At 40.5% G+C, this 53,540-nt stretch overlaps 1 protein-coding gene across 1 annotated transcript; it reads right to left on the bottom strand.

Annotated features, from left to right (window-relative positions):
* Positions 1-18,028: 18,028 nt before the first annotated feature.
* LOC128509777 (deoxynucleoside triphosphate triphosphohydrolase SAMHD1-like) lies at positions 18,029-47,827 on the bottom strand. Its single transcript, XM_053481614.1, has 14 exons — positions 47,764-47,827; positions 47,444-47,485; positions 45,835-45,995; positions 45,316-45,443; positions 36,712-36,773; positions 36,379-36,537; positions 36,139-36,239; positions 35,916-36,027; positions 35,685-35,776; positions 30,720-30,838; positions 27,798-27,946; positions 26,782-26,862; positions 25,049-25,153; positions 18,029-18,073 (listed from the first exon to the last, which is right to left on the bottom strand). The coding sequence occupies exons 1-14, from the start codon at positions 47,779-47,781 to the stop codon at positions 18,029-18,031; spliced, it is 1,374 nt and encodes a 457-aa protein (XP_053337589.1). The 5' UTR covers positions 47,782-47,827.
* Between the last annotated feature and the right edge of the window lie 5,713 nt (positions 47,828-53,540).

The following is a 53,540-nucleotide window of genomic DNA, read 5'->3' as shown; positions in this document are numbered from 1 at the left end:
CGTAAGTGGTGCGCGAGGAAGCGGAAATGCAGCAAGTGAGCGGGAGTCTGTGCTAGGCTAAAAATAAACCCTAGCCGGCCAGCTCTTCCGTCCATCATCTTATCAAATGTCTGCTCCCTGAACAATAAACTGTACTCCAACAGACTACACGGCGTGAGTTTAGGGACTGCTGCGTCTTTTTACGGAGACATGGCTCAGACGCCGCCATTTAACTAGATGGGCTAGCCTCATTTTGCCACGTCAGAAATGCAGCTCTGTGTGGTAAGACTTGCGGTGGCGGCTTGTGTGTTTACATCAACATGGAATGGTGTAAAAACTCCGTGCTAGTTTCTAAATGTTGCTCACCATTGCTGGAGATTGTGACTGTTAGATGTAGACCCTTTTATTTACCACAGGAATTCACCACTGTTTTCATTATCGGAGTGTACATCCCTCCTAGCGCTAATGCTTAGGAGGCGCTCTGTGAACTGTATGCTAGAATCAGTAATCTGCAGAACACACACCCCGATGGACTGTTTATTGTCGCTGGAGATTTCAGCCATGCAAATCTCAAGTCAATGCTTCCTAAGTTCCATCAGTATGTGGACTTTGCAATGAGAAGGAATAACACACTAGATCTTGTTTACACATACATCCCCAGGGCATATCGGGCAGAGCCCTGCCCTCACCTTGGTTACTCAGACCACATCTCTGTTATGCTAATTCCAGCACGTGTCAGGCGATCAAAACCGGTTCTGAAGCAGGTGAAAATCCGGCCAGCTGGAGCCATCTCTGCTCTTCGGGACTGTTTCGAGAACACTGACTGGAACATGTTTAGGGAGGCTGCAACGTACAGTGACTTCACAGACTTGGAGGAGTACTCGTCATCAGTGACCAGCTACTGTACATCAACAAGTGCACAGATGACGTCATTTCGCCGTCGTTTCCACATGCTTCAAGTCTACCACCATCATCCCCATGACAAAGAAGTCTTCTGTGTCCTGTCTTAATGCCTACTGCCCTGTTGCACTCACACCCATTATCATGAAGTGCTTCGATCGGCTCGTCATGAGACACTTTAAGACCCTGCTGCCCCATCCCCCCCCCCACTGCAGTTTGTGCAGCCATCTCCACCACACTCCACCTGGCACTGACACACCTGGACAAGAAGGACACTTACATCATAGATTTCAGTTCAGCATTTAATACAATAATCCCACAGCACCTGATCGGGAAGCTGAGCCTATTGGGCCTGAACACCTGCCTCTGTAACTGGTTCCTAGACTTTCTGGCCGAAAGATCCCAGGCAGTGCGGATCGGGAACTATACAGTACCTCCAGCAATGGGGCCCCCCAGGGTTGTGTGCTCAGTCTCCCGCTGTTCGAGCTGCTGACTCATGATTGTGTAGCGACACACAGCTCCAATCATATCATCAACTTTGCTGATGCCACGACCGTGGTGGGTCTCATCATTAAGAACGACGAGTCAGCGTACAGAGAGAAAGTGCAGAAACTAACGGACTGGTGTAAAGACAACAACTTTTCTCTGAACATCGATAAGACAAAAGAGATGGTTGTTGAGTTCAGGAGGTGTCCACCTGGAGGAGAACCTTACCTGATTCCTCAACACCAGCCTCTGCATAAGAAAGCCCAACAACGTCTTTTCTTCCTGAGAAGGCTGAGGAAGGCCCAGCTTCCACCACCAATCCTTACCACTTTCTATAGCGGAACTATCGAGAGCATCCTGAGCAGCTGCATCACTGTCTGATTTGTGAATTGTGCCATATAAGACCACAAGACCCTACAGCGGCTAGTGAGGACAGATGAGAAGATCATCAGGGTCTCTCTCCCCTCTATTGAAGACATCTACACCACACGCCGCTTCTGCCGAGCTACCAGCATTGTGAAATTGGACACACCACTCACACTCCCTCATTACCCTCCTCCCACCTGAAATAAGGTACCAAAGCATTTGAGCACTCACATCCAGACTATGTAACAGTTTTTACCATTTCACAATTGTTCATACCTACCTACCTGAACTGCTCTTTGCAAATGCTCTTTCCTTGTCTTTGCTGAAGAAAAGCATCCCCACAACATAATGCTGCCACCACCCTGCAAAGTGATTGTTTTCCGCCACACAGAGCATTTTTCATTTGGCCCAAAAGTTATATTTTGGTCTCAACTGACCATATGCCCTTCTTCCATATGTTTGCTGAGTCCCCCACATGGCTTGTTGCAAAATGCAAATGGGACTTCCTAGAAAGCGGGATTGCAGATTTTTATTTAAAATAAAATGTTGTACCACCATTTATTTTCCTAATATTTAAAGAGGTCCAATTCTGACATTTTAAGGTTGCTAATATTGCTTAATGAGTCTCATAAAACAGGTTTACATGTATGCAAGGTCAAAAAACACTTTAGTTTTCTCTAAAAATAGATTTAATTTTACCCCATTTCTAAATGATTCGTAAAACAACTCGTGTAAAGCAGTTTGAAGATTCAGTCTGTCTAAACCCCTCCTTCCCGTGAGCCCTCACTGTTGTAATTGGTCAGACGCCACAGTGATTTATGACTGATCAACCGCTACAGCGTGTGTCGCAAAACGAAATGACCATGACCATAACTGAACGACGGCTCAGGAGACCCGTCAATAAATAGAAAAGATATCGTCGGTTTTACCGTGTAAAGACCAGCTAATTTTATATTAACTGTGGCTACAAAATACGAGAGGTCTTTTATCTTTGTGTCGGTGTTGCGTTAAAAGGCCAGCAAAAGGTGAGCAAAAAGGACAAACACAAACAATTAGATAAAGCAAACGTTTATTATACAAAACTAAATAAAGTAAACGAAAAAGGTGCACAACAACCAAACAAAAATATAAACAATATTTACAAACTACATATAATAAACTGTATGTGTATGTGAACGCGAGTGAGTGGAAAATGTCCGAAGTCGTGTTTATTGTATGTGTGTACATACCAAAAAAAAGGACAAACACAAACAAGTAGATAAAGCAAAAGTGTATTATACAAAACTTAAATAAAGAAAATGGAAAAGGTGCACCACAACCAAACAAAGATATAAACAATGAACGGTATGTGTGCGAGTGAGTGGAAAATGTCCGAAGTTCGTGTTTATTGTTTGCGTGTTATCCGAGTATACCGAGTATGGTTCGGTCTCACCGGGGTTAATGAAGTCCGAGAGGCCGATGACGGAGGGTGAGAAATCCATAGAATATGTACTATTCTTGTATGTCCAGTCAAAGATAATCCGGTTAAAAAAATCTTTGAAAGAAAATGATCCACAACAATCTCTCCTCCCCTTGTCCAAACATATAACTGAAGCGCTGTTCCACCGTTACTACTACAGTACTCCCCCCCCTGCTCTTTCCCGGCTGTTCCTTTGAAGGCAGGTCAGGGAAAGAGCACTTAAAGCTTGCAAAGTGGCATGGCACATGCGCACTTCGCTTGTGCGGATGCATTTTTTCCCTCGGGGCTTGCCGTAGCCTCTACGGCAAACCCCGAGGGAAAAAAATGTCTCTGCACACGCGAAGAGCGCATGCGCCTTGCCACTTCGCGAGTTTTAAGTTCAGTTTTGGTGAATGGTTGAGAATAAACAGTTATCATTTGTAAATTATCCTAAACACCTTTAGTGTACTGTTAACGCATTTGCAATACTGTAGTATAGAAGGTTTTGTGTACTGTATGATATAACATGGTATATTTGTATTACCTACAAAGTGTACTTTTTTAGTATTTGTAATTGTCCAGAAGTATACAGTAGGTGGACAAGCGGTATGTGACTTTTACCGTCGCGGCGCACGGCAACTGCATTTGTGTTTGTGCGTTTGCTGGCTTTTACCGCTGAGTGTTGCTATATAACTACAGACTGACGCCTCAGGCCTTAGTCCGTTCGCTCCAGGATTAATGAGTCGCAGCTCGGCTAGAGTCGCATGTAGTTGCAAATAAAATTAAGTGAAACATTGTAATTAAACGAATTCATAATCACAGTAGTAACATTACAGTACAAATTTATAATTAAAATTAATTTAAATATTTTTAGGATCGAATTTAAGCAACGTAAACATTAACACACTGAGCCTTTAGATTTTATGTGTAATTAGAAAAGCTACACGTGTAGGGTCTTGTGTCATCTTATATTTTGTGTTTTTTAAATTTGTAGTAGATTTATTAACTGAAATAAATGAAACTAAACAGACGTGAAAAATATGTACTTATAGAAAGCGAAATATCTGCTTTTATATAAAATAATGAAAAACAAATTATTAGATTATGTAATTCGTATAAAAAGTGAATTGTAGGCGCGTCCACTTGTGCAGAGACGACGAGATAACATTATCACCATCAGCACAGCCGAAACAAAAGAAATCGCTAATTTATTAATTAATTATTAAAATGGTCAGAGTGAGTTTCATTGCTGTTTTTCCCGAAGCATTCATAATCATTACTCTACTTCTGCCGGTGCGCTCTGGAAAACTTTACACGTGCTGATGCATATACACATACAAATACATACAGTGGTTTGAAAAACTATTTGCCCCCTTCCTGATTTCTTATTCTTTTGCATGTTTTTTACACTTAAATGTTTCTGCTTATCAAAAACCGTTAACTATTAGTCAAAGATAACACAAGTAAACACAAAATGCAGTTTTTAAATGATGGTTTTTATTATTTAGGGAGAAAAAAAATCCAAACCTACATGGCCCTGTGTGAAAAAGTAATTGCCCCCTGAACCTAATAACTGGTTGGGCCACCCTTAGCAGCAATAACTGCAATCAAGCGTTTGCGATAACTTGCAACGAGTCTTTTACAGCGCTCTGGAGGAATTTTGGCCCACTCATCTTTGCAGAATTGTTGTAATTCAGCTTTATTTGAGGGTTTTCTAGCATGAACCGCCCTTTTAAGGTCATGCCACAACATCTCAGTAGGATTCAGGTCAGGACTTTGATTAGGCCATTCCAAAGTCTTCATTTAGTTTTTCTTCAGCCATTCAGAGGTGGATTTGCTGGTGTGTTTTGGGTCATTGTCCTGCTGCTGCACCCAAAATCGCTTCAGCTTGAGTTGACGAACAGACATTCTCCTTCAGGATTTTTTGGTAGACAGTAGAATTCATGGTTCCATCTATCACAGCAAGCCTTCCAGGTCCTGAAGCAGCAAAACAACCCCAGACCATCACACTACCACCACCATATTTTACTGTTGGTATGATGTTCTTTTTCTGAAATGCTGTGTTACTTTTATGCCAGATGTAACAGGACACGCACCTTCCAAAAAGTTAAACTTTTGTCTCGTCGGTCCACAAGGTATTTTCCCAAAAGTCTTGCCAATCATTGAGATGTTTTTTAGCAAAATTGAGACGAGCCTTAATGTTCTTTTTGCTTAAAAGTGGTTTGCGCCTTGGAAATCTGCCATGCAGGCCATTTTTGCCCAGTCTCTTTCTTATGGTGGAGTCGTGAACACTGACCTTAATTGAGGCAAGTGAGGCCTGCAGTTCTTTAGATGTTGTCCTGGGGTCTTTTGTGGCCTCTGAAACAGGTGTGGCAGTAATCAGGCCTGGGGTGACTACAGAAATTTAACTCAGGTGTGATAAACCACAGTTATTTTTTAACAAGGGGGGCAATCACTTTTTCACACAGGGCCATGTAGATTTGGATTTTTTTTTTTCCCTTAATAACGTAAACCTTTATTTAAAAACTGCATTTTGTGGTCTATTATGTTATCTTTGACTAATAGTTAACGTTTTTTGATGAGCAGAAACATTTAAGTGTGACAAACATGCAAAAGAATAAGAAATCAGGAAGAGGGCAAATAGTTTTTCACACCACTGTATACACACACATATACAGGTACATCTGTATGAATAAATTGTTTAAATGTATGTATCTCATTGCTGTGCTGTTTGGGAGAGGGACGTGCTAATGACGATTTGGTCTGCTGTGTATGTGTGCGTGTTTGTGTCAACTTATCAATGAATTATTAAAATGGCCAGTCAGTTTCCTTGCTGTTTTCCCCGACGCATTCATAATCATTAGTCTACTTCTGCCGGTGCGGTGTTTCTTATCCCCACCCCCGTTAAAACGGCGTATTCAGAGAAAGGCTCGCCCGCGAGAGGTTGTGCGCGCGGCCCACTACACAGCTAAAACATATTTGTATATTATGACTGAAATAAGGCGGCTCACATCGGCGTGCGTTTCGCACAGCGCCGCAAAGGCAGCGCTTATTTAACGCGTATAAATGTGTGTTTGTTATATTTCTGGGAAAGAGAAATCTCTTATAAATCTTTCGGCGCTCGCGTTCATTTGACTTTAGATCAAAACTCGGCAAAGTATAAGAGCGCACACGCGCGCTGCGGGTTCACGCGAACATTTTACATTCACTAAAAGATTTATTCACAACCACATTTCAGCAATTCACACACATGCATTGTGCTATGTTGTTTGTACACACTTTCACTTTCCCCCTTTTAATCTCCCCTTTGATCAAAATGCTCCCGATATGAGCCGATTTGTTTCAGTGATAATATTCACCTACTGTATAATAAAGAGAGGCGACATATACTTGCTGATTAAACTGCATTTTTTTTAAGTGAAAGCGCGCGATGTGAGTAGCTTTAATTATTTATAATTAAATGATTATTAAATGGTGGGCATAAACAGCAAAAAGAACATATTATTCTTTTGATTATTATCATGTTCTTTTGCTGTTTGAGGTCAGCTTCGTGTAGATTCATGCCACGAGTTATTTTATCATACAAACATTATTACGTTGTGCTTAGATCACTAAGCATCTGTGGATTCCAAAATTGACATTTTTACCGTTTTTTAATCACTGGAATAGAAGAGATAGAAAGTTTCCTTATCATAACACGCCTTGTATTGTTTTATATAGTTTCTCCAAATGTGTAAACGTGAGAACAGCTGATTCACACCTGGGGAGGGTGATTTATTTGCATTTGAATGTGTCTGACATTGCAAAGCATACACTGTAACACTGCAAGAACAACAACCTAAAGTAAATAGAAATAAGAGGCCCTGATTATCCTGCATAAATATTATTTAGTAAAACAAAATTCTTTAAATTTATTTTTTTAATAATAACAATAAACCGATACAAACAGAAGCTATATAACAGTTCATTCCTTGTACAAATAAAATCGTTAGCTATTTGTCACGAACGGGGTGTAGTGGCAGGTGTTGAACGCCGTGGACGGAAGGAGCAGGCATAGAGGCAGAGGGGTTGTGTAATAAAAAAAAAAGAGTCTTTTAATGATGTTTAAACACAAAGTATAAATAAAGACACAAACAAAGGAGCAAACAGACTCAAACAATACTTAACTCTGTGCTAACAGGGGCTCTCTGGCGAGACACAGGCAGAGGGAGACACACGACACGCCCTGTGGCGAGACACAGGCAGAGGGAGACACACGACACGCCCTGTGGCGAGACACAGGCAGAGGGAGACACACGACACGCCCTGTGGCGAGACACAGGCAGGAGGATAAACACATAACAGGACACACAGACTATGCGTGGAGCTGAGACTAGACACGTAGAGAGAAGAGAGACACGTAGAGAGGAGAGAGACACGTAGAGAGGAGAGAGACGGGACGAGGGCTAAAGACATGGCAATCAGCTTGGCATGGCTTTTAGCTAAACATGGTTAAGCCGTGTTTAACCATGGCAGTTAGCTACACATACACTTAGCTAAGCATGTCTTTAGCCCCAACATGCACTAAGCTACACTTACCTAATAGCTTAACACACACTAGGGAATAGGGGCACAGAAACACAGACAAGGGATACCCAGTGGCTAGGCTGAGGGCACCATCAAAGGCTAGGCTGAGGGCACCATCAAAGGCTAGGCTGAGGGCACCATCAAAGGCTAGGCTAAGGGCACCATCAAAGGCTAGGCTGAGGGCACCATCAAAGGCTAGGCTGAGGGCACCATCAAAGGCTAGGCACACTGGGCAACTAGGGAGGTAGGAAACACAGGACAGCTAGAGACACAGAGGGGCTATGGCTAGAAGCATGCTAGTTACTGTAACTCAACATAGATTTTAGCTAAACTCGCTCCTAGCCAAACACACCTGACTCTAGCTAAACACACAAGAACACAGGAGGACAGGACTGAATCAGCTCCACTAACACAGACTCACAGAACATACACAGAAACGTTGCCAATAAGAGAGCCCAAGTTAACACAACTAAAATCAAAATAAACTAAACAAAAACAAACTAACAAAATGCCCACACAAGTGACAGTGGTGATACCAAAAATGCTCGACCCAGTTTCCCAGTCTAAACAGCTATTTATAGAGATGGATTGATGGCTACCTCGGTTCAGGTGTGCACTCGCATCACCTGACCGAGGTGCCTGCTGGGAAACTGAGTCAGCCAACAAAAAACTACAAAATGAAAAACAGTGACCTCTAGTGGTGGACCCTTACACTATTGAACTTAATTAGCTAGTCTATTTTTTTTAGTATATAGTAAAACTATATAAGCTACATAGCATTTATAAGACTCTACTTTTATTTAGGTGCGCTCACAATGACAAAAATGATTGTGTATAGAGTGATTACAACCAATACAATTTATGTTATGATAAAGAAAATGTCAATTTCTTCCATTCCAGTAAAACAGTAATAATGTCAATTTTAGAATCTAGAATCCTGAAATTTGCAGAAATTTTAAATTTAAAAAGAGGCCTGAATCACCGCAGGTCTTCAAAATCCAGGTCTTAAAGTGGGGAGGGGTGCATTTCAGTTTATCTAAATGTAAATGGTGAGAACAGCTGATTCACACCTGGGGAGGGTAAATAATTTGTATTTGAATGTTGCCTGCCATTGTAAAGCACACACGGTAACACTAAAAGAACAACATCCCAGGAGAAATAGAAATAAGAGCCTCTAATTATACGGCATAAATATTTTTAAATATTACAACAAAATTTCTCCGCGCTCGGGAAAACTTTATGCATGCGAGAGGAGGAGATAAACAACAATAGCCCACGTTTAGAAAAGCTGATTTATTTAGACTATATAAAATAATCCTACATCTATTTTTAGGCGTCACAATGACGAAAAAACTTTATGATTTTGTAAAATAATTAAAGCAAACGCTATTCTGTATTGTTTTCGGTGAACATTTTGCTGCAGGAGGGGAAGCAGCTGCTCCTGCAGGGGAGCTTGAGGTAGTTGCAGTAGCCATTGCTAAGGTAGAGCTGGTAGCTGGGGTTGAGGTTAAATTAGCAGCTGACACTGAAGAGGTAGGGCTCTGTCTCAATAGCTAAAATTCTGTGATGAGTCACCCTTTCAGAGATTCAACATTTGCCATGTCACGGAACTCCAGGTTTTTAAATCTTGGGTCCAGGTAGGTACTGACAGCAAGACCATAAAAGGTTTCAATACCTCTGAAACGACGTTGACATTGTGCTTACAGCTCAGCAGCTAAATTGCTACCTTGGCAATCATTAGATGCTGTTAATCTCAGCAGTAGTGACACCAGGGGAATCACTTTAGAAACTAAAAATGTTTTTCAGTTGATATCTCTCTTGTGACTTCTTCAAATGGTTTCAGATCTTCAATGGAAGGAGTGATCATGGACCACTCTTCCTGACTTAAAGAGGTCCTATTATGCTTTTTCAAATATTATCTTTCATGCAGTGTGTCATGTAGCTGTATGTGAACATAAACTATCTGCACTATCTGTGACGCTGACAGTGCACGATAAATGAAGTTTTTGTCTATAAAAAAAAAAAATCGGCTCACATTCGCCTAAACAAGTCGTTAGCATATCTATTTTTACTTTGTTACGGATCCATGTCACTACGTAACATATTTGCATAATGTCCACCCACGTTCTACGTCACGAACAACTTATTAACTTAGCCCGCTATCTTACAATTAATATTACCACACTCATGTTAATGTAACCGAGCATTCATGCCGGGTTCCCTTAAACACTTTGTAATATAAAAAAACAATAAAAACGAGAGCACACGAAATCGTCTCTGGTTACTTTGCTGTAACCCTGTTAAACTCGTGTTAAACTGTGAGAGACGGATTTAAAAACTTCTTTCTTTCGCGTTCACATCGGATCGGGAAATTCCTCTGTCCGCTCTCAAGCGTGCCCTTGTGCTTCTTCTAAATGGGCAAGGATAAAACATCCTCTCTTCCTTTCCGGAGATGGTAATAGCCTCTAAGCACTTAAAAAATAAAATAAAATAATAATAAAAAAAAACATAGACGGCAGGTTCTGTCGGGTGGCCGGGGGGCGGAGCCTCAACAAAGCTCTCTCCCCTTTTCTTAACAATTTCCATATGAGTTAACCCTTTCATGGAGTAAGCTGTATTTATCCTGTGTTTTCCTGCCATCAACTTATTTATCCATTTAAATATAGTTGAGGTGGAAGTGCAGGGTTATATGATGACACCCAGATAGAAGAGACGCTTCCAGGCTATCTCTCTCCTGGGACAGGCTATCATCCTTCCTAAAAAGCTATTCCTTCTTTTCAAGCTGTGTAGACTTTTATCTTCCATGGAGGGAAAAGCTTTTCACCATTCACCAAAACTGAACTTAACACTTGCGAAGTGCGCATGCCCATTGCCCTTCTACGGCAAGCGCAGAGGGAAAAAAAAAAAAAACACACACTCGCAAAGTGCGCATGTCCCTTGCCCTTTCCCTGACCTGCCTTCAAAGGGACAGCCGGGAATGAGCGGGGGGAGGAGTAGTAATTGTGGACCAGCGCTGGCGTTATTTGTTTGGACAAGAAAAGGAGAGATTGCTGTGGATAATTTTCTTTCGAAGATTTTTTTAACCGAATTATCTTTGACTGGACATATTCCCCGGACTTCTCACCCTCCGTCATCGGCCTCCCGGACTTTATTAACCCCGGTGAGACCAAACCATACTCGGTATACTCGGATAACACAAATACAATAAACACGGATTTCGAACATTTTCCACTCACTTGCGTTCACGCACACATACTGTTTATTATATGTAGTTTGTAAATATTGTTTATATCTTGGTTGTGGTGCACCTTTTCCGTTTACTTTATTTAGTTTTGTATAATACATGTTTGCTTTATCTACTTGTTTGTGTTTGTCCTTTTTGCTCACCAGCCTTTTAACGCAACACCGACACAAAGATAAAAGACCTCTCGATTTTTGTAGCCACAGTTATTATAAAATTAGCTGGTCGTTACACTGTAAAACCAACGCCATCTTTTCTATGTATTGACAGGTCTCCAGAGCCGTCATTCAGTTATGGTAATGGGCGTTTCGTTTTCCGACACACGCTGTAGCGGTAGACCAATCATAAAGGACTGCGCCATCTGACCAATCACAGCAGTGAGGGCTCACGGAAAGGAGGGGTTTAGACAGACTGAATCTTCAAACTGCTTCACACAAGTCATTTACGATTCATTTAGAAATGAGGTAAAATTAAATCTATTTTTGGAGAAAACTAAAGTGTTTTTTGACCTTGCATACATGTAAACCTGTTTTAGCAATATTAGCAACCTTTAAAATGGCATAATAGGACCCCTTTAAATTATGACTCCCGCATTGCAATTTGGCGCTGAACCCCGCTGACTGACTTCCTGGTTTTTGATCCTCGCTTCCGCCTTTTAACCACCCTTTTGTCTCATGCTGCAGTCACTCATCTGCGTTCGGAATATGAGTGTGACCGCATAAGGTCAGCTCTGGATAGCCAAGGTGCTCTTCAAGCACTCGATCGCTCGCTCAGCTTATGACTTCACCACTGGTGCAAGTAGGTGGAACAACGCCCCAAGAGATCATGGATCTATATGGCTGGGTGAATTTGCGTTCTCGCCTCCAGAGGTCAGCCAGGAGATTCAATTCAATTCAATTCAATTTTATTTGTATAGCGCTTTTAGCACTTGTCATTGTCGCAAAGCAGCTTTACACAATCAAAAGAATTATTTAAGTTTGTATGAAATGTGAATGTGTATGAATCAAAATGGTCAGTTTGTCCCTGGTGAGCAAGCCGAGGGCGACAGTGGCAAGAAAAAACTCCCTGAGATGGTAATAGGAAGAAATCTTGAGAGGAACCAGACTCAACAGGGAACCCATCCTCATTTGGTTGAAACAGAAAGCAGGAAATGATCTGCATTTATACAGTGTGTTAGGTGGCAGGCAGTTCAGCTATAATAGTTGATGTTAATTGATGTTAATATGGAGTCCAGGCAGTTATTGAAGACTCAGGTAGACTTGTAGAAAGTTCCAGTCCTGGACTATCGAACTGTCAAGTCCCCAGAGAAACAGTTGCCAACACCAGTCGAGGCCAGAACCATCTTCTAGGTAGAGAGAATCATCCCCAGACACCAGACGCATCCCAAAGAGACACATGGGGCATCCATGTGACGAGATCTCCAACCAGAAGCGGGGCACCAGGATGGGTCAGACAGGTCCGGAGGGCAGAGGGAGTCTGGATCACTGGCAGCTCAGGAACAACATGTGTAGCTCGACAAAGAGAGAGAAAGAGTGAAAGGGGGAGACAGGGGGAGAGAGGAAAGAGAAAGAGGGGGAGAAAAAGAAAAAGAGGAGAGATGGCAGTTAGGTATGGTCACAGTCACACAATGTATAGTGTGAATGTATATTAACTGTAGAGTGCAAGCAGAGACTCCGGCAGGACTAACTATGACAGCATAACTAAAAGGGAGAGCCAGAAGGAAACACAAACATGAGGGCTTCCTGAGATGTAAAGCAAACAATCACCTCACCATCAACAAACCTTAGTGATCAATGAGAGTGAGGAAGACAGCATCTAAACATACCAGTTCACCATAATACTCTACGTCCCCCAGATCTGAGTCCCCCAGATCTGCTCCTTTACCTAAGGCAAATCTATTTATAAAAATGCTTGGCTAAATAAATAGGTTTTTAGCCTAGACTTAAACACTGAGACTGTGTTTGAGTCCCAAACACTATTTGGAAGACTATTCCATAATTTTGGGGCTTTGTAAGAAAAAAGCCCTGCCCCCAGCTGTATTTTTCATAATACGCGGTACTGACAAGCAGCCTGCATCCTTTGATCGAAGTAGGCGTGGCGGTTCGTAAGACACTAGCAGTTCGCTCAGGTACTGCGGCGCGAGACCATTTAATGCTTTATATGTCAAGAGTAGTATTTTAAAATCAATGCGAAATTTCACAGGGAGCCAATGCAGTGAAGATAAGATAGGGGTGATGTGCTCATATCTTCTGGTTCTAGTGAGGACTGCTGCATTCTGGACTAGCTGAAGCTTGTTTATGCACCTAGCTAAACAAGTAGACAGTAAGGCATTACAATAGTCCAACCTAGAGGTGATAAAAGCATGAACTAGTTTTTCTGCATCGTTTAGCGACAATATATTTCTTATCTTGGCAATATTTCTGAGGTGAAAGAATGCTATCCTGGTAATAATATCTACATGAGCTACAAATGAAAGGCTGGAATCTATAATCACACCAAGGTCTTTTACTGTTGTACTTAATGGACCAGAAAGGCCATCTAAAGTTACGGTGTGATCTAAAATTTTACTCCTAGCTGTATGCGGTCCTATGACTAGAACTTCTGTCTTATCCGGATTAAGCAGAAAGAAGTTAATTAGCAACCAATTTCTTATGTCCTGCACACATTGCTCAACTTTAGTAAACTGTTTTTTCTTATCAGGTTTTGCTGAGACATATAACTGTGAGATGACTGCCCAAGATCACGCCTCCCTCACCAAGAACATGTGAACAGGAGAGACCCATGAAATTGGACTGCCTCCGCAGAGGAACCACCAGACCTCACTCACGTTCCCTCAGAGTACGTTCCCACAATCTCAAAAAGGTGTTCAGTAAATCCTGCACTGTTTCTCCTAGACGCCTAGACTTCCTGTCGCCCAAGGAACACTAAGCCATGGACCATAGTCGGGAATCATTTGTCCTTTTTCCACCTCAGAAAATGTTCTGCCACCCAATGCGCCCTGCATACGTTGACAGACAGATAACTTCTTTACCAATCACCACGCTGAAGCAGATATTCTGTTCACTCCGTTTAATGGATGACTGAAAGTAGGGTAAAATTACTTCAGTGTGAAGAGGGGACTGTTCTTTGTGATATTCCTGTTTTCTTTGATGCATCTGAATTCCTCCGCGAAAACTTCCTGTTGCGCAGCACGAATGACGGCACACTTGGCTCGGCCCCATCCTTCTACACTGTATGGTGTTGAACAACGATGCCATCCTTTGCAATCTTTTCCGTCTTTGACCAGGTCTCTTTTATGGGTCCGTACAATGTGTATTAGACAAGCGATGGCCTTCCAATTCGAGAAACGCTGGAAGCGTTCTGAGCCTAGCTGCCTGTCCTTCGTTAAGGTGACAAATGTTGACACTTCAGGACGGACTTCGACATCTGTCATAGAATCAACAAGATCAAATAGGCCTGAGGAGAGGTATGTTTGATTGGGGCATAGCAAGAATGGAGGACCGGTAAGCCATGTTGTGTCTTTCAGATAGGCTGCAGGTACAGATCTCGTTGCATGGTCTGCTGGATTCTGCTCACTTGCCACATAATGCCATTGCTAAGGATGCATGCTTTTCCTAATTCTTAGTATTCGGTTATTAACGAAAACATGGAACCTACGCTTCTCGTTATAAATATACCCAAGTACCACTTTGCTTTCTGAAAAGAAGTTCACAATGACAAACTTAGTATCCATCTCAGACATTATAAGGTCAGCCATCTGCACTGCCAATACTGCACTGCAGAGCTCAAGGCGTGGAATGGTCAGCTCTGGCCGGGGAGCTAGCTTGTATTTCCCAAGATGAAGCTTGTCTTGCAGCTCCCATCCGGATTTGAACTTTTCATATAAGCTACTGCAGCTATAGCCAAGACGGATGCATCTGAGAAGATACAAAGCTCTCTCTGAGAAACTTCAGAAGAGAAATCCTTTGTATAATGTCTTGGGATCTGGAGATGATGAAGCTCTTGAAGAGAGTCCTTCCATTGCTGCCAAGGTCCCACTTCTCTGGAGGCAAAGGCGCATCCCAGTCACATGACTCAGTCGTGAGTTCTCGTATCAAAGCTTTGCCCCGGATGACAACTGGAGCTGCGAACCCAAAAGGGTCATATAAGCCGTTTACAGTTGAGAGGACTCCACGACTTGTGAATGGCTTTGTGTCACTTGACGACTGAAACGTGAACGTGTCGGTGAGGAGATTCCAACTAACCCCAATGGTACGTTGTACTGGCACTGCAACCTTGCCTAGGTCCATGTCTCTTAGATCACTAGCTTGGTCATCCGAAGGAAACGCTGGAGGCGATTATGTGAAGCTTCAGGTTGGAACGTGCCAAGGCTGCTTGTGTCCTCTGTCCTCTGGCTTGATGAGAAAGCAATGGAACATCTGCTGAATATCTGAAGTAAATGCTACCGCTTCCTTCCTAAAGCGCAAGAGCACCCCAAGAAGTCCGTTGTTGAGATCCAGGCCCTTTAAAAGTACATCGTTCAGTGAAACCCCATTAAATTGACAGCTTGAATCGAAAACCACCCGGATCTGTTCTGGCTTCTTCAGGTGATAAATCCCAAAGAGCGGTAAGTACCAACGCTCATCCTGCTGCTTAAGTGGTGGGGCAATCTCTGCGTGACCTTTTGCCAGTACCTTCCCCATAAATGCGAAGAAATGTTCTTTCATGATAGGTTTCTTGTCAAAAGACCGCAGTAGAGATCTAAAGTGATCTAGAGCCTGCTTCTGGTTTTTTGGTAAGCGTTGCCTCTGAGGTTTAAATGGAAGGGGGGCCACACAGCTGTTTCTTTCATCTTTGTAGAAACCTTCCTTCATTATACGTAGAAAAGTCAGATCTTCAATAGACAGGGCAAGCTTCTCATCGTCCTTTGTTATTTTGAAGACATCCCATTCTACATGATGTTCATCTTCCCCTACAGGCCTTGTCGCAACAGCCATAGCTCGAAGACTTGAAAACACATCACAAACATTTTCATTGATGTGATAAGTGTTAGGACACGGCTTGAAAAGTGATTGGCGACAATTATCCAAGGTGTTGGTGAAGAGAACATTGAATCTATCAGGCTTGTGCAACTTGCCTAGACAGACGTTACCCACTATGACCCAACCAAGGTCTAGCTTCAATGCGTAAGGGGCTTCACAGGGTCCATTAATGTGCTTTATCACTTTATGTACCTTAATGATGTCTCTTCCCAACAGCATCATGATTGGACCGTTTGGGTCAATTTCTGGGATCTGCCCTGCAATATCTTTTAGATGTGGTTGGTGAAGAGCAACTTGAGGTGTGGGTATTTCAGAGCGATCGTCTGGGATGTCGTCACACTCTATTAAAGTGGGTAGAGAATGAATGACTCGACCATTGACTGACGCTACTTGAAACCCATGTGCTCTCCTCCCTGTTTTTTGGGAGACTCCAGCACAAGTTTTGAGGTAATAAGAAGAACTGTCACAATCCACATTGAAAATTTCAAAGAATCAATTACTTTGGTCATCGATGATGGCGTAAACCCAGATTGCCTTCTCCCTTTGGCCTTTTGGAAAAGAAATATTTCACATACTGTATAATTACAAGTGTACCATAAACATGTATGCAACAACACTGCATATAAGTCTGCACTGATGCATATGAAATAAACACTGTTACTGTAAATAAAGTATCTGAAATCTTTTACATTCCAAACTGTATACTAAATAAATAGCAACATACTGCACCAAAATAACAATATGTACCCGTAACATAAGTAATATAACACTTGTATATTCAATAAACACGTGGTGACACACACCTGTATAAAGACTCAAAGTTTGCACTTAACACATAATACTATCAAATATAGTTTAATTACACTTAACGTAAACTCACATACCAACGATACTCCCGAAAGACAAGAACTGTAGCAGATGGCTTATGATGGAAGAAACCACAATAACAGGTTGCTCTCTTCCATGCAACAGATTAAAGCTGGTCCTATATTGATGACATCATCAGCAAGTTACAACTCTTAAAGGAGCCAGCACCCCTTTTCCTAAGACAACACAAAAAGAATTTCTGGAAACTGCCGCTGGATGTGGATATTTTGTCTTAGATGTTAACTACACAAAGCAGTGTCTTCCCACGTGGGAGTTTCTCCAGCATACTGTATTTCTGATTGATGGACAAGAGTCCTCATCTGTTAAATTTTTGAGGACAACAGTTTTTTCAGCCCACATTTAGTCAGTAATATTAAAAGTTTTATTGTTATTGTTCTTAAATTTATTTTGAAGAAAAAGAAATAATAATAGTTAAAATAGTAAAATAAATAGTTTAATGGTTTACATAGTTAAAATAAATAATTAAATTATTAAAATGGGGAATGTTTGTTATGTGGGTATTGGAAAATAGCGGTTAAGCCAGCATCGTAATTCTCCTCTTTAATTTCCTACCTAGTCTAATCAGGGCTCAACTGAACGTGGGTTTATTTGTTTAAACTCTTGCTCTTGCTGCGAGAGAGTTATAATAATAATTCGCATGGTTATTCTGCCTGTTTGCGCTGCTTCCACGTTTGGGTTTACCATTTCCAATAGAAAAACACCAAGACCGACGCCCTCTCACGACAACTGAAGGAAGACATTCCCTAGACAGAGCCCACACCTGTCCTCCCATCATCGAAAATCATTGCTCCCCTCCGTTGGGACTTGGAGACGAGGGTTCGCCAGGCACAGGCCACGGAGACTGAATCGGCAGGTGTGCCGCCTGGACGACTCTACGTGCCACCCGACCTAAAGACCAAAGTTATGCAGTGGGGCCACTCATCACCCATCTCCGGACATCCTGGTATTCGGCGCACCCTCAAATTCGTCCAACGCGCCTTCTGTTGGCCCTCCATGGCTAGAGAGGTCAATGAGTTCGTCCAGGCATGCCCGGTGTGCGCCAGGGCAAAGGACACCAACCATGGACGCACATTGCCATCGATTTCATCACGGGCCTGCCGGCCTCAGAATGAAAGACCACCCTAATGACCATCGTGGATCGGTTCACCAAAGCCGTGCACCTGGTGGCCCTCGCCGGACTCCCGTCAGCTAAAAACACAGCCAAGCTAATATTAGAACACATAGTTCGCCTGCATGGGTTCCCGAAAAACATCTTCTCAGACAGGGGGCCGCAGTTCACTGCTCGGTTCAGGAAGGCCTCCTGCCATCTGATCAATTCCACCTGTAGTCTCTCATCCGGATACCATTCCCAGACTAACGGTCAGACGGAGCGGACCAACCAATAACTGGAGCGCTATCTGAGATGCTTCATCGCCGATCGTCAGCACTCCTGGGCCCGCTACCTCATCTGGGCTTAGCTGTCACACAACCTCCACGTCTCATCTGCCATGAATCTAAGCCTATTTGAGGTATGCCACGGTTTCCAGCCTTCGATGTTCGAACATCAAGAACCGGAGGATGATGTATGTTGTACCCAACAGTTGGTCCGCAGTTGTTGGCGGCTGTGGAACCAAGCCAACCGAGCCATGTAGAAATGTTATATAATTCCTGTTATCTGTTATGACCCAAATGAGGATGGGTTCCCTGTTAAGTCTGGTTCCTCTCAAGGTTTCTTCCCATTGCCATCTTAGCCACTTTCACTCAATGCATGTCTCTGAATGGCTGAAATTGTGAAAAAGTGGTTGTGATAAGCCTTTTAGTAAATGTAAAGTGTTTGCATGAACCCACGGTGCGCGTGTGCAATCTTTCACTTTGCAGAGTTTTGATCAAAAGGCAGATGAAGGTGTGCGCCAATATGAGAGATTTATAAGAGATTTTTCTTCCCAAGAAATACAACAAACACAAATTTATACTCCCTAAATAACAGCTGTATGCACGCAGATGTGAGCAGCTTTATTCCAGTCATAATATACTAACATATTCTTGCTGTGTAGTGGACCGCGCACAACCTCTCATGGGCGAGCCTTTCTATGAATACGCCGTTTTAACAGGGGTGGGGCTAAGGAATATGAATCTCGGTTTAAGTTTAGTAATCAGTGCGCACCGTTTGTTCGGTTTGTATATTTGTTATGTTACAACTATATTGCCTTTACAGCTTTCCCAAATTCACTTAAATTTGGAACCAAAAAAAAAAAAAAAAAAGAGGAAAAATAAGACAAATATTCTTAGAGTCTTAAAACCTGGCAATAGAATTTGCTATTGACTGTTTGGCCCCTGGGGACGAATTTTTGATGCACAATGCCGTGAATGTCAAAAAAGGTGATGAGATTTGTGGGGGGGGGGGGGGCTAGCAGGATTAGCCTCTAGGAGAATTAGCCCTTTGTGTGTTTACCCCTGTGTGTAAGTAACCTCTCCTGCATGTTTAGTTCTTAGTCTGTATAAATACTAACCAGTAAACTACTAACCTGCTTAGATCTTAGTCTGTTTAGATCTTAGTCTGTTTAGGTACCAACCTGTTTAGCCACCAACCTTTATAGTTCATAGTCTGTTTCATACCTAGTCTGCTGTGTACTGTACCTAGTCTGTTCTTCTCTTGGGTCTCTGGCTACTAGACTGTTTAGCAATTAGTCAATTTAGCTACTATCTAGCTTAGCTTAGGGGGTAGGGGGGTATGTCTCTTTGTCTCCTAGCAGGATTAGCCTCTAGGAGAATAAGCCCTTTGTGTGTTTACCCCTGTGTGTAAGTAACCTCTCCTGCATGTTTAGTTCTTAGTCTGTATAAATACTAACTAGTGAACTACTAACCTGCTTAGATCTTAGTCTGTTTAAATCTTAGTCTGTTTAGGTACCAACCTGTTTAGCCACCAACCTTTATAGTTCTTATTTGTTTTATACCTAGTCTGCTGTGTACTGTACCTAGTCTGTTCGTCACTTGGGTCTCTGGCTACTAGACTGTTTAGCAATTAGTCCGTTTAGCCACTATCTAGCTTAGCAGCTAATGTGCATAACAGCTAGTAGGCCTAGCCAAGCCTGTCTTGTGTGTATTTAGCCCCTTGCATGTACAGTAGTTAATCAATTGGAATGGTTATTACTGTTGCGCTCACCGCCGTGTAAAAACGTCAGCGGCCAAAATAAATCAGTTGCATTTCAAAGTTATTCGTAAAATGGCCGCCAGGTGGCGCAAAATGACATTTTCGCTCGTTGCAGTAAATACAATAGTGACTGTTATATAGCGTATCTCTGTATCTGTTTATTGTTATTTAAGTTCTGGATTATTTTAGGTACTTTAAACACATTTTGGGTTGCTCATGTTGGCTCATATGAGATTTTTACAAATGAACACCTGGTTGTGTTATTTTGACCTAACAACTGGTTTATTCATTATTCTTTCGTTTCTCCAAATATTAGCCTGCAGAATGTTCAAAATATTACTGTTATTGTGTCACAGGTGTAGTTTTAAAAGTTGTTTAGGCAGGAATGCGTGTGTATACAGCTCAAAACCTCCATCAGTTATTAAAGAAAGCGTCTATTTAGAAAAAATGCCCAGCGATTTCGGAGCTTCAGGAAATCTCCCGGCGCTCTGTGCATAACACCGGGCCAACTCATGTCGGAAAGAATTTCTAAACGGTTTCTAAACGTGGGCTATTGTTTATTACTTATAATATTTGTTAATTTAATTTAAATGAGGTTTGGGCTCAGGACTTCGATTCGGCATTGTAATCCTCCTCTTTAATTTACTCCATAGTTTTAATCAGCGCTCAGCCGCATGCATAAAGTTCTCCAGAGCGCACCGGCAGAAGTCGACTAATGATTATGAACGCGTCGGGAAAACAGCAAGCAGACTGACTCTGACCATTTAAAAAACCTTTGCGTTCATTTTCTGACGCGCTCAAGTTCACCTTATTTGCTTTTAAACATTTACAAAATCATTAAGTTTTTTCGTTATTGTGAGTGCCCTTAAATAAAAGTTGAGTCTTATAAAGGCATGTAGTCTTATATAGTTTTATTATATAGTTTTTGCACATTAATCTGACAACAGTTTTTTCAGCCTGTCACAGCGTGCGCCCAAATCGATATCGCTCAAATGGAACACGCCCCAGGGACTTCAAAGGAGGGAGAGGTGGGAGGGGCCGGTCCGGCCATCCGCGGAGAGCAGAGTCAGCGCCAGCGGACGGATGGCCATTGCACTCACACCACGTAGTAAAATCCACTGTAACCCACGCCTAAAAATAGACGCAGGTTAATTTTTTATAGTCTAAATAAAAACCCTCCGCTTTAAGTTCCTATAGTGCTTTACAATGCCAGACAACATTCAAATACAAATTATTCACCCTCCCCAGGTGTGAATCGGCTGTTCTCACCTATACATTCAGAGGAACTGAAAAACACTTCTCCCAACTTTAAAAACCTCTTGAATCTGAGGCTCTTCTGGAGACTTTCAGTGATTTCAATTTGTGTAATTTTAATCTCCTGGATTCTAGATTCTAAAGTTGACATTGTTACTTTTTTTAATCATTGGAATGGAAGAACTTGTTATTTTCCTTATGATAGCATAAATTGCATTGTTTTTAATCAGTCTATACACAATAATATTCTTTGGTATTTATTTATTTATTTTTTAAACGGGTATGGGGGCTATCTTGGTTCATTAATCTCCGTGCCTGGTTTAGGTTTAGTATTCAGTGCGCATCTGTTATATTACAACTATCATAACACTCAAATACCTTTTATTGGGGGTTAAGTGTGCCTAACTGATGTGCCTAACATTTTTCAGCTGAGCCTTTGTTTCACTGAAAACGACCGCGACACCCCTCTCTCTCTCACACACACACAGAGCCGACCAAATCATTAGCACGTCCCTCCCCCAAACAGCACAGACATTTACTTTCTATCCATTTACTTACACCTGAACTGAGTTGTTTGGGTAACATGGCTCGAACCCGTTACAAATCATAACAGTCTACTTAATTTCATTCTTATAATAACGCAAAAACACAAGCGGGGCTGAATGACCGACATCTGCTGACGCAGTAGAACGTCCTAACACTGTTTTAATTTTATGGTCATTTATTTCAGTTAATAAATCTACTATAAATTTAAAGAACACAAGAAATAAGATGACACAAATCTCTACACGCCTCTTTTCTAATTACAAGTGATAAAATCCAAAGGCTCACTGTGTTAACATTTATTGTGCTTAAATTTGATCCTAATAAGATTTGATTTAATTTGAGTTCTAGAACAGTGGCAGCTGGAACACCTAAAACAAATGCAGGATTATTTTTTATAATCTAAATAAAATGCTTATTTAAACGTGGGCTAGTGTTATTTACATGCAATATTTGTTAATTTAATTTAAATGGGGTTTGGTCTCCGGAATGTTGAGCATCATGATCCTCTTCTTTACTTTCCTACGTAGAATCAGCGCTTAATCGCACGCATAAAGTTTTGTAAATTCGTTTAATGTTTAATAGTAAATAATGACCCCCGTTGCGCTGTACCTCTGCTGGGAAAACCTTATGAAATACAAGTTTAGGACAGTTATGATGATCTGCCACGGCGTGCGCCTGTGATGGGTGTGCGCCCAAATCTACTATCGCTACTCGCTCACTCCGTAGGCTCCCTGAATAGGTGGCAAAGGGACGGAGCCGCCTATTCGTGCCGGCTGGCGATAATTATCGTTAATATGATCTCGGGCTTGCTCTGCATTATAAAAGCAAGGCGCAGAGTTTTGTCCAAGGTCTGGGAAGTACGTGATGTGATGGAGAATATGAAAGAAGCATGTCAGTGAGGTGATGTGACGCGCCCCAGGGACTTTAAACAAGAACACTAGAATTCCGCCCTTTAAACTCCGCGCTGAGGACGGCGCGAGAAAGAGCTGTGCGAGCTCCCGCGGAATCTTTACTCCTGCACCGTGCCTGCCCTCGCAGCCCCGCTGCCGAAGAGGAAAAGGCTGCGAGGACGTTTGTGTTAGGTTTTTGCGTCAGCGAGGACTCGCGCCAGCCATTGACAGCGGGAGAAGCGATGTCACGAGGGAGCGTGCAGGAGCGCTGCCTCCGCATGCTCAGTTCTGCCACTCCTCGCACCAACACTTATCGTCAGCTGTGTGCCCGCATGCCAGTGTGGCACTGCCCCCGGAACTGCACATGCACAACCTTTATCCCTTTCTTTCCATTCTCCTTTCTTCAACACTTTCCTTTCCCATTTTACCTAAATAAATTAGCCTTTTCCCCGTAAGACCTCGCCTCGTGTCCGTGCTTTATGGTGCCGCCCGTGCAACATGGGTCGAACCCGTTACAGATCATAACAGTCTACTGCATTTCATTCTTATAATAACGCACAAACACAAGCGGGGCTGAATGACCAACATCAGCTGACGCAGTAGAACGTCCTGACAATGTTATAATTTTAGGTCATTTATTTTAGTTAATAAATCTACTATAAATTTAAAGAACACAAGATATAAGACGACACAAAACCCTACACGCGTCTTTTCGAATTACACGTGATCAAATCTAAAGGCTCACTGTGTTAACATTTATTTTGTTTAAATTTGATCCTAATAAGATTTAATTAAATTTGAATTCTACATTTGTACTGTCATTTTAGTTCTGTGATTATGAATTTGTTTTACTACAATGTTTTACCTGATTTTATCCGCTACTACGTGCAGTTCTAAAACTCTGTCTCATTAATCCAGCAGAGAATGAACTAAGGCATGAGGCGTCAGTCTGTAGTTATATAGCGCCACTCAGCGGTAAAAGCCAGCAATCGCACAAAGCCAAACGGTACCGCCGAGCGCCGCGACGGTAGAACCTACATTCCGATTAGGTAACCACTGTATAGTCCCTTGTGTTTAGTCCTCTAGTCTGTTTAGTGCGTCTTGTCTCGTCTGGTTTGTATCCATTGTCTGTACTGTATATTAGTTTGTGTAATCCCTAGTCTGTGTATGTTTATGAGTTCTGTTTATAGCACGCTTCAAAGTAAAGCCAACTTCCTTTGTTCATGTTTTATTGGGTTTCTCATTAAACTTTGTTTGCCACCTTATCCCCTCTGCGTCTATGCCTCACCTTCATGCCCACAGTCCAACATCTAACAGTACGTGACATTAATTGACTTCATCATTAAATAAATTAATTTATATGCATTTAAATTTAAACATTCTACAACAAGTTGAAAGTTAAAATAATAAATGTGTATATTACAATAAGTATAAGCAACACAAGCGTCACCAGAAAGATATATATTTTTAATCACACAATGTTTATGTAAATCCAATACAGTGATGCATTGTATATTTCATTCTCCTTTGTTTACACAGAAATCAATCATATCCTTATTTTAGAACCATGGTATCTAACAATATAATATGAAATGTTTTGTAGTATGTAAAGATCCCAGGTTCAGATACGAGTATTCCTACTTCCTTCCCTCCTTATAAACATTTTTAGTGCTGTTATTAAGTGATAAACTGTTTTTAACTTTAAAAGATAACCCATCTATCTGTCATTTTGAAAAAATTCACTTGCATATTAGTGAAAACTAAAATAATAAAGACTAACAAACTAAAAGTTTCTATAACCTTGGTAGTTTTAAATATTTAAACAAGATGCTACCACCTACTTTACTGTTTACTTAAGGACTAAGGATAAGAGCATCAGTAGTAAAAACGGAATGGTTTGCACAAACCTACCACCTGAAAATATTAAGAATTTTTAAATTTCCCAATAAATTTTCTACATGGATGTTTAGTTAGTTCTTGGGCGTTTGACCTCAGGTTCTCTAATATGAACATGTTCCCAGAACTTATTAATATCCTCATTGCTTAGGTCTGGGACAGGATTTTCTCCAGTGTAGAACAGCATGACCTTGGTTTCATAAAAGGTCCCTGGCTGAATGTAAGAGACCTGGAAAGGTATGTGGTAAGATTGTGTGAGAAAAAAATCTGCTTTATATTTACTTCATTTGTCATAATAAACAAGACATTACTCATGAACTCCATCCAATTAAAAAGTTACATAAAAATTTAAGTATGCCTTATTAAAAGACCTCTTCATTTTAACATAAGAAATTAAAGGAGAGTACTAAACTCTGACCACTAAAGCTCACATATGGAAAAACCTACCTCATTTGCAGACAGTTTTACTGCTTTATTATTCTCATCTTTACTGTAGAATCTGAGAGAATCAATGGGATTTTCCTCTTTCTTTCCATAATCAATTTTAATGGCCTGTAATAGATAATAATGTAGTTATTATTCATCCTAGCAGTAATCACTCACTCTCACTCACTCACTCATCATCTATACTGCTTAATCCTGTATTCAGGGTCATGGGGAGCCTGGAGACTTAGGGCACAAGGCGGAGTACATCCTGGACAGGGTGCACACACACACACACACACACACACACACACACACACACACAACGGCCAATTTGGAAATGCTAATTAACCTAACCTACATGTCTTTGGACTGTGGGAGGAAACCAGAGTATCTGGAGAAAACTCACCAAGCACAGGGAGAACATGTAAACTCCATGCACACATGGACAGGATTCGAACCTGGCCAGGAATCGAACTTGGAACCTAGAGGTGCAAGGCGACAGTGCTAACCACTACACCCCCATGCCGCCTCCCTAGCAGTAATCAGTAATAAAAAAATATGCATGAATGATTGTTATTAAATTTTAACTTTTGATATCAAAGAGAATGTTTTCTGGTGCAAAAAGTAGTAGTAGTAGTAGTAAGAAATTATTATGGTAATGTTTATTATTATTATTACAATATGCTCAATCACTGCTTAATAAATGTAGATGTTATCTTATTGATGCTTTAGTTTAAAGTGGTACTGAATACTAAACGTTTATAAATTTATTATATTATACTAATGTTGTATTAATATTCATATGCATTGATCGGCCATAACATCATGACCACTGACAGGTTATGTGAATAACGATGACCAACTACAGTATAAACCAGTAAACTGGCACCAGACAAAAAAGTCCAATCCATGCAGGCCCCACCAACACCACCTACAGCACTTAAAGGATATGCCACTAACTTCCTGGTGTTAGACACCATAGCACACCCCCAGAGGTGTTGTGAAGTCATGCCCTGAGGGGATTGATCTGTTTTTAGCTTTGGCAGCATGTTGGCATACAGTCCTTGTTAGCATTGTGGCCTTGCACCTCCAGGGTCGACGGTTCGAGTCTCGCTTTTGGGTTTGTGTGCATGGAGTTTGTATGTTCTCCCTGTGCTTGGTGTGTTTCCTCATGCAGACATGCGGATTAGGTTAAATGTGTTTCCACTCTGACTCATCAAGGCATTGGCTTTCAAGTTAAACAATTTAAAGGCAATATTACCAAATACTAACTACGTGTATGTAAACTTTCGACCCACTAGAAATGTAATCAACAAAATGAAAGCTGATATAAATATTTCTCTCTATTATTATTTTGACATTCCACATTCTTAAAATAAATTTGTGACCCTAACTGCCCTAAGATAGGGAATGCTTACTAGGATTAAATGTCAGGAATTTAGAAAAGCTCATGTTATTTGGCTAAGGTGGATGTAAACTTCTGATTTCAACTGAATACATATATTCAGTAAGGAACAAAGCATTTTCCCAGGAGCAACTTCTCAGTGTAATCTCTTAACTTTTTAAAAATATATGTCGAAGATTAAATGCTACCTTACAGGACATCATTACAGTAAACCACAAGAAAAGTGGTGAAGGTGCCTGATATTGTCAATTTCAGTTTTTGCTAAAAATCTCAAAATATTCAGACACAGCACATCATAAGATTTATTTATTACTATTATTATTATTATTATTATTATTATTTTACTTACTCTGACTCTGAAGTTTTCTGCAAGGAGTTTGCGTTCTTCTGAAGACCTTCGGAGGCATCTCAGCCAGATTTTCAACAGTTTCTACATGACAGATAGATATGTCCTTTGAATTGAACAGTCAATATTCAATTTCATATGATTTGTAGGGTCATGGGGTGCTGGAGCTGATCCCAGGAACCTCAGAGTAGATGTGATGCCAAACAATAGCAGGGTACTGACACACACAATCATGCCCAATGGCCAATTCGGAAACACTAATCAGTGCACAGCACATGGATGTAGACTATGTCCAGGCCCTAATGCACCATCCTTTAACATTTACCATTTGGAAAAAATTAAAAATAAATAATAATAATAATAATAATAATAAAAATACACATGAATGTTATTTATTATTAAATAAATAAATAAATAAATAAAAATACTTGCTGTTGAAAGTAAAAATAAGTTACACTTTATACAATGATGTAAAAGGTGATAGGTAATAATTTACATCTTATAAATGTGTGTAGTGAATAGCATTCATTGTCAAGCTGGGATATGTAAATAATAAAGGCTGAAATATAACAAAGAGTTGACTTTGGTTGAACATTAACACATTTAAAATAATTAAGCGTCCTCTTTATTCGACCAAAAGGTATCCCTTCTGTAGTTTAGTCTTTACTGCAGGTTCACTGACAGTAGCACCACTGAAAGTAATTTTACTGCCCATTTAACATTTTTGTTTGGAAAATCCACCATTATGGAGTGATATCCCGCATTTGCAATTGCGTTTTCCATATGTGGACGCACAAAGTGTGCCATAATTCAAATGCAATTGCAAACTTTGCAATTGCATTTGAATTATGTCACACTTTCTGCGTCCACATATGGAAAACGCAATAGCAAATGCAATTTGCAATTCCATTTGAAAAATGTCCTGAATATTACTCCATACACCATGACCAAGTTATGTTATGTTAAATTATTAACAAGATTTAAACAAATACAGTCACATAAATATTAGTGTCACTAACCAATTGCTGTTCTGAATCATTCATATTCTCTAGCTCATCTGGCTGGAAGATTTTGCTACCAACACAGTGGTAAAGATCACGTTTTTCAATTTTCTCAATGATGACCCTGGCATGTTCTGACTTGAGTTTTATTTCTTGAAGAATATCATCTGTAAAACAAAAAAAAGACTCCAAATATTAATACTGTGGTATCTGATTTACTGAGTTGCCAGGTAGTCTATAATAACAACAACTAAAATAAGTACTCATAACAACTTTGATAAGAAGAAAATATGAAGCATATTAAACCTTGAACTCGGAAAAAAATAAACAAGAAATCTCTCTAATTAAGTGATTGAGTGCACACTAACGGATCACCGCTGTAAAGTAAAAATAAAACAAATTAACCTATACTTTACCTTAGAAAAGAATCGTGACAGAGCAGTCTTTCTAAACTCAGCAAATAAAGAAACGTCCTCTGACTTTCAACTGTTTTTTACTTTCAGTAAACTTAATGTGGTGGCCACCAGCTGCTTGAAGTACTGCAGTGCATCTCTTCCTCTTGGACTGGACCAGATTTGTCAGTTCTTGCTGTGAGATGTTACCCCACTCTTCCACCAAGGCACCAGCAAGTTTCTGGACATTTCTGGGGGGAATGGCCCTAGCCCTCACCCTGCGATCCAACAGGTCCTAGACGTGTTCAATGGGATTGAGATCCGGGCTCTTCGCTGGCCATGGCAGAACACTGACGTTGTTATGCAGAAACTCACGCACAGAACGAGCAGTATGGCTGGTGGCATTGTCCTGCTGGAGGATCATGTCCGGATGAGCATGCATAAAGGGTACCACATGAGGGAGGAGGATGTCTTCCCTGTACCGCAAGGCATTGAGATTGCCTGCAATGACAACAAGCTCAGTCCGATGGTGATGTGATATACCGCCCCAGACCATGACAGACCCCCCACCTCCAAATCAATCCCGCTCCAAGGTATAGGCCTTGGTGTAACGCTCATTCCTTCGACGATAAACACGAATCCGTCCATCACCCCTGGTGAGACAAAACCGTGACTCATCAGTGAAGAGCACTTTTTGTCACTCCTGTCTGGTCCAGCGAAGGTGGGTTTGTGCCCATAGGCGGCGTTGTTGCTGGTGATGTCTGGTAAGGACCTGCCTTACAACAGCCTACAAGCCCTCAGTCCAGCCTCTCTCAGCCTATTGCGAAGTCTGAGCACTGATGGAGGGATTGTGTGTTCCTGGTGTGACTCGGGCAGTTGTTGTGGCCATCCTGTACCTGTCACGCAGGTGTGATATTCGGATGTACCGATCCTGTGAAGGTGTTGTTACACGTGGTCTTCCACTGCGAGGATGATCAGCTGTCCTTCCTGTCTCCCTGTAGCGCCGTCTTAGGCGTCTCACAGTGCGGACATGACGATTTATTGCCCTAGCCACATCAGCAGTCCTCATGCCTCCCTGCAGCATGCCTAATGCACGTTCACGCAGATGAGCATGGACCCTGGGCATCTTTCTTTGGGTGTTTTTCACAGTCGGTAGACAAGTCTCTTTAGTGTCCTGCGTTTTAAGAACTGTGACCTTAAATGTCTACTTTCTGTAAGCTGTTAAGGTCTTAACGACCATTCCACAGGTGCATGTTAATTAATTGATTATGGTTAAATAAACATGCATGGAAAACATTGTTTAAATCCTTTACAATGAAGATCTGTAAAGTTATTTGGATTTTTACAACATTGTTGTTGAAATACACAGTCCTGAAAAAGGGGCGTTTCTTTTTTTGCTGAGTTTATGTAGAGCAGAGAGAGAGAGGGAGTGTGTGTGTGTGTGTTTGTGTGTGTGTCTGTGAAGGCGAAAGTAGTAGGGGTCTGTGTGCGTCTGTGTGTGAAGGGGCATTGTGTCCAATGACGTGTGCGCACACAGACACAAAGAGCAGGCTCATACAAAAAGAGAAAATGGATCTTTTACCTCTCTAATGAGACTTGCTTTTGCTTTACACGTGCGCTGTACACACGCATTCAGACACAAAATAAAATGTTTTACACACACACACAGTGGTCACAGTGGTATAGTAAACAGTACACGCGTGCACAGATGTTGATTATTCCAGTAAGGGATGCACACTAAGATCCAGAAGAGGAGACGATTACCCACAATTCCGCAGCACAAGAGAAAGAAAAACCGCTGGCTCAGTTGTGATCACGTGACGCTCAGCGTCAAAACAAGAAGCGCATGCGTGCTACATGATACTTGGTACTAGTAAACCAAGACTAAAACCAAGTCTCCTAAACCATGACTTGCTTGTTTTTTAAGTCAAAATAAAAAAATTTTTTTGCTTGTCTTACTGAACTCTTGCAAACCGCGTTATTCGCAATCCGAGGGTCCACAGTAACACGTCTTTTACTCAAGATTTACTAGAAGTGGGAAATTGTGTCTGTATGTTGATTTCTTGTACATGTGTTCTACATTCACTTTAAACCCTTTTTTTCAGTAATGCAACTATTGTTCTGCCAAACTAAGAATATAACTTTGAGGACAGTACAGTACAGTACTTCCTGTATATCGTGAGTGACAGATTTCTTGTCCAATCAGCGGTAAGAATTTCATATGCAAACTATACCTACCTTTTCTGGTTTGTCTGAATTGTCATTGTATTTTCTAATTTAGTATTTTGTTTCTGGAATTGTTTTTGTGTTTTTTGATTTGTTATTTTGTTTTCAGATTTGTTATTTTGTTTTCATTTTGGTAATTGGTTTTTGGTTTTAATATTTTGTTTTTAGGTTTGTTATTTTGTTTACGGTTTTGATATTTTGTTTTTACGGTTTTGATATTTTGTTTTGCATTTCATGAAGCATTTGGAATCCAGCAATTTTAGATGGTTTATGTACAATATTCATAACAGTGGCAACTTTGTAAATAGTTTTTAAAAATAACCTGTGAGTTTCAGGAATATTTCTGGATCGTTTGCTGCCTCAGAGATTTTCTTGCCTCCCTCTGTACCATCAGTTTCTAGCGTGAAGTCCTTTTCAGCCGCCAAAAGTGCATCAACAATCCTGAAAATAAGAGGTAAAAAAGTTATTATAAAAACATGCATTCTTATAACATACACATCTGTGTTTCCATGCATTTTAACAATCATAATAAATGAAATTACCCAAATGACACAGGTCATAAGTTTTCATATAATTTTTTCTGGCCCTGTTACTTTAAAGATTAAGAATATGTTTGTGTGCTTTGTTTGATTTTAGTTATGTTTGAATCTATCTAAATAAAAGTTTTGTCTGTATATTGGTCAAAGCTTTTAATAAAATCTTTTAATGATATGTTTCATACATTTGGAAAAACTGAAACCAGTCTTTTTGGTTTTTGTCTGTATTTACAGTATGTATGTCTGTCCAGACAGATTTTATCACAGCATCAAGCAAAACTGGGGGAAAAAAAGCTGGACAAATTTTAACCCTAACCCTAACTTTTGCAGTACTTTATTTCCCTGAAATTCAACCTGCATCATAAGTAAAATCAAAATTTAGAACAAAGATAATCTATTTAAAAATAAGCTACAGTACTAATAAGCTCCTTCCTACTCAAGTACTTCCTTAATAAGCTACTCAATGTAAACAAACACCTGCACCACTCCCTCACTCATCATCTATATCGTTTTATCCTGTATTCAGGGACGTGGGGGCCAGGAGCCTATTCCAGAGGGCTTAGGGCACGAGGCAGGGTACACCCTGGACAAGGTGCCAATCCATCGCAGGGCACACATACATACACACAGTCACACACTCATTTGCACACTACGGGCAATTTTAGGTACACCAATTATCATGTCTTTGGATTGTGGGAGGAAACCGGAGTACACGGAGGAAACCCACCAAGTACAGGGAGAACATGCAAACTCCATGCACACACCTGCATCAATAGATATTAATTAGAAAAGCTAAACTGAATATTTTTACTGGAATTATTTAATATTTTCAAGTGGTGTAAGTAATATTAAATCGCTGAAGTAATTTTTAGACAAAACTTCATCTTTATCTGATCTACTTTTTACTGATCTTTTTGATTATACAGATAGTGTATTTGGCTGATGATAAAAAATAACATTTAGCGTAAACAAGGTGTAAGATACTAAATCTTACAAAATGTTATTTCTTTGTATGGATAAGTTAGGCAGAGAGCTGCTGTAAGGCAGACATGCAGACTTATGTGGGCTTCAACCTGAAATAATATCACTGATTATATTAAAGGTGATCAGCTTATTCTTAGCAATGACCTTTTAACTAGCTCAACAAACACTTTTCCCATTAATAACAGGTATTTCAGCTAGTTGTTAATATGTTTCTTACCATCACCAGCCACCACCACCAATTAATGATGACATTAACCAGTTAATGGCATAACTATCACCTCTTGAGGACTTCATCAAAGTACTACACGCATGACATGGACAGAAAAAATTACATGGCGTTCTGACTGAATTGTCATTTGGATGTGACTGCATTGTTGCCACATCAGTGGAGTTCTCGCAAGAACAACTTCAGGCTTGTGCAATGACCATGGTAGGACCATGCAATGTTGTAGAAAACCGTATTAAATTCATATTACATTCTTTTAGTGTTTACCACATTCAGAGGCATGTTCAGAGGCAACTCAGAATGACTATGAAGCAATTGAACAAAGTGTTGTTTAAGATGACATTATCAGTTATACAGTAGGTGGATTCAGCATTCATTTATTTATTTAGGTAAGAGTTGATCTGCGTGTTATTTCTGTGACTAGAATATAACATGAAGCAGTCCACAAGTGAAACAAGCTGAGGCTAGATTTCTAGGCGATAACGAGCTAAATGCTCATAACCATGTCTGTCTTTTCCCCACTTTGGCTGTGATTATTTTTTCACGGTAGTGTAAGCGCTTAGTTAACAAATATTATATAAAAACCCTGTTATAAGTTATAAATTACAGAGTTGCACTAATGCTCATATAGGAGTGTTATATCGCTTAACCTAATATGAAAAACGCATTAAGTAAATTCCCAGTTAATTCAACGCAGATGTTAATAGAGACAGACTGTGGCTAATACTGGCTAATATAGAATTCCCAAAACAGTATTTTAAACACTCTGTTGGTACATAGGCTTATTAATATCTTTCATTTTTATTACCTATCAACTAGATATTCTGTAAAGTTAATGTATCTTTGTCTTTACTAAATTCTCCTATTCTCTTTAACCAGAGCTCTGCTGTGGAGGATTGGGTCAGATGGCTGACAGCTGGCCTTTTGGAGCTACTGGAGAAGTGTGAACAAGCTATTGGGGGTGCTGTAGAACTTGAGGGCCAGTATGACTGTGCAACAGCTTTAGGATGATATTTGGTCAGTTCTATATTCTGAACATAGAATTGAAAACATAGATTAAGTATTCCAAGAGTTGGGCTAATAATATTAATAAATATTAAGGAAATTATTATTATTGGTCAGAGGTACAAACGAAAACAACAATTACATGATCATATGTATCTGTGCTAGTTTGTGCCTATGTGACCCATATTTATTATTTTTTTATCAGTATAAATAAATCCTTTGGGTTTTAAGAACTCCATTAAAAGAGCAAAGACAAACTTACTGTAGGAGGAGTGGAAGGTGACAAACCTCAATGGAGAATATACTGACTATGACATTGTGCTAATTGCTCTGTGTTTTTTGGGGGGTTCTTTCGACTTGTCTGTGCGCAAATGTGTTTGTGTTAAAGCTAACTGACAAATGCAGAAGTGAACACAGACATTTCTCTCCAACTACAAACACACACTCACATGTGGCACTTGTAAATAGTTGATTAAACCTATGAACACGGCTATTTAAAATCAGTCCTAAACACAAGTGCATGGTCTATTTTTATCCTTAATTGAAATACATCAATACGGTAATAATTTACGCCATGATACCATGAGTGCAGAAGGATGAGAAGAGGCCTGTCTTTATTACACAGAGACTTTAAAACTTTCACAGTAAATTAGCCATAGACACTGTTTATTTTGCTGAACAGACAAACAGGCTAAACCAATTTGCAGTTATTTACAATGATGATCTGTCTATCAAAAACACAGACTCAAATTTAATGCGTTTGTAGCTACAAATATGAAGTCAGCTCATTCAATCCTACTAGTTTTCATTTACAGACCACAGGGCCATATTCTGAATTTCTATATGAATTTTCACATTTCCTTCCAAACTTTGTTGTTTCCGTAGACAAAGTTTTAATTGCTGGAGACTTAAATATTCATTTTAAGATTCCAGAAGACCCTCTGAGAACAGCATTTATGTCCATACTGGACTCAGTGGAAGTAAATCAGTGTGTAGTAGGACCCACTCATAAAGCAGGTCACACTTTAGATTTAATATTATCTTTCAGATTAAATATAAGAAATATAATCACAGTTCCACAGTCTGAAGCTATCTCAGATCACTGTCTTGCCTCAATTAAAGTGTGTCATAAGCCCTATTTGGATGGGACTAGTTTTACAGGGGGTTGTTAGAGAAATTTCTGTTTCACGGACTTACTTTGTAATTTTAATCCCGTCCGAATCTGCCATGTCTGTCTTTCCTACTGTTACCTACTGTTTTTCAGCAATCTCTGCGGTCCTCTGAGAAATCTAATCCCGTCCGAATGCAAATGTCTGTGATTGCCGAAAATGTTTTTTTCCAAAACGCGTTTTCTTTTGTGCTTTGGTCAACGTGAACTAATGTACTATCTCTAGCGCGCCGGTATTTAGGTTTGCGCACAAATAATGGATGTAGATGTCTTGTGCAACGCCCACATGTAAAACACAGACACTCCTACCTCCGTAATAATCACAGAGATGTTAGTCCCGTCCGAATGCATACATAAAATGACAGACATCGTCTGAAAAAAATTCTAACTTAAACGTCGTTTGGAATTGTGATAATGTATGCACAGCACCGCGCTACAATTTTAAATGTGGTTTAATCAAATACCACACAGAGCTTTATCAATAATCTCTCAGAGTTATCAACTCTGATTGGATTGCCATCTGACTCCAGAGAACTCGATCAGGCGACTGTATATTTAGAGTCAACATTCCGTTATACCTTAGCTAATGTAACTCCAGTTAAAAGGAATATGATTGGAGATAAGAAACTCGCTCCCTGGTATAATGACCACATACGCACTTTAAAACAGACTGCTCGCAAATGGCATCAAACTAAATTGTTTGAATATCCTTAACTAAATTGTTAGTATATCCTTAACTAAACTACTATCTTTGGCTGGAAAAGAATTGTCTTATAAAAGTCATTTTAAAAAGTAAAAAGCTAATTTTAATAAAACATACTAAGCATATATTTAATTCAGTTGCACATAGTGAAGTTTGGCCTGTTTTTGTGTTTGTTTGTTTGTTTATAAACAAAAATGTAATTTGTGCCCTTAGGATTGACGCTCAAGTACATAATGGCATACAGCAGCAACACTGGTTTTTGCATTGTGTTGGCTAAACAATATTGATTAGGTACTGTAGATGACTTTCTACATAGAAATGTTCCTGTTCGTATGATAATGGCTTCCTTCTGTTAGTGCTACACTTTAATCTCTCTCTCTCTCTCTCTCTCTTTCTCTCTCTCTCCCCTTATCTCACCCTGCATACACATATATCTAATTAAACATACAAATCAGTTTAATTGATTTTATGTAAAATTTTATGTTTTATGTGCAATATAATGAGGATTTAAAAATACACTTCTTTGCACTGGCTTAAAAAAATGAAAAAAATTGTCTGTAGCCGTAGTTTAGAAAGTTATGAGCAGAAATGTACAGTACACTTATTCAGAAAGGGATGCAAGCAGTGATTAATGTAATATGACCTGAATTTAAAGATGCACTTACATCATTTCGACTGCCACTTTAACCTTGTGTTGGTAGGCATTGTGGTGAAGCAAGTATCGAACATGAAAAAGTTCGTACATGTTCAGTGCCTCCTGTAAAAATAAATAAAAAAGAAATACATTTGTGCATAGTTTTATATAAAAATCTTACATTAACATAAATTTACTCAAATAGTAAATTTATAAATGTACTTTTAAAAATAGTACATTTTGTTTCCCACATATAGCTAACCTTATCTCTCATGCAAATCTGCTTTCTATTTTCCTCATTGGTGCAAACACGTGCAAACATCACATAGCGCTCATGGGAAAAGTTGCTTTTCATCCCCAGATGATGACAATCTCTGGGGGAAGAAACAAAACAAAAAAACTTAAACAAAAACTTATACAATATCATCAGTATAAACATTGTACATAATACAATTAACAATAAATAAAGTCAGTGCCAAACTCACCTGACAAAATAATCCATTTTGTCCACATCAATACCTGTGTGTTTATTAGCCACAATCTCATACAAGTAGGACTTTTCCTGTCCTCTTTTTCTGTCGGTGGTCTATTTTAATTAAAATATACAAATAATAACACATGTTAAACAACAACAGCAACAAATTATTATTATTATTATTATTTGTTTGACATCTATTTTTTCCATTAAATGTGAAGTAATATATTTTTATTATAATTTCAATTACTTGCAGATCATGATCAGTGTTGATGAGTGACTTAATAAACATAATGTCATTATGATCTAAATTATAGTCATCGTTCATGATTTCCTCAATTGTTTTATCGCCCTTTTTGGTTTTCCTCTTGATCAAATGTTCAAACATTTTGACGGATTCTTCTTCATGCTATTCCAGAAGAACAGAAGGGAGGAAATGTGTCATAAAATGAATATGGTAATTAAACAAAGCAAAACTAAAAATAAACCAAAAGCAAAAATAAAAACTTAGCAACATTTTTAAAAGCTATTTTTTTTTCTAATTTACTTATAAGTATTAAATTTATAATATTTGATTCTTTACCTTCCACTCTACTTTTGCCTCCTTCATGAAAATCTCAAATACATGAGAGAAAGGTCCATGACCTTAAATTAAAAAGTAGAGAAGAGCCTTGTTTATTTATCAGAATTTAAACCTCCTCAAGATTTAATAGTAATATAAAATAATGTCATAGCTATAGGGCTCGATTTGAGGGCCCTTTTTAAAAAAAAAAATTTTTCAACCCCTCTTGTTGAAAAAAAAAAGGCAAAAACCATCCCCTCTGTAAAACCACCATTCCCCTTACCATCCCCTTCGAATTAATAATGCTGTGTATTATTTGTCATGAACTTTGTGTATGATCATATTTGAATATATAACAGCGATTCATAATTACGGCCCAAGCACTATAGGGTGCACAGGACCCTCTTGTTTAGAGCTCATTGAGCTGAACAACTTTTCCACTGCATGTCCTTGGTTCAACTCAACAGGAGGCCAGTTATTTTGGGAAGTTTGCCAAAATGGGTGGAATTTAAATATACTTCTTCTAGGGAGGAGTATAAATCCTAGGGGATTTATACCATCACCACCTAACCGGGCCTCTGTGATCTGAAGGATGCAATTGAGGATGCAAAATTGCAGAGGGATTTTTGATATCTCAAATGGGTCAGCCATAATAATGCCTTGAACTTGTGCTGAAAAGTGGTTAATAACATTCTGTGTGGCCTTATATTTAGTAACATTATATTTAGTGACAATCGGACCTGCGTGGCGAGGCGAGGTCGGGGAGAAAAAAAAGATTGAGCTATTGTGTATGATTGATGCGCAACCTCACTTTCATCCCCTGTCGGTGACGTAGCTTTCTGTTTTTGTATAGTTGCCGCAAAAGTTTCGAGTTTGTATCAGCGTTTAAATTAAATAGCTTTTCCGTTTATACAATAATAATATTAACAGCAACTATTTTTGTTATGTTTTCCATACTATTTATTATGCATCCAGACTTTAGAGAGGGTTAGAGAGCATGAGCGCAGCGTTATTCCTGTAGCGGACAGTCTGGGTGCCGCAGGCGGAGATAACCAGCCCCCGACTCCGGCATTAGAGCCCTCACAGCGGGGCGAGTGGGTGACGACTCAGCGGCATACACGTTCAGCCAAAGCTAACACTAAGGCTAGCCCACCGGAGCACACCTCTTCTGCGCTTCACATGTCCAACAGGTTTGCTCTCCTCAGTGATGCACCCGCTGAGAAACCTGAAAGAGCTCTGGTTATAGGAGACTCTATACTGAGACATGTGAAATTAGCCAGGCCTTTAGGGGCGCCAGCGGCAGTGGTTAGGTGTATCCCGGGAGCCAGAGCACCGGACATAGCAGGTAATCTTAGAGCTCTAGGACAGCACAGGTTCTCTAAGATAGTGGTACATGCTGGAGCTAATGATATACGCCTTCGTCAGTCAGAGGTTAGCAAGAATAACTTCACAGAGGTGTTTAAACATGCGAAGGTAATGTCCGATGACGTAATATGCTCTGATCCCATACCAATGAAACGTGGCGACATAGCTTACAGCAGGTTCTGGTCGCTGAACCGCTGGATGTCCAGGTGGTGCTCAGAAAATAATGTGGGCTTCATAGACAATTGGAAGACCTTTGAGGGCAAAACTGGCCTGTTAGGGTGGGACAGTGTCCATCCCACTCGGGAATGTGCTGCTCTCATTTCTTGTAGTATAGCTCATAGTCTCAGAAGAGGCCTAGTTAATCGGTGACAATCCAGAGCCCAGGCCAGGGAGCAGACAGACAGGATACACATTTATGTCCATACTAGACTCAGTAGGAGTAAATCAGTGTGTTGTAGGACCCACTCATAAAGCAGGTCACAAGTCCATTGTCTGAAGTTATATCAGATCACTATCTTGTCTCAATTCACATGTGTCATAGTAATAACGTAATCACAGCGCCGCGCTACCGTACTAAACGTACATTCACATCAACTACCACACAGAGTTTTATCAGTAATCTCCCAGAGTTACCAACTTTGATTAGATCACCGTCTGACCCCACAGAACTTGATCAGGCGACTGAATATTTAGAGTCGACGTACCGTTATACCTTGGATAATGTAGCTCCAGTTAAAAGAAAAATTATTGGAGATAAGAAACTCACTCCCTGGTATAACGTCCACACACACTCTTTAAAACAGACCGCTCGGAAATTAGAACGTAAATGGCGTCAAACTAAATTGTTAGTATTTCAAATAGCATGGAAGGAGAGCATCCTGAACTATAGAAAAGCTCTTAGTGTAGCTAGATCAACGTATCTCTCGACTCCTATAGAAAATAACTAAAATAATCCTAGATTTTTATTTAATACCATAGCCAAATTAACCAGAAATAAGACCACTGCAAAAATCTCCACAACAGCATTGTGTAATAGTGAGGACTTCATGAACTTTTTTAATAATAAAATTGTAAATATTAGCCATAAAATTGAGGCTTTGAAACCAAACAATGTAAGTTATGCAGATGTTAAACTAGCCATGTCAGATCGGAACCTAGAATACTTTACTCCCCTTGAAGAGAGGACGAACTAATTTTACTCATCTCTTCTGCAAATTCATCAACCTGTATATTAGATCCTGTACCGACACATTTTCTTAAACAGATAGTACCAGCAATAACAGAACCCCTGTTGAGAATAATTAATTCCTCACTTAGCATTGGTTATGTTCCAAAATCTTTCAAATTAGCAGTTATTAAACTGATTATTAAGAAACCTGACCTTGACCCCTGTCAGCTGTCCAATTACAGGCCAATATCAAACCTCCCCTTTATCTCTAAGATTCTGGAAAAGATAGTAGCGGAGCAGCTATGCTCATATCTACATAGAAATGGCATACATAACCTGTATCAGTCAGGATTTAGGCCTCATCACAGCACAGAAACAGCACTTGTTAAAGTAGTAAATGACCTCCTATTGGCCTCTGATCAAGGTTGTGTAACCATGCTTGTATTACTCGACCTCAGTGCAGCTTTTGACACCATTGATCATAGTATTCTTCTTCACAGACTAGAAAATGTAGTAGGAATTAAGGCTACAGCCCTCTCCTAGCTTAGATCCTATTTGACCGGTCGGTATGTAGACCTAAATGGTGATTATTCTGCATGTTCTCTGGTGAAGTTTGGTGTTCCACATGGTTCAGTTTTAGGCCCACTGCTTTTTTCCCTTTCCATGCTTCCTCTGGGCAACATAATCCGTAAGCATGGTATTAGTTTTTACTGTTATGCTGACGACACACAGTTATATGTCTCAGCAAAACCAGATGAGAAAAATCAGCTCGCTAAAGTTGAGCAATGTGTGCAGGACATAAGAGATTGGATGCTAATTAACTTCCTTCTGCTTAATCCTGATAAGACAGAAGTTCTAGTCATAGGACCGCATTCAGTTAGAAGTAAGATTTTAGATCACACTGTAACTTTAGATGGCCTTTCTGTTTCATCGAGTGCAACAGTAAAAGACCTCGCTGTGATTATAGATTTCAGCCATTCATTTGAGGCACATGTAGATAATATTACCAGGATAGCATTCTTTCACCTCAGAAACATTGCCAAGATAAGAAATATACTGTCGCTAAACGATGCAGAAAAACTATTTCATGCTTTTATCACCTTTAGGTTGGACTATTGTACAGTAATGCCTTACTGTCTGGTTGTTCAACTAGATGCATTAACAAGCTTCAGCTAGTCCAGAATGCAGCAGCAAGAGTTCTCACTAGAACCAGAAGATACGAGCACATCACACCTACCTTATCTTTACTTCATTGGCTCCCCGTGAAATTTCGCATTGATTTTAAAATACTACTCTTGACATATAAAGCATTAAATGGTCTCGCGCCGCAGTATCAGAGCGAACTGCTAGTGTCTTACGATCCGCTACGCCTACTTCGATCAAAGGATGCAGGCTGCTTGTTAGTACCCCGTATTATGAAAACTACAGCTGGGGGCAGAGCTTTTTCTTACAAAGCCCCAAAATTATGGAATAGTCTTTCAAATAATGTTCGGGACTCAGACACAATCTCAGTGTTTAAGTCCAGGCTAAAAACCTATTTAGTTAATCAAATATTTTTATAAATAGATTTGTCTTGGGTAAAGGGGCAGATCTAGGGGGCTCATGGACGAAGAGTATTATGGTAAACTGGTATGTTTAGATGCTGTCCTCCCCACTCTCATTGATCACTCAGGTTTGTTGACGGTGAGGTGATTGGTTGCTGTACATCCTAGGGAGCCCTTATGTCTGTGTTTCCTTCTGGCTCTCCCTTTTAGTTATGCTGTCATAGTTAGTCCTGCCGGAGTCTCTGCTTGCATTCTACACTAAATATACATTCACATTATGTGACTGCGACCATACCTAACTGTTATCTCTTCTCTTCTGCTCTCCCCTCTTCTGTTCTCTTTCCCCCTCTCTCTCTTCCCTATCTTCCCCTCTCTCTTTTCCCTCTCTCTGTCGAGCTACACATGTCGTTCCTGAGCTGCCATTAATCCAGACTCCCTCTGCCCTCCGGACCTGTCTGACCCATCCTGGTGCCTCGCTTTTGGTTGGGCATCTCGTCGCATGGATGCCCTGTGTGTCTCTTTGGAATGCGTCTGGTGTCTGGGGACAGTTTCACTTTACCATAAAGACGGTTCTGGTCTCAACTGGTGTTTACAGCTGTTTCTCTGAGGATTGACTTGGCTTCGTTTGCTCAATAGTTCAAGATTGCAATTGTCTCCAATAACTACCTGGACTCCATATTTACACCAATTAACATCAACTGTTATAGCTGAACTGCCTGCAATCTAACACACTGTATAAATGCAGATCAATTCCTGCTTTGTTTCACCCAAATGAGGATGGGTTCCCTGTTGAGTCTGGTTCCTCTCAAGGTTTCTTCCTTTTACCATCTCAGGGAGTTTTTCCTTGCCACTGTTGCCCGTGGCTTGCTCACCAGGGACAATCTGCTCATCTTGATTCATGCACACTTACATTCCATACAGACTTAAATAATTCTTTTAAATGTGTAAAGCTGCTTTGCGACAATAACAATTGTTAAAAGAGCTATACAAATAAAATTTAATTGAATTGAATTGAGAAAATGGAAACATAGTTCAAAGACGTGAAATAAGTCAGCGAAGTGACAAATTGTAAAACAAAAGCTGTGGTCAAAAAGGAAAGCATAAGATTGATAACCAGAAAATCAAAGAGTGGAAATGGGGGCGTGACTAGAGACATATAACAGACTAGGAAAAACAAACACATGGGGACAGCGTGGGAAAAAAGAGCAGACAGGATGTGGAGTGAACGTAAAACGTGACAATGGTTCAGAGTACCAAGACATTTTGGACCAGTTTATGATCCCAAGTTTGTGGGAACAGTTTGGGAATGTCCCTTTCCTGTTCTAACATGACGGTGCACCAATTGCAAAATGAGTTGCAACTTTATTTTAGCTGGTTAAGTGAATTTGCAAGGAGGCATTTATTGGAAACCGATGCAGATTGTAATCTGCCTTTGTTCAGTGCATCTTGAAAGTTTTTTTTTCAATATCATGGCAAAAGCTCTCATATATTCTAGATCCATTACATATGAAGTACCATTTTTAAGCCTTTTCTTTTGTGTTTTCATTTTATTGATTATAGCTCATTAAAATAAAACAAATCAAGTGTCCTTAATCTAATAATGACTTACAATGTAGACATTATAAAATTTTATGTTAATTTATGCTCTCACTCCTTGCACAAATTACTGCATCAGTTTGGCATGGCATGCAAGCAATCAGCCTGTGACACTGCTGTGGAGTTACTGAACATCAGGTTGCTTTGATGGCTGCTTTCAGCTCGTCTGTATTATTGTTGTGTTTTTCATCTTCCTCTCTATAATATTCCAATATATTATAATTATATATTATAATTATTCTCTATAGGGGACAGGGAAGGTAGGTTGGCTAGCGATTCAAATACAGTAACATCATGATCAGCAAAGAATTCAGTTGATCAGTTGTACACAGTTGTATACAGTTGTAGTTCAGTTGTAACTTTCAACTTGATAAAACACAGTGGACTAACACCCACAGATGTCATGGCAGCCTAAAAAAATCACAGACTATGAAAACTTCACACCTGACCCCAAGCAACTTGAAGTCGACTGTGAGAATTTATTTTGGACCAATGAGCAGCTGTCCAGTTCATTTTTTTTTTTAGACCAGGTAAGATGCTTTTAATGTTGTCTCTGGTTCATAAGTTGCTTGCTACTAGGGATGCAACACTTGTAGCCCATTTTTTTGAAAATGTCTGTGAGTGGTGGATCTTGATGCACTGACTCCAGGTTCATTCCACTGCTTGTTAAATTTTCGCAATTTCTTGAATCTTGCTTGACAGTTTTCCAATGATGTGGTCATCCCTGTTGCTTGTGCACCTTTTCCTACCATACTCTTCCCCTTCCAGTTAACTTAAAATCAACAACAACATATACTTCCATACAAACCTACTGAGGTCAGAGCTACAGGGCCTTAGTTGTTTAGGTAAGCAAGATTAGGTTTCTTTTGGACAGGAACAATGATGGACTCTTTAGCATGTGGGGATTACTGATTGGGTTAAGGAAAGATTAAATATAATATGAACACAGGTGCTAACTGTCTGTGCAGGCTCTGAGAACTCAAACTGGGATGCCGTTTGGTTTTGCTGCTTTCATGGTGTACTCTCCTGAAGGCTCTTCTCACATCATGTTTGAAGATGAAGAACGCATTTCTGGTGGCATTCTCTTCCTGTCTGCAGCCATAAGCCTTAGAATTAGCATTGTCAGCTGCAGCTTCAAGGTGAAGGTGTTTAGCTGCTCTTCCAGAGACACATCCATGTTCGTCATACCTGATGTTGGTGCTTTAACAAGCAGTTTTTGTCCTTAGTCCCTGCCACACACTCAGAGTCACTCTGTTGGAGTTCTGACCCTAACTTCCTTCCAAGTATACAAAAACTGCTCAAGTAAGAAACTGATCACCCACTTAGATTTGGAGCCGAACACTGTGACCAGAAAGACCTACAAAGACCCGGTTATCCTGCATATTGTTCTGGGTGAGGCAGATGTGATTTGGTACTTGGCTGCAATGGGCTGGCTGACACAGATACCCAGTTTTTGTACAATGGTTAAAAAGTTCTTAAGAGCCTGCTCATTTGCAGCAGTCATGCAGGTGAACTTGTTAATCTGCCACTCTAGCTTCCGAAGGTCAACTGGGCCCATGTTTGGTCAGAATGGGTGCAGATGGGTTACAACCAAAAGCAAGACACAAGGAGGCAAAGGGCAGTTCAGAAATTGTAAATAAAAGTTTAAATAGAATATAAGTGATGGAAAAGATACAGAAATGCAATCACTGCTGCTGTTAAACGTTTGTTGATGGATCAATACATGAGGAACTCAATGTCATGTTTGGGGATTAGACTGCAACAGATAACTGGAGAAGTACAGGGGTTGGACAATGAAACTGAAATGCCTGGTTTTAGACTGCAATAATTCATTAGTATGGTGTAGGGCCTCCTTTTTTCGGCCAATACAGCATCAATTTATCTTAGTAATGACCAATCCTGCACGTTGACCAAAGGGATTTTGAGCCATTCTTCTTGCAGAACAGTGGCCAGGTCACTACATGACGCTGATGGCGGAAAACGTTTCCTGACTCGCTCCTCCAAAACACCACAAAGTGGCTCAATAATATTTAGATCCGGTGAACTGTGCAGGCCATGGAAGATGTTCAACTTCACTTTCATGTTTATCAAACCACTCTGTCACCAGTCTTGTGTATTGGTGCCTTATTATCCTGATACACGGCATCACCTTTAGAATGACCATGTTTAACCCATTGGATGCACATGGTCCTCCAGAATGGTTCAGTAATCCTTGGCAGTGACGCGCCAATCTAGCACAAGTATTGCAGCCCAAACCACTGCTCTATCCCCATGCTCCACTCTGGGCATGCAACAGTCTGGGTGGTACTCTTCTTAATATAAGTTTCACATTGTCCACAGCCCAAGATTTTTGCTGCTGGTACCATTTCAACCAACATTTGGCATTTGCATGAGTGACCAAAGGCTTGGCTACAGCAGCCCGGCCATGAACATTGACCCTGTGGAGCACCCGATGAACAGGCCTGAGACCGGATTACACCGCAGTCGCTCATCTAGGGCGAGAGGTAAAAGCTCTGGTACCAAGGGCCTTGCGGACATGTGTACTGGGTTTGGTGCATGGACATTCCGGTTCGGGACACTTCGGGGTGACTAAAACTCTGCGGCATTTGCGTGCTCGTTTCTACTGGCCGGGCTGTCATACCGACAGTAAACTCTTTGTCCACCGATGCGACCTCTGCACGGCAAAGAAGGGTGGGGAGCGTGGCGTAGGCGTGGCGGTGGCTGACGACCATCATGCCTTGCAGGGGCACCCTGTGCCACCGCAAGGCATGTACCCATGTACCCATGTACCCATGTGTTCACCCTGTTGGGGAAGGTTGTTTAGGCTAGTAGCTTCGGCCATTTTTGTGTGTGTTAAGGTGTGTTACCTGTAAATGTGCTCCGGTTCATGCTTAGGCTGAATTGGGTGTGGTTCTCGTGTGAATGTGTTTCCCATGCTATACAGTGACTCACCCAGGTCATGACATAATCCAGCAATCTGAACACATAGTTCATCGTTTGAATCTTCTGCAGTCTTTTCTTCTGTTCCCCTGAGACTTCCTCTGAGACTACGCACAAGTTCCCCTGCCAGATGAGCCACGCTGTGAACAGAAGCAAAACATAATATATCTGCTCAGGTGACACCTTCCAACTTTATTCATTTCTACATGTAGTTTTGTTAAGAATTTTTAATATGATATTTTCTACGACTACAAATGAATAGCTCAGTTCTTCTTGCAGTTGTTTCTCTTACTATGTTGTTTATTTTATATTCATTATTGAAGATCCTCTTCTGCCCTTGCGCTGTGCCTGTGACCATCTATGCATTTGACACAGCATTGCTTTGTTGTTTATCAAGAAAAGGAAAGCTTAAAAAAATATGTCATTATAATTTAGTCTTCATAGTAACTGTTTTTAATAACTACTACTTTTTTTCTTTCCTTTATTACCCTTATTTCTTCTGGTCTAATTTTATAGAAGTCATTATTTTACCCGATGGAGTGCTCAAAACGGTTGTGAGATGCTCCTGGAAAGACATAATAGCCTCCTCCTAGCTGCTTGATGTTTCTCAGGCGCTGAAACTCTGGTGTGTCAATGATTTCTACTAGGAGAGGATGCATTTTAATATGACCATGGACAGAATCATTGAAGATCTGGGAATGTAAAAAAAAAAAAAAAGTGTTCCACTTCATTACTCCCATACAACAACTATAAGTGTTAATCTGATAAGTGCTATGTCCAGTTGTTTTACTGTCTAAATAGTGAAATATTACATATTAAAGCTATGAAGGTGTTCAACTAAATAATCACCTTGTCACTTCATAGTTTCTCTGTTGTCTAGCTTGCAGGAGGTGCAATGCATAATTATATTTGCATAGTTTTTCCGCCATTGACCCGCATATTAATTTTCCCCTTATTTCAAAGTGAAATTCATATCAAATTTTATATAGTGTTTTGTAAAATAAAGTACTTATTTATATAAAAAACAAGAGTTCGGCGAGAGCACAAGCCAAACACGTCCTACTCCATTGTCATGCAAGAGCGCCCCCGCGCAATGCATAATTCGTGACAAGTGACAGAAAGAAATTTGTCTTGGCAAGCGAAGCATTTTCAGCATACAAGCAACAGAGCCGGGTGTGCGTACTTCTGGTTTATTTATTTATTGCATCTGTTGCAAGATTAAATAAAAGCCTAGCACCATGGTTTTAAGAATGTTAGCAAGAACAATAAACGAAGAGCCAGTGCCAGGAGAAATCATAAATTAGGGTTTAGTGAGGTTTAATATCTATATATTTCATATTTTACTTCATTTATATGTATTTTGTAAATGTTTTAATTGTTTTAGTGTTGTAAATTGGTGATTTTAGTAATCTATTTCTGTGGCTGGAACGGATTATCTGCATTTACATTATTTCCTATGGGAAAATGCATTTCGCAACACAAAATTTCAGTTGAAGTTTAAATATTTAATCTGCTCCTCTAGATCAGATTAAATTCGTATGCCGAGATTCCGCAGTATTTTAGTGGATAGTGCTGTGGTGATTGGACTTTAAGCATGGCTTTTTTCCCCACTCAGATGCAAATGGCGTCAGAGAAAGCTTGATCAAACATGAATGAATAGAAACAGGGCTATTCTGATGATGCCACTCATGTTGACTAAACAGATCTTTCAACCAAATTAAAACCACACTTAGTAATGACCCCAAACTTCTTTTTCCCTTTTCATATCATTGGACCAAATGGCATTCCAACTACTAACTTACAGAATGACATGTGCTCTGGTGAAGTGTTTATTTGGAGGAAATATCCAATCCTAGATACTAGGTGAGATTAGGCTTCACCAAAATGCTAGTATGAAGGGAGTAAGAAATCGTTAAATCAGTGTGTGATGTGTGACTGAAAAAAGGAAAAACAACTGACCCTACAGGGGCAAAAAATCAACTACACATTGCCGGTAGCAATGATGTTCTGCACAGAAAGAGAACAGCTATATTCATAAAAGGATACATTTATCCCACCATTTTCCATAATGCTTTTAGAGAGTTTAAGCAACACATTGTTATTAAATGCATAATGTGGATGTTACTACAAAACCTCTTACCTTGTAATTTTTTGTAGTTATATTTTGTCCTGAGCCTGAAGCCTTGTTTTAAAAAGAGGGAAATAAAAAAACAAATTAGAAAAAATATATTCACAAAAATAGAGCAAGTTCAAGTGGTTGTTTGTAAATCTGCAAATGTAAATATTTTGAACCACTGTATAACATTTAAATATATTTATGATCAAAATATTCATTCATTTCTATTAACTTTCAGGCACCTTCTGCATAACCTATACAACTCTGCTGATTTTGTCTTAATGCATATTACCGTGTTAAACTTTGGCATACCATACATTATACAACAATTACAAAATCCTTACCTCCGATCCCTCTGCCATAGTTATGTTTGTTGTTCAAATCTTGTTTTAGAGAAATGTCTAGTCTAAGAGAAAATACACAATAACACAAAAACAATGGACAGTTTTTTTTTTTGTTTTTTTAAAGCCATATTCTTAAAAAGTATTCAATAAAGCTTGAATACAGGTGAAACATGAAAACAAATTGTGTCTGAAGCCTTCTGGGGGCTGACTGCAGGATTATTTTTAACTGCACCCAATTCCAGTTGAACAGTTGATGTCAAGGTTCATGAATTCACACACCCTCTGCAACACACACACACCTTCAAGCTCTTGATGCGTCTGTAGCCATGTCATAGTTTGCTTTCAGTTGCTGAAAGTTGTTAAGCTTAATGCCTAAACTAACTTGATGTACCTGTTATTAGTAATCAGTAACTAGCTAACCAGTGGCAACTGAGTGGTGACATTAACCCAATACCAATACCAAATTTAATAACCATTTGGTATTGACCTATCCAAACACTCAAATGTTTTTAAGGATAGCCAGTCAATAGTTATTAAACAAACTCAACTAGCAGAGCATACAAGATCATTTCTGCCTTCAATAATTTAACTTACTGTAAGTTTGAGAGATTACTGTAGATGAAAAGCAGTGAATACCACTAAAAAACATTGTGTTGAGTCACTTTCAGCTGGCTAGCAAATATTGGTCCAGTCTCTCATGACTGAAGGCTCAAAATCCTTACAGCAGTAAAATATTCACAGTTAGGAGGCAGGGAAAGTGGCTGATGTCGCTGATCCATTAATTGATTATAAATGCTTAGTCTGCGTCCTCTGACCTCTTGTCTGGCAGCAAAATTGTCAATGTCATGGTTTTACCCATGTTGGAGCAGGTAAGACTTAAACTTTAACTTCTTTCAAAGATCCCATTTTAATATTGTTTGCAGGATCCTCTCATATTTGTCTGAATTCCCCAAAGTCCCAGAGCTCCAGCCTTGTGGCAGGCTCTGACCCTGTGCCAAGCTCCAGCTCAGAACCATTCTGTGTTGTTGCTTTTTGTGATGTTCATGATGTTTGCCTCAGAACTGCATTTCTCATCATGCAGAAGGGAAAATAAGTATTTGACACATCAGCATTTTTATCAGTAAGGGGATTTCTAAGTGGGCTATTGACACAAAATTTCAAACAGATGTAGCCATCAAAAAAGACTGTTTCACAGTCAGACGGAAGGTCAAACCCACACCCACTTTAAATTTAATTTCTCATAGACTTATCATCAGGTGTAAGGGACCACCACCAGAGGTCGCTGTTTTTCATTTGTAGTTTCCCAGAAGGCACCTCGGTCAGGTGATGCGAGTGCACACCTGAGCCGAGGTAGCCATTAATCCAACTATAAATAGCTGTTTAGTCTGGGAAACTGGGTCGTGCATTATTAGTTTAACTACTGTCATTTGTGTGGGCATTTTGTTTTGTTCTGGTTTGTTTTGTTCTGGTTTGTTTTGTTCTGGTTTGTTTTGTTCTGTTCTGTTGTTTGTTTAGTTTATATTTTGATTTAAGTTGTGTTGACTTGGGCTCTCATATTGGCAATGTTTTCTGCATATGTTGTGTGTCTATGTTGGTGAAGCTGATTCAGTCATGTCATGGGTGGAGTTGTGAGTATTGTGGTTGTTGTCCCCCTGTTTTCTTGTGTGTTTACCTCACGCGGAGGCCCCAGCCGCATGACCAGCGAGCCTCACGCGGAGGCCCCAGCCGCATGACCAGCGAGCCTCACGCGGAGGCCCCAGCCGCATCACCAGCGAGCCTCACGCGGAGGCCCCAGCCGCATCACCAGCGAGCCTCACGCGGAGGCCCCAGCCGCATCACCAGCGAGCCTCACGCGGAGGCCCCAGCCGCATCACCAGCGAGCCTCACGCGGAGGCCCCAGCCGCATCACCAGCGAGCCTCACGCGGAGGCCCCACCTTTACCCCCACCTCGTCCAGTAGCCTTTATTCGAGGCTCCGTCCCTTCGGAGCGACATCTCAGCGCTGTATACACTGGCCAAGGTAGAGGATACAAACAGTACTGCATCGGCTGCCCGGATTGGGGGACAACTCGGCACTGTCTTCAGGGGCTCTACTCTTTAGAGCAATACAGTGCTGCCCCTTCCGCCGGGCCTACAACAGCGATCCGGTACTGCCTCCGCCACACAGTCAACTGATGGAGCTAGCCCGTCAGGGTCGCGTGAAAGGACACGGAACACCAAGGAAGTGCCCAGGGGCCACTGATAGTGCTTCGGAGGAGGGTGTAAGGGCGGGGCGGGGCGGGGGAGGGGGGGGGGGGTTAGTACTGTAAGGGACCACCACCAGAGGTCGCTGTTTTTCATTTGTAGTTTTTGTTGGCTGACTCGGTTTCCCAGAAGGCACCTCGGTCAGGTGATGCGAGTGCACACCTGAGCCAAGGTAGCCATTAATCCAACTATAAATAGCTGTTTAGTCTGGAAAACTGGGTCGAGCATTATTATTTTAACTACTGTCATTTGTGTGAGCATTTTGTCTTGGTTTGTTTTGTTCTTTGTTTAGTTTATATTTTAATTTAAGTTGTGTTGACTTGGGCTCTCATATTGACAATGTTTTCTGTATATGTTTTGTGTGTTTATGTTGGTGGAGCTGATTTAGTCATGTTGTGAGTATTGTGGTTGTTATCCCCCTGTTTTCTTGTGTGTTTAGCTAGAGCTGGTAAGTAGATAGGTGTGTGTTGGCTAAGAGTGTGTTTAGCTAAAATCTATGTTGAGCTAACTAGCATGCTTCTAGCCATAGTCCCTTTGTGTCTCTAACCATTCTGTGTTTCTTGCCTCTCTAGTTTCCCAGTGAGCCTAGCCTTTGTGGGTCCCATAGCCTAGCCTTTGTGGGTCCCCTAGCCTAGCCTTTGTGGGTCCCCTAGCCTAGCCACTGGGTATCCTCCGTCTGTGTTTGTGCCCCAATTCCCTAGTGTGTGTTGAGCTATTAGGTAAGTGTAGCTTAGTGCATGTTGGGCTAAAGACATGCTTAGCTAGGTGAATGTGTAGCTGACTGCCATGGTTAAGTGCTCTTAACCATGTTTAGCTAAAAGTCATGCCTAGCTGATTGCCATGTCTTTAGCCCTAGTCTCGTCTCTCCTGTCTCTAGTCCCTTGTCTCTTGTCTCTACTTGTCTCTACATATCTCTACTTGTCTCTCGTCTCTACTTGTCTCTGCGGCTCTCTTGTCTCTAGTCCCTTGTCTCTGCGGCTCTCCTGTCTCTGGTCCCTTGTCTCTGCGCCTCTCCTGTCTCTGGTCCCTTGTCTCTGCGCCTCTCCTGTCTCTGGTCTCTTGTCTCTGCGCCTCTCCTGTCTCTAGTCCCTTGTCTCTGCGCCTCTCCTGTCTCTAGTCCCTTGTCTCTGCGCCTCTCCTGTCTCTAGTCTCTTGTCTCTGCGCCTCTCCTCGTCTCTAGTCTTTTGTTTCTACGTGTCTCTCCTCGTCTCTGCGTCTCTCCTGTCTTTAGTCCCTTGTCTCTTGTCTGTACGTGTCTCTCCTCGTCTCTACATGTCTCCCGTCTCGTCTTGTTGTGTCCTGTTTCAGCTCCACGTGTAGTTTGTGTGTCCTGTTACGTGTTTCGTCCGTCTGCCTGTGTTTCGCCACAGGACATGCTAGGCATTCGTTTGCCCGTGTTTCGCCCCCGGGACTTGTGTTAGTCATCCTTCTGCCAGTGTTTCGCCACAGGACGTGTGTTAGGCACCCTTTAGCCTGTGTTTTGCTACTAATCCTAAATGTAGTGTAACAGGTATTAGTGCCTGTTGGTGTCCTTTTGTCCTGCCAGAGAGCCCATGTTGACCCCCATGCTATTAAGTATTGTTTGAGTTTGTTTGTTCCTTTGTTTGTTTTGGGTCTTTATTGTGACAACCCGTATTAAAAGATTTTTTTTAGTTGAACTACCCCCTGCCTTTATGCCTGCTCTCTCCGCCCACGGCGATCAACATTCGCCAATACACCCCCTTCGTGACATCAGGGACCATAATTACAAAGCTTCTTAGAATTCTCTAGAAAGAGCTCCTATCTTAGCCTAAAAGTTCCTAGCTGGGAGTCTTAGACTAAAAGTGATTTAGAAAACCTCATAGAGCAACTCAAAAACCTATCTTAGTGAGGAGGTGTCGTTGACCCCATTGCTAGGGATGATGAAGCAATTCAAGAACTGTGATTCATTTTGCTGCTCTTTTATTACTTCTCTACTTGCTGTTCTGACTTTCCACTTTTTGCCTGTAATCCTTTGCTCCCATACAGTCCTTCTCCACCATTGCTCCCACCTTTACCAGCTGTTCCAGTGTTTACTGTGCCTCTGAGACAGCTTCTCCTTTAGATGTCAGTTTTCCATTTTAGTCAGAGGACCCTATAGTCATAGGCGAAGTCGCTCAGGCATTGTCCAGGCTGTTGTACCAGTGATAATTTGTTCTCTACTTCAGTAAGGTAGTCATTGCAGGAACGTAGCCATGAAAGCCTCCATTAAAAAAAAAACTCCCAGTGGCCTCTTCCGCCCTTTACCATCTCAGAGCAGGTCCTCGCAGTACTGTGCTGAGAGTTCCAACTGGCTCCATGCTGGGGATTGGCCTGATCTCCAGGTAATTTTTCTCTGCTGTCTCAAAGGAGTCCCCAAATGATGGAAACTCGGATATGTGTACTGTAACGGAAGGACGAATGTCATATGTTACACTGCTTAACTTGGATAGTATATCTCCCCTAGGTAATGCGGCTGGACTCCTGGGTAAATGCAGTGCAGGGGGATGTTATGGTGCAGGGGTGTAGGCCTGTAGTCTGTGAAGCGTGGGAGTGAGCTGAAGCTTCTTCAAATGGCTTTCCCATTTAGCATCCCTTCACAAAAACAGACTGCAACAGCTCTCTCCCATTTCTTTGAAGATCTTAAAAGTAGCTCTCCAACCCTGCTAAGCTAGCATCCTTGGCCTGCCGAAATTTGGTTTCCCTGTTTATCGGGATATTAGCAGATTCTTTAAAATTATGCTCTAACGTATTAATCCTTTTCATAATAAATCCACTTAAATAAACTGCATCACATCTGTCTAGACACACAATTATTATCAGAATCATCATCATCATTATCTGAATTATCAGATATGTACAATAAACTTATCATGGATGTTATTTCTGCTGCCGGATTACAAACGAACCTACCGTGAAATCTACAACATTCATATGCTGTACATATCTAGAAATTTCTGGGTCGACCATATTGCCATCCTGAACATTAATATTAGAAGTATTATCATCCACCTTGTTCATGTAAGTTATACAAAACCTAAAAAACACAAAAAAGGCTTATAAGCCATCAGTATGTAATGTGCTGTTAAAATAATTTAAAAAGTAAAAAGTTTAAACTGAGATTATCCACACTATGTTGTTGTATAGAAACTCAATGAACAAAAACAACGTGAATACCAATTACCAACGAGTGTTTGTGTTTGGGGGGGTACGAGAGAAACGAGTTGGCCTCACCAGTATCAGTAAAACAGTCCAGGAGCATGATTATGGAAGGAGAGCAGGCCCGTAGGTGAAAATCCAGAAAAAGGGATAATCCGCTAGGAAACAAACTTTACATTTCTCCACAGCTCCACACTGCACCACCATAAAAATCTATCATTAATTTGATCATTTTTCTTCCACTTTACAATGATGTGCCAGTTTGTGTTGGTATATCATATAAAACCCAATAATACATTTCCATTTGTGGTTGTAACATGACAAAATGTGAAAACGTTTAAAGTGCATGAAAACTTTTGCAAGGCACTGTAAAGGTAG

The sequence above is a fragment of the Clarias gariepinus genome, chromosome 21 (genome assembly GCF_024256425.1).
Source record: "Clarias gariepinus isolate MV-2021 ecotype Netherlands chromosome 21, CGAR_prim_01v2, whole genome shotgun sequence".
Lineage (NCBI taxonomy): Eukaryota > Metazoa > Chordata > Actinopteri > Siluriformes > Clariidae > Clarias > Clarias gariepinus.
This window is presented reverse-complemented; position numbering and strand designations above follow the sequence as displayed.

Coding starts and splice junctions, on each gene's coding strand:
- LOC128509777 (XM_053481614.1), bottom strand. Junction 45,996..47,443: donor TAACTACAAAAAATTACAAG/GTAAGAGGTTTT, acceptor TTACATTCCCAG/ATCTTCAATGATTCTGTCCA. Junction 25,154..26,781: donor CAGAAAACTTCAGAGTCAGA/GTAAGTAAAATA, acceptor TATCTATTACAG/GCCATTAAAATTGATTATGG.